Source organism: Solanum pennellii, chromosome 7, assembly GCF_001406875.1.
Source record: "Solanum pennellii chromosome 7, SPENNV200".
NCBI lineage: Eukaryota > Viridiplantae > Streptophyta > Magnoliopsida > Solanales > Solanaceae > Solanum > Solanum pennellii.
In genome coordinates, this window is record NC_028643.1 from 1,616,338 (window position 1) to 1,677,509 (window position 61,172).

At 29.8% G+C, this 61,172-nt stretch overlaps 4 protein-coding genes and 1 long non-coding RNA gene across 6 annotated transcripts in view; 3 read left to right on the top strand and 2 right to left on the bottom strand.

The window, feature by feature from the left end:
- Positions 1 to 933, bottom strand: part of LOC107025935 (protein SUPPRESSOR OF MAX2 1) — a 4,245-nt gene extending 3,312 nt beyond the window's left edge. The window contains exon 1 of the mRNA XM_015226734.2: positions 1 to 933. This exon is cut by the window's left edge and continues 538 nt beyond it. Within this exon, the coding sequence (XP_015082220.1) occupies positions 1 to 724 (724 nt within the window). The 5' untranslated portion in view covers positions 725 to 933.
- Positions 934 to 20,552: 19,619 nt separating this feature from the next.
- Positions 20,553 to 24,207, top strand: LOC114078088. The gene is made up of 2 exons (XR_003579633.1): positions 20,553 to 21,429; positions 23,871 to 24,207. It is a non-coding gene; the product is annotated as an uncharacterized LOC114078088 (long non-coding RNA).
- Positions 22,641 to 25,075, bottom strand: LOC107024272 (ribonuclease MC-like). Its single transcript, XM_015225219.2, has 3 exons — positions 24,785 to 25,075; positions 23,890 to 24,342; positions 22,641 to 22,853 (listed from the first exon to the last, which is right to left on the bottom strand). The coding sequence occupies exons 1-3, from the start codon at positions 25,037 to 25,039 to the stop codon at positions 22,788 to 22,790; spliced, it is 774 nt and encodes a 257-aa protein (XP_015080705.1). The 5' UTR covers positions 25,040 to 25,075; the 3' UTR covers positions 22,641 to 22,787.
- Positions 25,076 to 32,204: 7,129 nt separating this feature from the next.
- On the top strand, positions 32,205 to 33,690 carry LOC107024401 (ribonuclease 3-like). Of its 2 annotated transcripts, none has more exons than XM_027918203.1 (3): positions 32,205 to 32,530; positions 32,757 to 33,020; positions 33,470 to 33,690. In XM_027918203.1, the coding sequence occupies exons 1-3, from the start codon at positions 32,264 to 32,266 to the stop codon at positions 33,539 to 33,541; spliced, it is 603 nt and encodes a 200-aa protein (XP_027774004.1). In that variant the 5' UTR covers positions 32,205 to 32,263; the 3' UTR covers positions 33,542 to 33,690. The 2 variants fall into 2 exon arrangements, with proteins under 2 accessions (XP_027774004.1, XP_015080868.1); XM_015225382.2 differs by having other exon boundaries at positions 32,757 to 33,217; positions 33,470 to 33,679.
- A 6,746-nt stretch (positions 33,691 to 40,436) lies between these two features.
- On the top strand, positions 40,437 to 60,690 carry LOC107026376 (diacylglycerol kinase 4-like). Its single transcript, XM_015227325.2, has 12 exons — positions 40,437 to 40,844; positions 44,087 to 44,209; positions 44,318 to 44,455; positions 44,557 to 44,642; positions 49,202 to 49,289; positions 52,812 to 52,887; positions 54,029 to 54,111; positions 54,468 to 54,538; positions 56,781 to 56,858; positions 57,110 to 57,197; positions 58,009 to 58,125; positions 60,253 to 60,690. The coding sequence occupies exons 1-12, from the start codon at positions 40,494 to 40,496 to the stop codon at positions 60,409 to 60,411; spliced, it is 1,458 nt and encodes a 485-aa protein (XP_015082811.1). The 5' UTR covers positions 40,437 to 40,493; the 3' UTR covers positions 60,412 to 60,690.
- The last annotated feature ends 482 nt before the right edge of the window (positions 60,691 to 61,172 follow it).

Consider the following 61,172-nt stretch of genomic DNA (forward strand, 5'->3'; position numbering starts at 1 on the left):
CCTTTTTCACTTCTTCACCTCTTTGTAGACTACCCAATTGTCCTCCTACCCCCACCCCACCCCCACCTCCACAACCCTGCAATTTTGGATTCAAATACATATTTCGAGTTACCTGTACTGGTGTCACCGGATTTGTACCGATAATCCTAGACCCACCACCCATAGCGGTGAAAGGTGATAAATTGATATTTGTTTGATGATGTTGTGAAGACGAAGAGGTTTGTGTTAACGATTGTTCAATCGTGTTCTTCACAGCTGGGCTAGAAAAACTAGCTTCCCTCATCACCCTGCTCACACTTGGGTCATCGAGAATCGAAATTATCAACTGTTCTAATTCAACTTTCACAGCTAAAAGCGGTTGTTGTTGTTGTTCCGGACACCCTCTTCGTTGATGAGCTTGTGCCCTTTTCAAAGCAGCCATTAACGCATTTGAAATTGGGGGTTCTGTACCTTGAAGCATATTTTGAGCAGTGGGTAATCTTTCTAAAGCAACGCTAAAACACAGCTCAAGTGCACGACACTGAAGTGGGTGTGATGAATTCGGGTGTGAACGGATACAAGCTTGCCGGAGATACCCTGACGGCGACGACAATAAAGTCGCCGCCACATGTAACGGCGTCGTTTGTCCATGATTCCGGCGACTTGCTTCAGCTATTGAATGGTTTAATACTGTTGCTGCTTCTGGGGTTAACGTTTGTTGGATTGTACTCAATCCTGCCCTCATAATTGGAATTTTTTCTTCAAGAATTCGAAATCAACAGAGCAATTGTTGATTTTTCTTCACAAAATTTATGAAATTTTTTCTGTGATTTTCTCTCTCTACAGCTAAGTCTTCTTCTTATTTCTCTCTCTAAAAGATGATGATGATGAAGATGATAAAAGCAATGAACACATGCACACCGTCTTCTTCTAAACTTTCTTTTTTTTTCTTCTTTCATACTACTATTAAATACCCAACTCCTTTTCTTCTCTCCTCTAAGAAAAAGAAAAAACAAAAGTATCCGTCGAGGCCGAGTCAAAATTTGAAATTTATAAGTTAACGATGAAATTAGGATTTCGATATTCATGCCGAGTCAGAATTTGAATTTTATGAGTGAATGATGAAATCAAGATTTCGATTTTATGTATTTAGAATGTGTTCGATAAGAAGGAAAATGTTTTCTTTTTATGTATTTAAGGTGATTCAGAATTTGAATTTTATATATACAGGATACAAAGGGAAAATGTATTATTAATTGTTTATGTTTGAGAATTTGAATTTTGTGTTTAAGGAGATTTAAAATTTAAATTTTATGTGTTTAGAGTTTGTTTGATACGAAGGATAATGTTCCTTTTTTATTTTTTTATGTTTCAGAATTTGGATTTTCTGTGTTTAGAATGTGTTTGAAACAAAAAGAAATATTTTTTAAAAAAAACCGTGTTGGATTGATTAAATATTTTTTAAAAAAATAAATTTTCTCTAAAATAATAAGTATATTAAAAATAATTTTTTCTCCATCATCCAACATTTCTACCTCTTTAGGTTAATGATTTTACTTATCTATTGAACATACGAAAATACATGTAAAAACACACACACTTATTTTCTACAAAAATGTTTTAGAATTTTCAAAATTATACATACTTCTAGTGTGTTATTTTTTATGGTAGGTTAATAATTATATTTATCGGACTATTTATAATAATTATTAAAAAGTTACTTGTAATTACCTTTTGAGTAACTTGATGCATAGAAATTAATATTTTTTCCCAAAAAATTTATATCATCACATGTTTCATCTTAAATCCTTAATGACACTTTCTCTTTTGGTTGTTTCAAACAATGACATGTTTTTACATTTTAGATTTTAGTTTATATTTTAAAATTTTTAGTTTAATGACATATTTTTTGTAATGATAATTGACAAGAATATCAAAATTTATTTAAAATTAAAATTTAAAAACTATGTTACTAAATTTAAGAGTCTTTTTTCTCTCTTAAATTTTGTATTAGATTTTAAACAAAAAACTATTGTAATATTTAACTATTAATGTAAAACAAATTATTTATTATAAACTTTATAATATTAAATTTTTGTATGTGACAAATAATTGTTGATTGCAAGAAAACACAAGAAAACAAAGAAGGCAAATTCTTGATTAATGAGGCAAAGAAAATAAAGGTATGGCATTGTTTGTTTTTATTGTAATGTTCCTTTCTTGAGTTAGGGTAGGGGGTTTTAAGGGGTAGGTAGATTAAAGGTTTGGATCGCGATGGCGAAGTTAAAATTTTTACTAAATATACTTAAAAGAGTTAATATAAATTACAGTTCAGTAGTGTAGTTGTTTAATTCTTAATCAGAAGTTTCGAGTTCAATCTTCATAATATAAAGAAAATCTTGATGACAGTGTCACTTTAAAATAAGCTCTACAATGCGCGATTCAAATTTAGTCAAAGCTTTAATATAAACATCACTCACGAAATAAAAAATTATATCGTTCGATTAAAACCTCTAACCCCAAACCCCTAATTGTTTGAGGGGGGGGGGGGGTTTGAAGGGAATTTATGGAAGAAAGGGAGATAAGTGAAAGTACTTTCAGTTGCAAAGATTTCTGGAAAATGCTCTATGGACAGAGGAAAAAACCAAAATTACTCTACTTTTTGTGTCATCTTTTTCTTTATTAGTATTAGTACAAAGTATATATATATATTTACCAAATTCTTTAATTAAATTAAAATAATAAAAATGGTTTCACCTTTTCATTGTATTGTTTATTCTTTTCTTCACTAATAAACAAAACAATATTATGTCATTGTTATATTATTTTCAAAAGATAATAGGAAAGAGTGAGAGAGAGAAGCAAGAAATAAAAATAATACTAACTAAAAGTTGAACCTTTTTGAAGAGTAGGTTGAAAAAAGTGACATTTAGGTTTAAATTTCAGCGGAGACAAAAATATTAATTTAGCTATCTTACATTCTATATTTTTTTATTTTTCAAAAATTTAAATTAGGTAAATTTTAATTTGGTATTTTTGAAATATAACTTGTATTGTTATAATTTCTCGTACAAATTCTAAATTTAGATAAGAAATATTTAAAAAATTATGTAAAAGTAAAAAAATGTTAATATGCAATATATATACATAAATTAATATTTTTAACCAAAAGTTTTTTTAATGTTTAAATATTTAATGTAAATAATTTTTTTTTTTATTAATAATTAAATGTTTATACGAAATAATCGAGTTACACGTAAGTTGATCAGGAGGAGAGTGAAGCAAGGAATAAATTAACAAAAAAACTTAAAAAGTTGAACCTTTTTAAAGAGTGAGATGAGGAGATTCATGAGTAGCTAAGATTACTTTATTTTATATTTTTTTATTGTTATCTCTAAAAGGTTTTTTTTTTCTCTTTTTAATTCACTATGACTTATAGATTGACTGCCTTTTTAGTTCCTTCATTTGTTTTGCTATTAGTTGTTTCTCTACTTTTTATTTATTGATATAAAAAAACTTCCCCAAATTACTTTTCTAGCGCGTGTATTGTACTTTAAAAGTAAGATATTTTCTCAGTTTTAATTTATTTGATTTATTTTAATTTAATAAAAATTAAAAAGTATGTAAAAAATTTAAATTTATATTTTTAAATTAAAAATATGTTAAGTATATTAATTAAATAGTTGCTAAAAAGGTGAGACTCACTATTTTGCAATCGATAAAAAAAAAATAAGTCAAACAAATCGAACTAGAAGATTTCTATATCATATTCTGATCAGCTATTATCTCCGTGTACATGATATTTTTTATGTTATCAATAAAAAATTATCTCTTTATTTATAAAAGTTTAAATATAAGATCTGTGTATATTAACTTTATTTAGCACGGTATCAACGTTGTGGTAATGATAATAAGTACAACAATTAATTCAACTTTAAACTTATCATTTTATCTTACTGAAATAATATGTAACCACATAAATATCAAGAAATTATTTTGGATCACACAAATAGTGTTCAAGATAGCAGTTCACGTAACATACGCTTGAACTGATTTATGTATATCGCATAAAATATATATATATATATATATATATATATATATTCTTAGTATTAAACTTTGTGCAAATTCAGTTATCTATAATATATACTTCGTCTGTCCCTATTTACTTGTTCATATTTCCTTTTATATTTGTCACTATTTACTTGTCCATTCTAACAAAATAAGAAAGAACGATAATTTTTTTCCTAATATGCTCTTATTTAATTCTAGAAAATTTTTAGTACTACTAAGTTGTAATACATGTTTTTTGGAACCAGAAAGTATATTTATTATACTTAGAGAGTTGCATAATCTTTCAAGTTAAGGATAAAATTGTAACTAACCTATGATAATCATTGGTGTTTTAATATGTGTATTACTTTTAAAGTGAATAACTAAATAGGAGCAGAGGAAATATATACTTAAAAGTTATATTTATATATTACGTCTTTTATATTAGAATAACTCGCTAAATACCTCCGATCAAACGATATAGTCAAAAAAAGACAATATTTAGAGAGTGAATGAGACGATTTGTTATAGAAGCGTGAAGTTAAGTGTAAGCCGTGTTTGCCTTTAAACCAATTTTCTGCTTTTCACACGCNCCCACCCCGTGGGGTCCACCTATCTTTTTCTGAAAAAAGAATCAATAAACACCTTTATGGTAAAAGTTAAAAAAATATTTAAATTTGTTTTGTTATTATTTAAAACTGAACAATTTTATCGTTCGTTAAACTTTTGATCTAATATTAAACGTGTTATTGACATTAACGGAGAGTGAGTATATCGAAAAAAGGGTTCATTTTGCATCGTCTTGTTTTTGTGTTTATTGTCGAGTAAATTTTTAATCAGTATTAAAAGTATTGTAAAGAATTAGGAGTTAATTCAAAATTTTCTTCGTTGGAAAGATGTTTTTATGTATATATAATAAATATTGAGTTGTCTTGATAATAGTGAGTTTATCTTTTTATATTTTAAATTTTCTTGATAAAAATCTTTGGATTCATAAATGTTTAATTTATAATCTTATATGAAAATATTGTCGATTCACATGAAATTTGATGTATCTCATGTTATTCGAGTCAATATTTAAGTAGGTGAAATTGGACTTTTGTTATTTCGTATGCACCATTGATAGATAAAAGATTTATTTATTATATGTTCAAATCATTATTTAGAGGGTTGCATTTAAGGTTACTTACAAAAAAATTTTTTTGAATATATAGAATATTCTTACTTTATGTTGGAATTCTGCTAATATCGAATAAAACACAAAGATGATTCGATAATAATATAGTTATTTTCATTTTTCTCTTTTCTTACTATTTTTGTGAATGATCACTCAAAAATACTTAACCTTACAAAATGGTCCTTGTTGATTAACGCAATTATTCACATGTTTACGCTACTCAGCTTAAATTATTTACATCGTATGGCATTTTTAACCTATTGAATTACTTGACAGAAGACTTAAATTATAGACTTAAATAGATGATTTGTGCAAATATCATAAATAAAATGATCTCTATTAGAATTTAATTTTTTTTTAATTTTCATAATTGACACGAGACTTCTCATTAAGAATCGAAAAATTATAACTATTTCAACCTAATACATAAATGGTCCCCTGAGTTATTCTTTTCCCATTCAGGTTCTTCCTGAACTTAAAAGATTTTATTGACATTAAAACAGTAAAGTGCCTTGTCCCCCCTATAATAGTAAGTCAAAAAAAAAATAGAAAAAAATAAATAATAAAAAGAGAAAGAAAATTGATATAGTACAATAAATTCCAATTCATGTTATAATATATATGGCAAATAATTATTGTGCCAAGTTCTCTAATGTCACAACTTGTAAGTAGTTAAAAATAATTTCAACAGGTAAAATAAATATACTAATATAAGAGTTCCAATCATTTTAATAACAATATATATCACATGTAATTTTATAAGTGAGATTTAAAGATAATGAAATGTACGTATTTTTATTTTGTGAAGATAGATAAATTGTTTTTGATTGACCATCGACTCAAATAAAATATTTAAGAGCAAATTCAAAAAGAAAATATGGTAATGCAGAAATAAATGTTATAAGAATGTTTGAGCTTCATATCCTCGTAATTAAGATCATGACCTCAATCAGTAAGCTTCGACTGTATCACGTCATGTTTAGTATAATCATTTCTTATCATTGTTATTTTTAATCTATTCTAGTTCTACTTAAATCTACTATGATCAATCTCTCGTACCTTCTTATTCAGATTTATATATCATTTTTTTAGGCATAACCTTGACCTCAAACTTTCATAGTGCACAAATAGGCATTTTAACTATCCCATCTTTCAATAAATAAACACGCGACTCCTACCTGGCAAAATGCGTGAAATGCACGCATTATGCGCGAGTGAGGGGTAATTTTCGAGGCCGACAAAGGTAAAAAAAATGCTGAAATGACAATTCTATCCTTAATGAATCTCTTTTATATTAATTAAAATTAATTTTAATTTTTTTTAGTTTTAAAAAAAAACATGTAAAATGTTAGTTAGTTGGCAGCCACTGATTGACTCACTAATACACGTGGGAGCGTTTGTATTTCACGCACTTTGGCTTCAAAAATCGCATGTTTATTTATTGAAAGATAGGATAGTTAAATTGGCTATTTATGCACTATGAAAGTTTGAGATAAAAATTAAAATTTGAAGCCAAGTTTAGAGTCTAATATATGTATTATGCCATTTTTTTATCTGTCCGAATTATAGTGAAAAAAAAAAGTTGATTGAAAATGACGAGCGTTAGGCAATTAATAAATACCTAACCATATTTTCTCATCTACCATAGACTACCATTTTTGGTAAACAAAATTAATTAAATACCTAATAAGCTCGTTAAGCTTGCCTAATTTATTTTATCTTTTTTGGCATTATGGGCAATATTTTTTAATTATTATTTTTTGTAAAGAGCTTTCAATTACCTTTAATGTTCCTAACTAACATTCGTTTATTTAAATTTTAAAAATAAAGTTCGTGATTATCACTAATAACATTTGACTTTTTAGTACTCTTTAACTTTAAAGTAGGTATTTGAACTAATCTCATACTAGGAAAAATAACATTTTAATCCCTCAATTATTAACAAAATATAATTTTAGTCCTTAAAAATATCATAATCATATTTAATTTTTAATTAATTGAGACATGTGTTTTAGTCTTTAAACAGTAAATATGATATATTTGAATAACTTTTAAAATAACATTATTACCACAAGCTTAACATAAGAATTATTTGGAGATTAACACAAAACAAAAATTATTTAATTAATCAAGTTTATTAGAATAGACCAAACTAAAATAATGATTTTATTTTTTAAATAAGCTACACCCTACATCTACTTTTTATTTATTTCTATATCCTAACATTACTTATATTATTTTATATTTATTATTATTATTATTACTCCCATAGAAACAAAGAGGAATTTTATTGAAATTTGAGAATGAATTAATTAATGAGATAAAATCAAAAGAGGATCATGCATAATCCAATATCATTGGGAAAAGTTGTAAACTTAAGCATGAGAACAAAGGAATTTTTATTAAAAGTTGAAACCATATGGTTGATTCTCATGTACCCTTTTAATAAAACTTTTTTTAAACTTTTTACTTTTTTTTTCTACCTTTTTTCAGATAACTTTTTCTTTGTGTAAATTAAAAGCATCAATTTAAAAATTAGTAACTATCAAGGGACGTGACCAGATAAGATGAATAAGATTTTTTCGTTTTTAATCAGAAATTTTTATTTTTAAAATAATTTATTTTATTTTTTTACGATTCAAAAATAGTTATCATCACGAAGTTTTAATTTTTATAGGTGAAATTCAAGTTTGAAATTAAAATTTCATAAAAATGACTTTCTTTTAAAAAAAAAAAAAATAGGCCTGAAATGATAATATTATTATAGAGTTTCACTTGTGAAATTTCATTTCACTTTAAAAAAAGTTAAAATTTAAATAATTCATGTTATCCTTTTACACTTCAAAAATAATTATTATCATGAAGTTTTAATTTTTATAGGTGAAATTCAAGTTTGAAATTAAAATTTCATAAAAATGACTTTTTTTAAAAAAGTAAAAAACTACAGCTTAAAATGACAATATTATTATAGAGTTTCACTTGTGAAATTTGAAATTTCACGACAATTACCTAAAAAGTAATAAATTAGGTGTTAGTATTTCTTAAAAATTCTTGGTAAAAAATATCTCCGCTTTTACTCACGTCCAAAGTAAAAATAATATTATTATGATATATTACATGTAAAATTTGAAACTATATAATAATGATTACTTTTCAAAAGACAACACAAAAAATGATCAATTTTGGTGTTATTTTTTAGAAATTTTTGATAGATAGTACTTTCTCTTTAGTAAATCCTATAAAAAATAAAATGATTTCATTATAGAGCTTCTCAAACAAAATTTAAATTAAAACATTATAATACAGATTATATTCCAAGAACATAGCTAAAAATATCAACTAATGCTAGTTCTTTGGAAGTTCTTGATAGTAAATAATTTCAACTCTAATAAGATATATATCGAGTTAATTTGAATTAGTCGAATTTGTATTAAAAAAAAAAAATATCTCAAAAGGAAGGCTATAGAAACAAAATATATCTAATGTGGACCATATGCTAAAGTTCTAGTAGTAAAATATTGTACTCTTAAATGATACAAATTGTAAGCTTTTTTTGGATTCTTAACTTTCTAGACAAACTTTTTTTGTAAAAGAAAAATAATTATATTTTTTAATTTATATATATATATATATATATATATATATTATTAATTAATTTAGAAGATTACTACTTTTTGTGGAAGAAGTCTTCACGAACAAAAAATCATCATCATATTCCCTTTTTATAACGCACGCTTTCACTTGCCTTTTACGCGTTTTTCGAAACTTCACATTACTTTTTTTTTATAACTTTTTAAAAAACTTTTCTACCGTCCCAAAAAAATAAAAAATAAAAAACTTTACTTTTTCTTGATGTTGATAATAATTTGTGTTCACTTTATTATCCATGCAATTCAAGTTTTAGATATTGTTATTAAAGTCGTAAGAATAAGTCTAGGTTTAAAACAGATAATACGACTATTAATTGGATTATTATATGTCATATTATTTATTAAGTATTTTTTTATAAGTATTATACTATTTTTTGTTTTTCTTATATTAAGTCTCGTATCACTTTCTTTATTAATTATTATGTTTATTATTTTCTTTGTTTTTTATTTGAATTGAGTATTTTTCGAAAGCAGCTCTCTAGCTTTAGGAGGTAGTAATAAGGGTGAACACTTTATCGTTCCTAGATTATTATTTTTTGTGAAATTTCAGTGAATATGTTATTACTAATTGTTTGTTTTGAATTACATATTCACTTCATGTGCGATTACATATAATATAGAAACAAGTCTTAATGGTTCAACTAGGTGATAGCTAGACGAATTCCACATCTACGGACTTCAATAAGCATGTTGAGAAACAAGTCTTACTGGTTCAACTAAGTGATAGCTAGACGAATTCCACATCTACGGACTTCAATAAGCATGTTGAGAAACAAGTCTTAATGGTTCAACTAAGTGATAGCTAGACGAATTCCACATTTACGGACTTCAATAAGCATATTGAGTCCCTTGAATATAAACACGATATTTTTAGATAAATCAATAAAAATGCAAGAGAAATAATGAGTATACGACAAAACAAGTCTTAAATTCTATTGACGTGTTACAAGGTAATATGGAACGTAAGTCTAAACCAAAACGAAGAATATTACTAACGAGTTACGTAGATTTTGTTATTAAATAAAATAATAATTTTGAGGGTGATAATAAGCTGCCCAAAGTCATCTATCCTTTCAATATTAGTCCCATAGTATCATCAAAAGTTTTACTTTTGGTCCACTTTAAAAGTATATTAATTTATCTTTAAACATAAGAAATTATAAACTTAGAAAAAGCATAAATATAATTATTGAGTTGTTAATAATTGTCTATCTTAGATTTGTTCATGTTAATCAAACCCTAAACTATAATGTGTAATTTATTTCATCTTTATACATTTTGAATTTTATATTCTTTAATGAGCATCTTTTCATTTTAGATACTTAAAAGAAAAAGATAAAAAAGAATATGCTTAGTTTAAGAGATGGAATCAACATATTAATTATTATTATTTTCCAATATTTATACATATTTTAGTGAGTTGGTCAATGTTGACCTTGTAAAGATCAAAATCAACTTTTATTTTTTTAGAATGAAGGAGAAAATATTAAATTAGTTTGGTAATTTATTATTATAATAAATGAAATAGAGAGTGTGATTCTTGTTAATGGTCCAAATTAGTCCAATTGGGGCAATTAGTATTAAGTATTAACAATAATTTATTTTCTAGTTGAAACGTAGTTTTCAATTCAATGTGACAGTAGTTCAAGATTTTTATTTATGTGTTCTTTACATAATATTATATTACAATATTTTCAAGCAAAAGTTTGTAATATATATTACAGAATTTAAGGATTAATTTAATTTTGTATATTTATTAATTCTAAGTGTAAAATTGGATTATCTTACGTATATAGTAATGATAAAACTCCAGTTTATTAACAGAAGCAAATTTAAACTATTTCATAAATTTCAAAACGCTAATTTTCTATTTTTTTACATAGTAAAAAATGTTACAGGTGTTGAAAGCTTATGTTATTACGAAATAATAGCATAGAAATTCAAATCGATCGTCTCATGACAAGAATATATTATATTTAATTATTAACAGGGGCAAATTTAAACTAATTGACAAAATTCAAGGATAAATTTAAATCTTTTACAAAAAAAATCAAGTCGATAATGTTTTATTTGTGACACGTGTCAAATATATATATATAGGACACATGTACTCTCAACAAATTTTAAAGTGACCATATACATTCTAATGATATAATAGTCTTAATTTTCGTATGATGGAGTGTGAAATTGCTCATCATGAAAATGGAAAATCAGAATTTTTAAATCATACACATTTTAATGACATATTAGTCTTAGTTTTAGCATGATGAGATATGAAATTGTTCATCCTAAAAAAGAAAAAGTAGAATTTTTGACGTAGATCAATCAATTCTATTCTATTAATTTTAAATGTTTAAAAGAAAAAGTACATACGTTAAAAAAGAGTAAAAGTATATATTAAGCTTTTAAAATATTTTTTCAAAGAATATGATGATATTTATATGCCTTCAAAGCTGAGTTGGCATTTGAAAATTAAAAAAATGTTGCTTTCAAAGAATTCTAAATAATTGTCCAAACACAATAAGCAAAATTGGCTATATTTCATTTACCATTTTCATTTGGATTTGAAATAGTCAAAAAGTTCACTATTATCTTTTCTAGCTGTATTTGGAAATTTGGCATCTTTCTTTTAAAAAATTGACTTTATATAAAATTAGATGAATGAAAATTGAAATGATCCACAAAATCTTACTTTTTCAACTAAATAATTGCAATTTATTTAAAATAAATCTTAAAATTAGTTTTAGTTTTATTATTGATATTTGGAATTGAAAAATTGATATTTTAATTGTCCATTTCTAAAAAAAAATTACTATATTTGGCAAAATATTTCAACTTTCCACCCTTTGGGTACTAATTTTATTGAAAATTTAATTAATTTTCTTTTATATATTCACACCTAAATCATGATACCATAATATTTCTTTTACACATCAAACCCTAACTTAAAGACTTTTTAAACCATCTATTAGTTCTTTTTCTAATCATTCATGGTCCAAAGAAAAGGAAAAAAAATAATAAATTAATCAAATTACACCATACTAATATAATAAATAATTTTAATTCCATTGTTAGGCCCTATCATCAATAATGGAAGGTACATGATTGTCAAAAAGTCCCTTTTTTCTTCCTCATAAAAAGTTTTTCTTTATATAAATTATATATATATAACCAAATTGGACCCCATTTTGCAAAAAAAAGATTTTGATTTCTTTCTAGTCATTTGCTAAGGTGTCATTGGTTTTGTCCTATAAAAAAATAACAAAAACATGAGGTCCCTTTTTCTTCCTTCAAGTTCAAAATTGCCATTGATAGGATTATGATCAAGAAGAAAAGCTATTCTCAAAGGCTAATTGATGGAGTATTATGAGACAATAGGGCCCATAATTCAATGTTATATTATTTTTTTTTTCACTAGTGAAAGTTAAGCCCCACTTTTTTCAAACTTTATGCACAATATTGAAGAAGAATAACATATGGTAATCATGTCATCAAAGGTCAAACTTTAAGCAAACATATAACAACTAACTTACTCACTCACACCTTGGAGGTAATTGATACCTCTAACCCCACCCCTAACCCCCTTACCCCCCACCCCACCCCAAAAAAGTTCTTGGTAGCTTCTTGTGTTCAAAGCAAGAAGACTTTGAAGCTTCCACTCCCTCCTTTTTACCCTTTTACTTAAAAGGATTAAGTTTCTGTTTGGATTGATTTATTTTTAGATATTTTCTTATTATTAAGTTCTCATTCTATCCTTAATTATTTGTCCTTTGTTGAATCGACATATGTACTAAGAAAATAATTAATGATGTAATGAGTTTATCATTTTACTTCAATAAATTATGAAGTGGATGAAAATTTTTTCAAAGTAATTAGTCATTTAATTGAGAGTATAATAGGTAAAAAAAAATTATCCTTTCTTGATTTGTCAAAATGAACAAGTAATTAGGGATACTATAAAAGAAAAAACGAATAAATAATTAGAGATGGACGGAGTAGTTTTTTAACTATGGAGTTGTTTGAAAAGGTTATAAAATGCTTTAAAGCATTTGTTTTTGCGCCAATCTTTTTAAAAAAAAATAAGTCAAGAGTAGGATGTCATCTACTTGTGGTTTTTTAACTTTTGTTTATAAGTTAATTTTTATAAGCTCATTTAATTATGAATTTTATATTATCAGTATAATTTATCGACTTATCATCCTTTTCAGATAACTAATCTTATTAATTATGTATAATTTATTTGTAGTTATTTTTTAGGTGGCATAATAGTGTTAAACTTGGCTGATTTATGCAAATGTTCCTTTTAAGGCCATTATTTAAATTTTATCCCTATTTCTAAATTATTTAAATTTTATCCCTATTTCTAAAAGTTGCGCAAATTTGTTCTTTCAAAAATTAAAAATTATCCTTATGGATAATGTCAAAGTCGGTTTAATGTTATAATATAAAACTATCAAATTGTGGTCTAAATTTGCAAAACTTACAAAAGTTTAGATTGAGACCTAAAGTTCTTTTCATAAGATTTTTAGTTTGAGTTCATAAATTATAAGAGAAATAACAGAAATATTTTAATAAATAATTATCTCAAAAAAGAATAACCCCCCAAAATTCCATGTTAAACTATTTTATTAATTTGAAAAAAAAAAAGAAAGAGGTAAGTGGACTTACTTTTTTTATGAGAGAAATAAGGAAAAAGATGCACCAATCAAGCTAAGACTATTGCTTTTCACAACTAGAAGAATTGTGTCATCATTGTTGAAAAGAAAGAATCTAATAGGGAAAAAAGTTGGATTTTTGTGATGTGAGTTTTGAAATGAAATGTTTTTTTTAATCTTATGAATAATTATAGGCAAGAAAGTTATTGATTATCCTTTTCCTTAATGTTTCTCTTGAGGCATTAAGTGTTCTCAATTTTCATTTTACCCCTCATATTTTCTTTCTTTTTGTTACTTTCATCTTATAAATTATTTATAATTTACTTTCATTTTTTTTCTTATATCTGTCGCTTGAGTTGAAGATTCATCGGAAACAATCTTTTTATCTTTAGAAGGTAGGAGAGAGACTGTATACATCATCAACTTTGTCGGATTATACTAGATATGTTTGTTGTTGTTGTACACTTGTACTTTTACTTTTTGTTAATGTTAATATTAATGTTAATATTTTATATACTTTGATGCTTGAGTTCTACATCCATCGGGAACAGTCTATCTATCTTTGCAAAGTAGGAGTAAGATTATGTATATACCACCTTATTCAGATTTTATTTATCGAATTACACAAAATATGTTTGTTGTTGTACTTTCACTTTTGTTAATGTTAATATCTTTTGTACTTTGATGCTTGAATTTAGGATCCATCAGAGATAATCTCTCTATCTTCTACAAAGTAGGAATAAGATTATGTATACACCACTCTGTTCCGATTTCATTTGTAGAATTATACTAGATGTGTTTGTTGTTGTTGTACTTCCACTGTTTGTTCATGTTAATATTTTTTGTAGTTTGATGCTTGCGTTGAGGATCCATCAATAATAATTTCTCTATCTTTACAAAGTAAAAGTTTAGATTATGTATACACCACGCATCCTCCTCATATTTTATTTATCGAATTATACTAGGTATGTTATTGTACTTTCGCTTTTTCTTTGTTAATGTTCCAAAAAATAATAATTGACCAACTTTGTTAATTTGCATTCTTTAAGTAGTTTATTTTGATTTTATTATGATTATGATCCTTCCAAAAAGTAGCTTATTTAGTCCTTCTAGCAATTATGCCGTTTCTTGAATGATGGAATTTTACAACATTAATCATTTTCTTCAACATTTTATAATTTACACTATAAATTATAATTATGAAGAATCATCAATTGAGATAAGAGAAGCATATAAAATTAAATGTGTAGAATATTACAAGATTTTTTTTCTCTAGTTTTTCATCTAATTTTTCGATATTGGACGTCGACTAATCAAGATGCGCGTCACATAAAACTTATAATAGAGTGGAATTTTTCATATTCAGATTTTTATTTTCAAGTTCAAATTCAAGACTACTAAATCCGCTTGTTTTCGTCAAAAGTAAAGATTATATTGTCTAAACTATGATAATACAAGGACCAAAATAGACATTAGCCTAATTTCAAGGACCAATAGAATGCAAATATAAAATAGTAATATAGTTTTAATATAAAATACTTGGATTTAATAAAACTAAAACTAAAACTAGAAAGAAAAAAAAAAACTTTACTTTCGAAAGTGGAAAAGCAAAATACATGTTAGTTTGGTAATTTTTCACCAAACTTCATCATGCATATTCCTTCACCAAAAGAAACATTAAAAAAACGTCAAAAACAATTTTCTTTCCTTTCGAGGATTAAAAGCTTCTAATTACGGTGTGGTGTCATGAATGAGATAGTTCATTTATTAATTAGAGGTTTAAATTCGAGATCTCGGTATAAAATGATTTTTGGTAGGAGTACTCCCCCATCGCCTCCCCCCTCACAAATGTGATTCTACGTGACGTAAATCTAAAATAATCAGGCTCTAATGCAGATATTGAGTATCAAATGGAAAACAAAAAACAAGAAAAAAGATTTCTTATTAGTTCTATTATGAAAGGTTACTACTAAAGTACTAATTATTATCGATAGATGTGGTGCAATAGATGAGGCAACTCCTCTATTAATCAGATATTTGAGTTTGAGACTTCGTTATAAAAAGATTCTTGGTTGGAGTACTCCTCCCCCCTCCCCCCCGGCCCCAAATGTGACGCGCAAATCTAAAATAATCAGACTCTAATGCAGATACTGAACGTAAAATGCAACACAAAAAACAAAGAAATTTTTTTTATTAGTTTTACTATGAAAGTTAGTACTAAAGTAATAAGTAAATTTTTATTCTTAATTAAAGATTTGAGTTAGAATATATTTTTGATTAAAAAATATTTTACTCCTAATATATATTTTCTGATAAAAGTTTAAATTAATCAAATTTTAAAATATCCATCGATCACGAAAAGGGGGAAGCAAAAAAAGGACTTGAGGATTCAACACAACCCTATAAAATAAAGTTTATTTTGACTCATCTAATTATTTAATATATCTTTCCTTTCATCTATTTGTTAGGAAGATCGTTAAACTTTAGATATAAATAATTATTTTTTGAAATTCAACTAAGTGACTTAATATGATTGGAATACGTAACTTTTATAAATGAAAAAAATATGTTTTTTTTCTTAATGGTTGAGCACTTTTAAGCAATATTTAACTTCACACGATTTATTTTCCAATTCTAATATTTATAGTCAAAGGTCAAATTAGAAACACCTTTCTAATATTTGCGTAGAACAAATTCTACATTATTTTTTTTTATAATATTGTACTTAAGTTTGGAGAATGAAATTGTTATTAATAAAAAGAGTTTTAGCTTCCAAAGTCGAGATTTTGAAAAAAATTAATCTCAAACATCAAATCAGTAATAGCCCAAGCGAATATTAAATATCAAATGAGAAAGAAAAAAAAATTAAGAAATTTGAGAATCAAGATAAGGGTTGGCAATGTCATTTCATTTATATAATGTATATTAATATAGAGCTTCAGATATTTTATTTCGATTCAAAAAAGATATTGAATATTAAATAAAAACAACAAAAATAAAACTAATTCAAATGAGCATTAAGATATCATTGCTGTCATGATTTTATGTATCTTAATATGAGGTTAGAAAAATTTGTCTTGAATTTTTTTTTATGTGGATTATAAAATTAATTTGTTAACCTTGCTTACATCATCATTATTCTCAAATTTAAATAAATTAAATAAGAGGGTAATAGTAAGCCAACACCCTATGCATAAAATTAAACTATTTGATATTTAAGGTGGCATAGTTGTTGTTATTTGGTGTTGATTCTTGAAGTATCAAATCATCCTAAAGAAAGGAAAAAAAAAGATTTATTGAGTTGAAATATATAATCATAGGCATAGTTGGAGTACATTATATTGATTCATACAAAATATGAATCCTCTTTATCTAATTAATACTAATAATTGTTTTCATATTAATTTAAAATTAAAGTAAAAATTCATAAACTTTATATTCTGAATCTATATGATGTTGCTAGTTTCATCTGCTAGTAAGAGAAGTCGTGGTAAATGAATTCTTCTTATTTTTAGTAAAAAGAGTCTGATATACCCCTAAATTTTGTCATTTAGAGCTGATATACCCCTTGTTATGAAAGTGACTCATATATACCCCTACTTGTAAACAAATGGCTCACATATACCATTTTCTTTAACGGAAATGAAAAAAATAATAATTTAAATCTAAATTTTAATTATTTTTTTCTAAAATATATAATCCCATATGAGTAAATTTAATCATCGTCAAACATATTTTTTTTGACTTTTTTTTGTCTCAATGACTAATTTATAATTATTATTTTGATAATCAAATTTATTTATGTTTCACTAATATTCTTGTAAAACTTATTATAGATGACCAAATTTTTTCTTCGATACGAAATTAAATTACAATACACACAAAAAAAATAGTTTATTTTTTTTCTCTTTAAACTAAGGAATGAAAGAAAAAAACAAAATAAGAATAAGAATCTCAAATAATTATAATAAAAGAAGTCAAAAAATAATTTATGTATGAAAAAAATTAAAATATACCTTGAACTTTGATAGAAGAATCATATATACCCCTAAATAATTTTTTTTTAAAAAATTAAAAGCAAATAAATATAAATTTAAAAACTAATTTTTTAACGTCCATTAAATAAAGGATATATGTGAGCCATTTTTTTACGGCAGGGTATATGTGAGCCGTTTGTATAACGGTAAGGGCATATATGAGCCACTTTTATAACGAGGGTATATCAGCTTCAAATGACAAAGTTGAGGGGTATATCAAACCCTTTTCCCTAATAACTTCTATATTTCCGCCATAAATTTTTCAAATTTTTTTGTGATGTTTATATCATGTCAACATCTCATACTACTCATTTAATGGCCATACAATCCCATGAAATATGGGTTCTTTCTTTAGCTTGACAATTTAAATTATTCACCAATTGGAAAAACCATAGTGAAGCTTTTCTTGATGATGATTAAGCCACCACCCCATCATATCTATATGTATATATAGCCTATAAATATATTATATTTGTCCCCATTACTTTTCATCCTCTTAACAACCCCCCACCCCCACCCCCCCAAAAAAAAAGTTAATTCATGTACTAAGTGACAATGAAGAGATGCCAAAACCCCTTTTGTTTGAAACAACATGGGCATCTTTTTTTTTTCAACCTTTTCCAACTTTTGAAGTTCAACAAGGAATCCTCATATAAGAATTATACTAACAATAGAAAATCTCACATGAAATAGGCAAAGGAAAAAAAAGCTACTTTAATTTTTCTCCACTAATGTTGTGGAAATAATTATGGATTTGTTTAAGGATTAATCAACTAAACTTTACACACAAGCATGCAATTCAACTTTATACATATATATATAAGAAAAAAAATTATTTAAGAAAAAGTAAAGTTTATTCCAAGAATCACACTTATCCTTTTGGATAGATATGTAAAAGATGTAAGACACTTAGAACTTACATTAGTGAATAATAATATAAGTGATTATTGATGTTCAATATAATTAAACCATAAAGTCATTCTATAAAATGTGCTTTTTAAAAGGTTACATGTATGGTGACACAAAGGTTATTAGGTACTAGGATATGACTAGATTAATGTTCTATTCAATTGTCTCAATTTATTTTACGTTATTGTGTTTAACTGAACATAAAGCGTAATTTTTTTCTTACCACTAGTTACTTTAAACACTCCATCAATTTTTTTTGGGTCATAAAAGCCTACCAATTGAAGTAATATGAGTAGTTTTAAATGTAATTATCTCTAAATATAAAATTTTCTAAGATATGACTAGATCAATATAACATTTATAATTTATGTGATGATGTTCAATTAAGCATTGCATTTTTTTTAAAAAAATGACTTTTCGATTGTAGTGTTAAACGTGCAATGAGATTTATATGATTATAAAACGTGCAAAAAAGATGAATAGAGAAATTTATATTAAATTATTTTTAGATGTAAAAACTATTCTTTTAAAAATAGATCAATAAATAAAAATGTCACATAAATAAAATCGAGAGAGCACTAACTATTGCTTCTTCTCATAATTGTTTTATTAATGTACAAATTAGATGACTATTTAAATGGTGACAAAATTTCTTAAAAGGCCATATAGTGCAAACAGTTGGACAATTTGTGGTTAAAATGTTAAGTCCCCAAATTTTATTGTAAAAAAGAACTTCTAGACATGGGCCAAATTGGGCTAATATATTGGGCTTCTTACAATGGGCTTGAATAATAAGGAGTTTTTATATAAATAACCGATCGAGTTTATTGTTTTATTTTTCTAATCGGCATATATAAATTATATATTGATTTAAATAATTATACACATATTGGCTTCTATCTAGGTTAATACTTTGAAAAAATGATTTGTGTTGATGTAATTACGTTATTGATACTTACTGGGTCATTTGCACTTTTAGCCCTATTTAGTGCCCGTCTTTAATTTTTGCCCCTCGGGAAAAATAACTTTTTCGATGGACATAAATTTATATTCTCACAAGTTATATCATGCGTCGATAAAGAATACATATCTCGATAGGTATATATTTAATTTCTTAAGGCGAAAATTAAAGACCGGTTCAAAGGCCCAAGCTCCTTTGGGCCATAAAATACAATTCCCTAAAGTGAAACTCAAATTTTTATCTTTAAAATAAGATGAATGGCCCAATGGGCCTAAGATGGAATTTCATGAAGGGAATTCCAAAATTAGTAATTACTGAAATCTAAATGTTTATGTTGTTATATAAAAAAAAAACCTCCTTCTAATTTAAATTATTTATCGTGATTTTTAAATATAGTTGTTTCGATTTATTTATTAGTTTAGAAGTTCAAGTTATTTTTCTCCATTTTTGCCCTTAGAAGTAATTATTCTTGAATACTATAAATATCTGATCGATTAGAATAAATATTAAATAAAGAGAGATTATATTTTAAGATATAAATCAAAAATAAAATTTGTTTCGCCGTTGTTGATATCAACTTCTTAATTAACTAAAAATGTAAACTATTTGTCTAATGATATCTAGCTATGTCTATCCATGCTAGCTTCATATTTAATCGTCTATAACTTGTTAAAAGTATATATTTTTTCTCTTAATTTACGTGACACGTCTCGTTTTTTATAATTTAAACTATGTAAATTTTAACTAACAATATTTAAAAAATAATTTCTATTTTAATGATATTAGCAATAGATGAGTATTTTTTATATAGCTTTTTTTTTATTAAAAAAAATCTAAATTTTAATTTTAACGTGGTGCCAAATCCAGTGAATTTAGTTTCAAAGATTAGTCAAATCAACTCTCAGAAAATAAAAAGTATCACATAAATTCAGACTGAAGAGCAATGCTGATAACCTAAAAACTAAATCCTGAACTTGAACCCGAACCATGAATCCTAAATCATAAACCCTAAATTAACATGAAGAAACTTCATCGAAAATTAGTCAAATCGACTATAGAAAAATTGAAAAATATCACATAAGTTAAAAGACAAGAGAGAGAGAGAGTGTGTTGATGATAACCTAACAAATATTCACATCACTTTCTATATATTATTATCTATCTCCCACTCCATTTTCTTCAAATAACAACCACACAACATGAAGATACTTCCCTTTTTTCTTCTTGTCATTTTTCTACTTGAAATAACAATTTCTGTTGAGTCCCAAACTCCAGCACTCTTAAAATATGTACTTCAATGGCCACCTACTTTTTGTTTTCAACTTAATTCCAAAGAAGCAAAATTTTGCAAAGAACCAATTCCTCAAAATAAATTCACACTCCATGGTGTTATGCAAGCAAATGAAGATGGATTTAACATAAAATGTGACTATAACAAAAAGATCCAAATGATTTGGATAATGTGGCATGTATACATACATATTCAGAGTTTAAGTTTTATGCACTGACAATACGTGTTACATTTTTATGGCATTGTTTGTAGTTGGAAGAAGTGGAAAGTGATCTAGTAAAGTTCTGGCCCTCGCTTAGAGAAGAGTTATGGAAGCATGAGTGGCGCGTCGATGGATCATGTGGAGGAACAACACCTCAAGAGTACTTCTACAAAGCAATAATGATGAATCACATACCTGAAAAAGGAAACTTGTATAATTACTTGGAATCAAGTGAGATTATTGCAAGTGATGACTTGGCTTATACAAAACAACATATTGTTGAGGCTATACAAAAGTTGGTTTTATGAAGTTCCTTTTGTAGATCATAAACCACATTATAATGTTTACCTCTCTTGTGTTCCAATTGATTCATATAACAATACTCATGTTTACTTGAGTGAGGTTGCTTGGTGCACTGAACTTGAAGGTGTTCAATACATTTCATGTCCATCAAAAGCTAATCCAACAAGTTGCCCTAAAGAAGCCCTAATTATGCTCCCTCTTGATTATATTGAGTAAGTTATTTGTACTCGATCTTTAATTATATTTTAATTGCCTATCAGGAGTTTGAGGTTCTAAATTTTAGGACAGCATGTTGATAGTGGGGTTCGAATTCACAACACTAGTATAAAAGTATTTTTTTTTTGGTTTCCCACCCGGTGTCCGGAGCCCATATTGGAGCTCCAACTAAATCTGGATCGCGCACTGTAGGGCCCATTTGGGGGTGGCGCTCCCAACAGGATAGTATAAAAGTATTTTTCACTACAAGAAAAGTGTGAATTACAGGGTAATCCCTGCAAATTTTCATACTAATCCCCATGTAATTTACCCTTTTCTTGTAGTGTTTCATCACTCATCGTTACTACTTTTGTCAATGAATTTTGTTAGCGGTTCACAAATTAATATAAATATATATAGTTATTTTATTTTCTAATACAAATACAAAGTCTACGAAAAAACTAGTTTATTGATATGAACCCACGAACCCCTACCTAGCTCTGCATATAAGTTCAAGAAAAGAAAACTTTTGAAAAATTCTGATTTGTAAGCTAGCTAGGTATAGATAATTCTTATTAAGGAAATTATATTTGAATTTTTTGTTTTTGTTTTTAATGGATTAATAATTGAAAAAGATATATAGTGTTAAATAAAATGAAATGAAAGGGAATATATCTAATCAATGAATGCAAGAGGTAATTCGTTTATCCTAATTTATGATGTGATATTATAAGAGTTTGTATGACTAATAATTTAAAGTTAAACTTGGTATGTTTGTTTTTTGAAATTAAATTGAAATATTAAATTGATTCAGTATTTCAAAATTTAAATTTAGATTTTAAAAAATAATACGTAAAGTATTACTATAAATTGCAATTTTCTGATGTTAATATGTTGATCAGAATATAATAACCATTGAGTTCTAATAAATATTTACTGATTTAAATTTTAATATTAATGTTATTTTTATATTTCTTTGTAGGTTGGATCCTCTTTTGCTATCATGTTTTTTAGTTTTTATCGACATTAGTTAGTCATTAGATTCAATAATACTATAGGCTAAAAACGAAATTTGAAAAAAGTGTTAAAATATAATTATTACTAGTAATTGAATTTAAATAAAATTATTTAGCAATAACAATAAAATCATTACTATAAAAGCTTATTTTTGGCATAATTTATATAGTGAAAAAGAGAAAGAGAGAGAAATTTTGAGTCACAATAAATATAAATAAAATAGAAAGATGATCATTTTATTTGCTTCATTATTCAGTACATATCACAGTCACAATTAAAAACATTATTCATCTTTCTATTATTAATAATAATAATTAATATTATTATTAGTCACTAAACTTTCTAATATAATAAAGCTTCACATAATTGACCAAGAATCTCCATAAGCTATTGGGTCCAAGCTTTTCTCCTGTTGTTTGATAGGCTGCAGAAAAAAATAAATAAATCACCATATTAGTTTAATATGGAATTGTTTAAAATCCAGAATAAATAATTTCAAATTAATTTTCAAATATAATAATTTTATTTTTAAAAAAGCTTGAAAATTTGTCATAATTTATACTCTTTTAAGTTATGTACTAGTAAATGTCATAGCAAATTATTTATGATCTTAATTAATAGACTATTACTCCATCTAATGAGTTAAATTTAAATTAAAGTAAAAATATATATTTCTTTTGTAAGTGTTCACTTAGGAATAGAAAGTAGAACTAGCGGTGACAGATCTATCAGTAAACATAAATTGCTATCGCTCACCTGATTGGATGTCTATTTGATAGAGTTCGGAGCCTAAAGGATATAAAATATTAATAAAATTTTAAAACGGTATATAAAATTTTATATTAACCAAAACGGCAAAATCTCTGGAATAACAGCGATTTCATCCGCCGGAAAAGGCAGCAATTTTGTAAAATGTGATTTTTTTCAAAAAAAAAAAAGATTCAAACTATATCTAGGCAGCGATTTTCAATTTTTTTAAAAAATAATTTTTTTTAGAAAATCGATGCCATTTTTTTAAAAAAAAAAACATTTAGGCAGCGATTTCAAATTATTTTTTTTAGAAATCGCTGCCTAGGCAGCGATTTCCATTTTTTTTAAGAAAATCGCTGCCTAGGCAGCGATTTGAATTTTTTTTAAAAAAAATCACATTTTGCAAAATCGCTGCAGTACCAGCGATTGCTTTTCCTGGTGGAGGAAATCGCTGTTGTTCCAGCAATTTTGCCGTTTTGGTTAATATAAAATTTTGTGTACCATTTTGGAATTTTTGTTAATATTTTATACCCTTTAGCCTCCGGACTCCTATTTGACAGATATATAAGCATAGTAGAAATTGTCAAAAAAACTTTAACGACTCTGAATATAACGACACAACTCAATATAATTATCATTAAATACTTTTGCGAAGAAATATTATTATCACAAAATATCTCTTTTGTTACAGTGTCGAAGAAAGAACGTACCTTTGGAGGCGAAGGACGAGGAACAATAATATTTTGAACACGACAACGTTTGTTAATGAGAGAAGTTGGACAATCCACAAAATCCTTTGCTTCATCTGTGTAGCAAAATGTAACTTGATTCAAATAAGCATGAGTTGTGTTAATGTCTTTGCAAGTGAAATACACATCTGTATTCTTTGCAACTTTTTTGAATGAGTTCAAGATTTCAACATTGTTGTATGTAGCAGAGTCACAAGGGACTATTCCATTTGAGTTTATTAAATGACTTTGTAACAAATCTCCAATTTCACTATCCAATCTTGAAGCCCTATTGAAATATTGTATTGGAGTTTTGAACCTTTTCATTGTACATGTTCCATATGTATTCCAAGCTTCCTTCCACATGTCTTTGGGATCTTGTTTAGTAAGAGAGGGCCAAAATACGTTGAGTTTATTTACCATCGCGGTATCAAACTGTGACCAAAAAAAAAAAAGAATTATCTTGTTAGCAGTGACGGAGGCAGGAATAATTTTCTGGCTAAGGAGGTTAGGTGACCCCTTAAATAAACATAAACGCTTGTTAGTATTGTTTGAAGATATAGTTAAATAAAACGATGATCTTTTTAATCTTTTAGAGGAAATAAGATGATTGTGCGATTCAACATGGTATGTTAGGGATCGAGGATCTGAATCTCATAACCTCCACCTATTAGATGGAAAAAAAAGGTTTTTTTTTATGTGTTTGAGTTAAAGAAAATAATCAGACTCATATGTGAAGGGAATTGTATTGAAATTGTAATAATATAAATAAGAAAACGTAATTTACCTAACAATTTGATCTTTTAGACGAAATATTCACAAATTATATATTTTACTTTCCAAAATTATACACTAAGTTTTAAAAAAAAAATCATACCACTTTGTTCCAATCACGTACTACTGGATCTTTACAACCTTGTTGAATATTTCCATTGGAATCTGTGCCCCAAAAACCTTTTAGAGTGAATTTGAGAGGAGGAATTTGTTTACACCCCACTGGGGTATCCTTATTACAATAAGTTTCTGACCATTTATAAACAAATTGTGTTTGTGCTATATTTTGTGAACAAACACAAATGAAAAATAGTGTGAGATGAGTGAGAAATAAGAGTGAAAGATTATTCATTTTCATTATTTTTTAAGATATAGTCTATGAGGAAAAAACTTGCTATGAACTACATGAGAATATATAGATGTCTTGTAAGGTCCTTTGTCTATTTTAAATAACCCACCCACCCCACCCCACCCACTAGGGTCTTTTCGATTGAAAAAACCAATAGGACGCGATCTATTTTACACTATTATTGAGTATAAATCGTCTGATTTTGGTGGATCGAAAAAAAGTTGATCGGTATAAGAAACAACTGATTCGGTAGGTAAAATTTAAACTGGGTGACTTGGAAAGAAACTGGCCCTTTGATATTGTAAGGTAAGAGTTGACTGTAGGCGATGACTTAGTGAAGGAAATCTATGAGAAAAGGGTTTTGATAAATTTCATTTTTGATAAATTTAGTGGATTTATATTTTAGTTTGAATAGTAATATTTTGGTCGAGAATGGTGATAAATGAATATATATTGGCTAACTATTTTATATGTAAAATCATTTATCTTCGTTCTTCTTTTCATATTTGTTTCATTATTTTTATGGGATTTGAAATAAATCATAAAAAAGAATTCTTTCTTTTAAATCTGAATCGTATGATTTCTTCATAATTGATTTTCATTTATCCTCATATTTGTAAGAGATAGTATTTATTTATTTTTTTAAAAAAATAATATTGAAGCTAAAATAAAAAAAAATTACAAAATAAATTACGAAGAAGACGATGAGTGGGATGGGGGGTAGGGGTACTTTTCTTTTTTTGAAAAAAAGTGTCAATTAAAGAAGAAGAAAATTCTTTTAAGTTAATTATAGAGTCAAGTATCAATAAAAGAAGAATGTGTATATATATTTTACTCTCTAAGGAAGTGCAAAATATAATTTTTGTCAGATCAACATTTTGTGTTTAATAAGTATATAGTTTGAACAATTTAGATATTCAATAGATTACAAGTCTAAATAAAAATTTCTGAGTTATATGAGCAATTTTAAGAGATTGGCGATGACTTGAGCCATGTTATATATTATTTTATAAAAGATTCTTTTAAGACTAAACAATATTACATGTCTTGATTCAAATTTATTATTGAAAATTGTGATACAATAATATTATATTTTCATCACATATTGATGCATGTGAAGATCAACTTTCATCATGAATTGGATAAGACGAAGACTTAATTACTCCACCTTGTTATATATTGTTTTATAAAAGATTCTTTTAATACTAAACAATATTGTATATCTTATTAGTTTAGATTTATTATTGAAATTGTGACATATTCTTATATTTTCATGCATGTGAAGAAATTTCATCATAGATTATATAAGATGGAGTGCTAACAATTACTCCACCTTGTTATATATTATTTTATAAAAAGATTCCTAAGACTAAACAATAATATATGTTTTAGTTTAGATTTGTTAATGATAATGTAACATAAAATTATATTAGTTCACATTATCTGCATGTGAAATATTAATATTAAATAAGATGAAGGGATAATTATTGGTCCACCTAAATATTAAATATTCAATTTATTAAAAAAATAATAAGATGGATCAAATGTATCAATTAAAGACACCATTTATGACAAGAGGGTGGGCGTATATATCCCATATTGTAAACATGGTTTTAGAAAAGGTACAAATTTCAATAATTGGTTCTTTGTTTTATTGGAGTAAAAGTTTGTTTCGTACCGGAGAAAATTTGAATTTGAGAATTTTTAATTTAAGATAAAAAAATATTTATCGCTTTATCATAATTTTTATTGGTAATTATTATTTTGAGATCAGCTAGCTCTATCGATTATTGTAGATTATCGTGATTGTCGTTCATATTTGACATTATTTAGCTTATTTTGATTCAACTTATTTCAGCTGAATAAATATTTAAGCAGATAGATGGCCCATACATTTAATTTAATAAGTCAACTTATTTTAATCCGTCCAATTCAGCTCACCCACCTATTATTGACACTTTTAAAACAAACCTATCTTAATAATTGGTATCATGTATAACTTAAATTCTTACTTTAAACGAGAATTTAATACTTGATTATTTCTAAAAAAGATCAAATCTTCACCCAAGGATATGTTAAATACATAGTTAAATTTATAAACATGCTCTAAATTTGAAGCAACTAAAATCATGTCCAGGATATCTTATCAATAAGCAACTGAAATTACATTTACGAGTATTGAAAATAAAAAAAATCTTGGAAGGTTGCACTATCTAGCTCTTCCCCTCTTATATTGAGTCCTGTGTTATAGTGAATTCAAACTAATTGAGCTAGTAAATTTTGAATATTTAATGGTTATGTACGTTATAATTTAACCTCAAACAAGTTAAATCAATTGTAGATTATCGACTTTTTAATGTACTAATATACTAATCAACTGATAAGATATGTAATTCTGTTCTTTCGACATGTTCCAATACTTAGCTTCCTTCTTTATTAACACTTGCTGCAGATACGTCAGTCAGCTGGGTTGAATCTGTTCTTTTGACATGTTCTAATCGTCAGTTTCTTTCTTCTTTAACAAGATTATCTGCTTGTGAAATATTAAAATTAAATAAGATAAAGAGTTAATTATTGGTCCACCTAAATATTAACTATTCAATTTTTTTTTTTTTTTAAAAAGATGGATTAGATGTATCAATTAAAGACACCATTTAAGATAAGAAGGTGGTCGTCTATATCCCATATTGTAAGCGTCATTGTAAAGAGGTACAAATTTCAATAATTGGTTTTTTATTTTATTAGAGTAAAATATTTTTTAATAAAGGGGATTTTGTATTTAAAAAAATTTAAGTTCGAGATTTCATGTTTAAGAATGAAAAAGTATTTATTGCTCCATGTACAATCTTTATTGATAATTATTATTTTGAGATCAACTGCTGTATTGATTATTGTAGATTATATTATGATTATCGTTCATACTTGACATTATTTAGCTCATTTTAATCCAAACTCATTTAAATAAGTCAACTCATTTCAATCCGACAAATTCACCTCAATCCACCTATTTAACACTTTTAAAAAAACAAACCTATCTTAATAATTGATATCATGTATAACTTAAATTCTTACTTCAAACGATAATTTAATACTTGATTTTAAAAAAAAGATTCAAATCTTCACCTGATGATGTGTTAAATACATAGTTAGATTTATAAATATACTCTAAATTTCAAGCAACCAAAACCATGTCCATAATATCTTATTAATAAGCATATGAAATTACGTTCACTGTCTTGAAAATGAAAAAAATCTTGAAAGAGTGCGTAAGCTCTTCCCCTGCTGTCGTGAATCCAAACTAATTGAACTAGTGAATTTTAAGTATTGAATAATTACGAAAATAATAATAATAAAATGTACGTTATTTTACCTCAAACACATTAAATCGATTGTAGGAATCATCACTTTTTCATTTTAATCATAACTTGTATCATCATTATATATAAACAATTGAGTCTGTCATTATTATCATGAAAAAAAATGAGCTTGAAGAACAACGATTAAAAAAAAAAAAGAAGATAATCTTAGACCAACCAGCATTAATGATTTAGTATTGATTATCGACTTTTTAATGTATTAATATAATACTATTTAACTGATAAGATATTGTGATTGGTTGGTATCAAATTAGAAATTATCGAATAATTATCATCTTAATTATATTTTCGTAGAGATTGATGCGTGTGAAGAAATTGCATCATATATTAGATAAGATGGAGTGCTAACAATTACTCCACGTTTTGTAAACGTGGTTTTAGAAGAGGTACAAATTTCAATAATTGGTTATTTGTTTTATTGGGGGTAAAAATGTTCCCTGACAAAGGGGGTTTCGTAGAGTACGAAGTCTAATGGGTATAAAATATTAACAAAAAATTTAAAATGGTATATATAAAATTTTATATTAACCAAAACGACAAAATCGCTGCATCAACAGCGATTTACTCTACAGGAAAAAGCAAAATCGCTGCCTCTGCAGCGATTTTACAAAATGTGATTTTTTTAAAAAAAATGAAATCGCTGCCTAGGCAGTGATTTTCTTTTAAAAAATAAATTTTTATAAAAAATTTAAATCGCTGCCTATGCAGCGATTTTATTAAAAAATTATTTTTTAGATATGTAAATCGCTCAACGATTTTATAATTTTTTTTTAAAAAAATATGGAAATCGCTGCCTAAGCAGCAATTTTCAAAAAAAAAAATTAAAGCAGCGATTTTATATATATAAAAAAATTTATAATTTTTTTTTATAAAAGCGCTGCTTTAAATTTTTTTTTAATTTTTTTTTATAAAATCGCTGAGCGATTTACATATTTTTTTAAAAAAATTATAAAATCGCTGCGTAGGCAGCGATTTAAAAATTTTATAATTTTTTTTTTAAAAAAAAATCGCTGCCTAGGCAGCTATTTTAATTTTTTTTTTTTGGAAAGCAGCGACTTCCACATTTTCAAAAAAAAAAAATCGCTGCCTAGGCAGCGATTTTCCTTATTTAAAAAATAAATAAATTATAAATCGCTGCCTAGGCAGCAATTTTTTTAATTCTTTTTTTAAAAATCGCAGCCTAGGTAGTGATTTTATTTTTTTTAAAAAAAATTCACATTTTGCAAAATCGCTGCCTCTGCAGGGATTTTGCTTTTTCCGGTGGAGTAAATCGCTGTTGATGCAGCGATTTTGCCGTTTTGGTTAATATAAAATTTTATATACCGTTTTGAAATTTTTGTTAATATTTTGTACCCTTTAGGCTCCGGACCCGGGTTTCGTATCCAAGAGAATTCGAATTTGAGATTTTTTGGTTAAGAATGAAGGAGTATTTATTGTTTTCTTACAATCTTTATTGGTAATTATTATTTTGAGATCAACAAGCTCTAGCAATTGTTGTAGATTATATCATGATTGAGTCCAAATTTGACATTTTTTAGCTCATTATGATCCAACCTATAATTTCAGCCAAACAATATTTAAGCGGATAAATGTCATGATTTAATTCAACGGGCCGTGCCGGCATCTACTCTAACACTAAGTAGGAGAACCATCGATTTTCAACGATTTAAAACATGCGGAAGATTGAGATGAGATAAATGAAATTACAAGATTTTATAAGTGAGGAGTTCTAATACATTTCTTAGTTAAGAATTGTAAAGTAATTAACACCCTAGGGATCTAATCTAAACATGCACACAAGAGCTTCTAAGATTAAAAGATATGAACAAAATAGCAAAGACACAACTCCCACCATTGCGGAAGGAAAAATAAAAGTTGTTGGAGATTTTCTTCATCTTCACCTAATGAAACATCATCAACCCTGCATCCATACTATGTCAAAAAGGCATAGTAGTATCAATACAGTCACACGTACTGGTAGGCATCATCGGTCAACCCGACGTCCACCGCATAATATAAGAAATCAACTAGAAAGAACATGTAATAGAACCGTGTGCTCCTCCACCTTTACCATTTTCGGACACCTGAAATCACACTAGTACCCTTAAATCTGACCCCCGTCTCCATCAACCTACTTACTAGGTTCTTAATCATAGCTTAATCATTATACTCATGAACGAGTCCACAAATACCACCACAAGCACTCCGACTAACCACTCACAACATACCCTTACTTCTTTCACATTACCACTCAACCCTAAGCCCATAGTACATTATATCAAGGCCTACTAACAGTCAAACACGAATCCCTTTCCCAAGGTAGAATCTATCTGTTTACATAACGAACACTACCCCCACTTTTCAACCCTTAGGAACACGATTAACCCTCTACCTAACCAATAGTAACTCTTGGAACCTTGGTCCTCATTCACCGTATCACATTTTGATTTGGACTTGACCCTCTCCGGTTAATTTAACCTCGAGATACATAACCAGTTTACTCAACATAGTAGAACAATCATCGAAAGGTTACCATAATCATTTATCAATCCACATATTCTCAATAGTACATATATATATCACAAGTCAATGGTCCTCTCCTGGAACCCATACCCAAAATTGTTAGTGTGTCGGATCGTGACACCCCATTCAAATGTATGCATATTAGAGTGTCGGTACGTGACATCCGATTCGACATATGTATGTATGTCGGTACGTGACACCTGATCCAATGTATATATATGTGTGTCGGTACGTAACATCCGATCTAATATATCTATGTGTGTCGGTATGTGACACCCGATCCAATGCATGTTAGTATGCTGATACGTGACACCTGATCCAATGCATGCTAGTGTGTCGATACGTGACACCCGATTCAATGCATGTTGGTATATCGGTACGTGACACCCAATCCCATCAGTACAATCACATACACAACGAACATACTTATATTCACCCAATCAATCAAGTATTAGGTTGATGACATGTAATTGAACATCATTAGTCTTTTCCTTAGATTTGATTCATATGCATCAATTCTATACATGTATACATATAACGAAGCCAATAACAGATGTATATCACACAAACATGAATCACAACCATCACCTAATCCTAATTCACGAGATAGGTTTTTTTTCCTCATGGTACACGTCCTACGCAACAGCTAGGATCACAGTATAATCATTCATTATTTGGTGCACGAAAGCCTACGCATGAATTATACCACCAATTAACAATATACTACGCAACGAGCACATATTTATAATTACTCAATTAATAAAACCTAGCCTACATGGGCTGCAAGCAGTTGTAGATAAATTATTGTTCCAATCCGGACTTTGGACGACGAGGCTGTAATCGGGATCCGCAAACTATCGACATCCTTAAGCTAGAAATCTCTTTCTCCTTCCTTCCCAAGCTTAGAGCAGCCTTTAGAGGGTTTCTAGGGTAACCTTCGCCTCTTTTTGATGTTTTTGGAAGAAGGAGAAAATAAGATTTTGCGTTATTTACATTTTGTCACATCTATCCCGTTGGGCGGCTACTTATCCCGCTGTGGTGTTGCCGCCCTAGCAGCATCTTGCCCGCTCTGACTGGACAACTCAACATTTTCCAATGTTTTATTTTTCCTAAATAACGATGGTTCAGTTTGCTAAAATAAATAACCCATAAATTTAATTTAATAAGTCAACTCATTAATCGGTAATCGGTACCCGCTTTAGAGCTTGACAATAATAATATTAAATACTATTAAAGTGAAAGAAAAAGAAGAGAAAACCCCTATAAATGTTCTTATAAAGCCCCCACTCAATTGCTCAACTTATTAATCAATCTCCCCCCCCACACACACAACATGAAGAAACTTGTGAACTTCTTTCTTCTTGTCATTTTGCTACTTGAAATAACAATTTCTGTTGACTCTCAAAATCCATCACTCTTGAAATTTGTGCTTCAATGGCCACCAACTTTTTGTATAGGACTAAATTCAGCAGCACCACGAGGCAGATGCAAAGAACCAATTCTTCAGCATAATTTAACACTCCATGGAGTTTGGCCAGCAGATCAAAGAGGATATAGTATTACATGCCCTGTACCACAAGATCCAAATTGGAATAAACTAGTACGTATCGACTTTTCAGTCATAAGAGTTTATGTTTTATACACTAACGATATTAAATTTTACTTTTTTCTTATATGTATAAACCGGCCATATACATGTAAGTTTATATATTAATATTTGTAAACACCTATTTCTTTTTATTTAACATGAGTTCTTTTACACAATTTTTTGTGTTTCAATGTTTCTTTAGGTCAAATAATATGATCTCGTAAATATTTTTTGACAGTTTACAAGGACGTTAGAGAATCAGCTCATGGCATTCTGGCCACCACTTAGAGACAACGCCCACAAATGGGATCTATGGAAGCACGAGTGGCGCGCGCATGGAGCGTGTGGACGAACCACACCAGAAGTATACTTCAACACAGCAGTAAAGATCAACAACATGCTTCAAAAGGGCAACTTGTTCAATTACTTGAAAACAAGTGGGATTATTGCTTGTGATAGCTTGTCTTTTGCTAGAAAAGATATTGTTGATGCTATACAAAAGGTGTTTGTTTCAACTCCCCTTACTGTTTACCTAACATGTATTCCAATTGATGCAACAAATAAAACTCATATTTACTTGAGTGAAGTTACATTGTGCACTAATTTGGGTGGCACTAGTTTCATTTCATGCCCTTTACCAGCTAATCCAACAAGTTGTTCTAGTGGAGCTAGGATTATGCTACCTCATCCAAAACCTCAGTAAGAATCTAACTCTCTAAAAACTTACTCGCGTTCGATATTTTTTATCAGCCAATTTTTCACTACTAAAACAATATTATGTGATAAGGTTTGAAAGTTCCTGATCTTAAACATGTTAGAAGATTTTATTAAGTGTTTTAATTAATTTGAACTTATACAAAGTGTAAGAAAAGTAAGGTAACTTTTAAAACTAAAACTATATTTATTATTTTTTTACGTTATAATAATTATATCTTTATTTATTTTATGCAGGTAACTATCGCCGCCATCGCCACCACCACCAAGATTACAAGAAGAAATAGATCTAGATGGGATATATCCTAAGTTTGAACAATCATGGGCTATATATGTATTCAACGGCTAAGATTTATGTTTGGCTTAGAATAATTAATATAAATAAATAATGCACTCTCAGAGAGTGAAAATAACTTGATATATCTTGAATAAAAGTTTTATTTTATTCTCTCTCTTAATTAATATTAGTTTTCAAGGTACTCAAAGTCTCAAACAAAAATTTAGAACAATATTCATGTTTATTAATTTTTGGGAAAAAGGGTCTGATATACCCCTCAATTTTGTCATTTGGAGCTGATATACCCCTCGTTATAAAAGTGACTCATATATGCCCTTACCGTTATACAAACGGCTTACATATACCCTGCCGTTACAAAATGGCTCACATATACCCTTCTTTTGACGGAAGTTAAAAAATTAGTTTTAAATTTATATTTATTACTTCTAATTTTAAAAAAAATATTTAGGAATATATATGATTATTCTATCAAAGTTCAAGGTATATTTTAATTTTTTTTCATACATAAATTATTTTTTGACTTCTTTTATTATAATTATTTGAGTATCTTATTCTTATTTTGTTTTTTTCTTACATTCCTTAGTTTAAAGAAAAAATAATGAAACTATTTTTTTGTGTGTATTGTAATTTAATTTGTATTCGAAGAAAAAATTTGGTCATCTACAATAAGTTTTACAAGAATATTAGTGAAACATAAATAAATTTGATTCAAAATAATAATTATAAATTAGTCATTGAAAAAAAAAAGTCAAAAAAGATATATTTGACGAGGATTAAATTTACTTATATAGGATTATATTTTTTTTAGAAAAAAATAATAAAAATTTAGATTAATTTTTTTTCATTTCCGTTAGAGAAAAAGGGTATATGTGAGCCATTTATTTACAAGTAAGGGTATATATGAGTCACTTTCATAACAAGAGGTATATCAGCTCTAAATGACAAAGTTGAGGGGTATATCAGACCTTTTTCCCTTAATTTTTTCATCATAAAAATTGTAATTTAATTTATAATATTTTTTATATAGTTTTTTAATATTAAAAATTTTCATTTAACATATCAAATTAATATAATCTGATCACTTTAAAAAATTAATCAAAATTAACTTTCGAAAAATGTAATATAAAAATTAAAATGGACATAAAATAGAAAGATGATCACTTTATTTGCTTCATTATTTAGTACATATCACAATCACAATTGAAACATTATCCATCATTCGAGGAGCCTACACAAAAAAAATAAAAATCAACATATCTTAGTGTAGTATGGAAATGTTTAAAACCAATGGATGATTTTAAATTAATTTTCAAATACAAATATTTTATATGTTGAAAATATTTCTCATTGGATTTGTCATCTTTTAGACAGTATTATACAAATTATTAATTGCTTGCTTCAATTCCCCACATATGTCTAATTTTTTATGTAAGAAAATACAATTTCAATTGGTCTACTAGGACGATATTGACGTATGCAAAGATAAGAGTTGTCATTGGTTTAATATATTAGAAGAATAAATGTTTGATTAGTTGTAAAATAAATTTATTGAAAAACTATTTATGTGTAATAAATAAATATAACATGATTTGATTTTTTTTGAGTCACGCTCGTATAAAGAGTGATGTGATGGCACAAGCATATATATATGAAGTTTCATTCTCATTTAAAAAATTTACTAGCATCAAACGCAATGATCTTATGTTTTCAGTTGCAAAATGAATTTATTGCAAAATCGCAATATAAAGTTATATATGTGTGATATATAGATATAATGTGGTTCGATTCTTCTTTGAACCACACTCATAAAAAGAGTGATGTAAAGTAATTTTATTCTTATTTGAAAAATTTACTCACACCATTAGATACATATATTTAAATATAAATAATTGTCAATTGCTTTGCTTCATTTTCATACATAAAATAACGTGTCTTATTTTTGGAAAATTACAATTTCAATGATCATTACAAAATTATGAAATTCTTTTCAAGAAAGGATTTAAACAATTATTTTATAATATATAATCTCAAACAATATGAGGGAGATTATTTTTTTCAATTTTTAAATTTATATCACTATATTTTATATCATTGATTTTCATGCCCCTTTTTAGTACATAAATTCGCCATTGATCACGGTTAGATCAATCCGAAGTCATTATTGTCAAACTCCAAACAAGTTTCATTGAGACTTGATCAATAGTTTCAACCAAACTATAGCGGTTAAGGTCGCTGGTGATATTGTCCACTTTGAACCTAGGTCCGCACAGATTTCAAACGTGTCATTAGGGCGTAAGACTTGTTTACTTATATGTGCTAAATATCTCCTGTATTTTGCCAATGTGAAGCTTTTTATCCAAAGTTTGACTATCGCACAAACTTTCTGACGTTAGGTCACACACTCCCCGGCAAGAGGAAATCCAAACATCAATTTTTTTTAGTATATATATTATATGTTAAATCTCCTCGACTCTTTCATGTGTTTACTTTTATATAATTATATATGTTTATCATGAGATGAAGCTCGAGATCTTTTCTTTTTCTATTATATATATATACATATATATATATATACATATACATATATATATATATACATATACATATNTATATATATATATATATGAGATGATGAATGTTAGATGAAAATCACTCATCCACACTAACATAGGTAGATGTGATTATTTAAGTAAAATTAAAAAGAATGAATAAAGATGTATCAAATATATATGACACTATTTAGGACAAGAGGATGGTCTTATATTATCCCATATTGTAAACGAGATTATACAAGAGGTATAAAATTCAATAATTCTCATACTAAGGGTGTTTGGTACGAAGGAAAATGTTTGTTATGGAAAATGACTTTTTAGAAAACAAATGAGTTTTTACTTATTTTCTCAGGATTGGATGGTAAGTAGAAAATATTTTTCAGAATTTTTTTGGTGTTTGATTGGTGAACGGACACATTTTCAAAAAAAATAACTTTTATTTTTTTGCTTAAGAGTAGAAAATACTCTCTGACCCAAAAAACAACCCCAATAATCGATCTAGGACACGACCCAACACAAAGACTAGGACACAACCCCGACGACCCATTCGAAATTCGATACTTATAAGATATGACCCAAGACCTGACCCGACTTAAAGACATGAAACTTAACATTTAAAATTGGGACCGAATATTCAATCCAAGACCTAATCCTAACACATGAACTTGGACACGATCGAACAATTTGGGATTCGACCCAACGCATGAATCGAGACCCAACCTCCAAATTAAACTAGGAACTGACCTTGACAACCAACAATAGATGCAAGATCCAACATCAGACTTTCAAATTTAGATTTAATTTCGACCCCAACTTTCGAACCAGGACCCAATCATATCCGAATTGCAACCTAACTTTCAAACTGGAATTTATTTTTAAAAATGAATTTTAAAAAATCATTTTTTTTGTGTGTGGGGGAATTGGGGTAGCTATATGTAAAAAAATTAATTTTCTTAAAATTTGAAAATATTTTTCAAAAGAAGAGGAAACCCTATAAATGTTCTTGTAATTAATCAATCTCTTGTTACCTTATTTCTTCTTTTCATTTTGCTACTTGAGTGAGGTTACATTGTGCATTGATTTGGGTGGCACTAATTTCATTTCATGCCCTTTAAAAGCTACTCCAACAAGTTGTTCTAGTGGACCTAGGGTTATGCTACCTCATCCAAAACCTCAACCACAAGAATCCGTAACTTTACTCACACTCGATATTTATTTAATATTTGACCTTGTATATAAACACTATATACAAATAAATATTTTCTATTTTAACTTCATAAAAGGGTTTAATTTAATTATATACATTGACTATATAATTTTTTTTTTTAGTGTTACATTAATTTTACCTTATTCATTTCTTTGTAGGCGTGCTTTATGGAGTTTTCATGAAGAATTAGATGGGACATATGACATATCCTAAGTTTGAATTTTTCTTTTTGGTCCTAAGTTTGAATTTGAATTAACATGGGCCAAATATTAATGTTTGGCTTTGAATAAAAAATAAATAAATGGAATATGATGTAGCTAATGATGTGTAAGCATAATCTTGAACAAAGTTTATTCTATTCTCTCTTTTAAAAAATTATTGGTTTCTAAGGTACTCAAAGTCTCAAACAAAAATTTAGCACAATATTTATGATTGTGGATTTTTTTAAAGTATTGGATCAATTATGTTTAATAGTAGAATTTGATTATAAAGTAATTTTATTGGAGAAACAAGTATATGTTTTGTTGTAAATGTTTGTTATAACTTATAAGCTATATTTTAGTTGCGTAATTGTCTTTCTTAAAAATAAGGTAACGTTATAGCAAAATAACAATTGTTTAGAAAATTGATCTATATATTATGTATTGGATATTACATAAATTAGTATAATAATGAGTTGGATCGAAGTCCTATTTTGATATGTAAAAAGAATGGGAAAAGGGTCTGATATACCCCTCAACTTTGTCATTTAGAGCTGATATACCCTTTGTTATGAAAGTGACTCATATATAGCCCTACTTGTAAACAAATGGCTCACATATACCCTTTTCCTCTAACGGAAATGAAAAAAATATAATTTTAATCTAAATTTTTATTATTTTTTTCTAAAAAATATAATTTCATATGAGTAAATTTAATTCTCGTTAGACATATTTTTTTAGACTTTTTTTTGTTTCAATGACTAAATTATAATTATTATTTTGATAATAAAATTTATTTATGTTTCACTAATATTCTTGTAAAACTTATTGTAGATGATCAAATTTTTTCTTCGAATACGAAATTAAATTACAATACACACAAAAAAAATAGTTTAATTTTTTTTCTTTAAACTAAGGAATGAAAGAAAAAACAAAATAAGAATAAGAAACTCAAATGATTATAATAAAAGAAGCGAAAAAATAATTTATGTATGAAAAAAATTAAAATATACATTAAACTTTGATTGAAGAATCATATATACCCCTAAATAATTTTTTTTAAAAAAATTAGAAGTAATAAATATAAATTTAAAACTAATTTTTTAACTTCCGTCAAATGAAGGGTATATGCGAGCCATTTTGTAACGGCAGGGGTATATGTGAGCCGTTTGTATAACGGTAAGGGCATATATGTGCCATTTTTATAACGAGGGGTATATCAGCTCCAAATGACAAAGTTGAGGGGTATATCAGACCCTTTTCCCTAAAAGAATATTATCATACCATGGCCAAGTATATATTCTTCCTTTGCCCAAAAAATTGAAATTTTCAAGTTCATTTATTTTTTCAATTACAAATAATAATTATTCAAAGATTATATTACAAGCCGTTTAAATAAGTTTGGGCGCCTAAAGTCAATTTTTTTTTAGAGATTTTTGTGTAATTGACATATATAAATTGAATAACTAAAAATATTCAATGTAATCCTATAAATAAAGTTCGTAGAGAATACGATATACATTACCTTATGAAGTAAGGATGTACACTATGTAAATTTTCAATGGAAAAATGTAATGATATCGAAATAGTATTGTGTTGAATTTGATAAGTTAATATAGTGATATCAAATGATTTTTTTCCAATATTTGAAATTTGAAGAAGATACCAAAAATAAATTTGATCTTTTTGTAAACACACAACAAAAAGTTATAAATTCTGCATAATATAAACGTTAAGAGACTTTAAAATATTCAATAAAATGAGAGAATAAAATAATGAAAAACGAATAAAAATAAAAGTATAAAAATAATAGAAGTGTAAGCAAAATAACATTTCTTTAGAAAATTGAATGATTCTTCTGAACTATATATCATGCTCTGAATATTACATAAATTAGTATAATAATGAGTTGGATCAAAGTCCTATTTTGATTTTAAAGGAATATTAACATAGCATGGCCAAGTATATATTCTTCCTTTGCCCAATAAGTTGAAGTTTTCAAGTTCATTTCTTTTTTCCAGTTACAAATAATAATTATTCTAAGACTATTTTTATGAGCCGTTTTAATAATTTTGGGGCCTAATTAAAATCAAATTATAAAGAATTTTTTTTAAAATTGACATATATAAATTGAATAACTAAAGCATACTCAATGTAGTCCTACAAATAAGGTTCTCTCAATCTGACTTGATTTTTTTTTTAATGATATGAAAATAGTATTTAGTTGAATATGACAAGTTAATATAGTGATGTCGAATAATATTAATTTTTTTTCAATGTTTGAAATTTGAAGAAGATATCAATAAATAAATACGATCTTTCTAGATTCTGCATAATGTAGAAGTTTGACTGTTTGAGAGACTTTAAAATGTTCAATAACGAGAAAATAAAATAGTGAAAGACTAATAAAAGAATATAAATATAAGAATATTAATGTAGGTTCATGACAATTGTCACGATATAAATGAGACAACAAATTAAATAACCACATACAAAAAATGCTACAATTAACTCAACACTATTTATTTCTCAATTATTACAGCGATTCATCCATTAACTAAGGTAAATAATTAATATTTTCTACCCAATTTCCCCCCTCAAATTTATCATACATGAATTTTTGTAAAACAATATACAATATATCTTAAGAAAAAAATAAGAACCATAAATGATTGCTTTAATGATCTTATGATCGAAATAATCGTGCTAAACTAAATTACTATTTCGTAAATACTTTTTAAGTCGTCGAAACTCTTAACGGATTAATTAAAATAAAAATATAAATTTTAATTGTGTATTATATATTTATCCTAAAATTTTTAACTTTAAATATTCTTTTCTTAAAACCAAATTTAAATTCCATTTTAATGCTTTTCTTCATTTTCACTTTCCCCCTACCCCACCACCCTTTTGCTCCTATACATATTTGACACATCTTTTAGCTTTTAATCAATTATTGATAATATAATTTAATTTGGAAAAAAGGGTAATTTAGTCAGTTCACATGGGTTCGCCGGAGTTAACGACGACGGATTTATCAACGAGTCGGAACACGGCGTCAGGGAGATCATCGGTGATAGATTCAATATGGGGATGTACGGGTTCGACGATACAGAAGGATGATTTGAGGAAGAGGATTACGATACCGGAGTATTTAAGGGTAGCGATGAGAGAAGCAATTCAGAACAAGGATGTTGATTCTGTGATGCGGCATTATGATATGGCTAATGCTGCCGTAGCTGAACCTCCTCAGCCGTCGGAATCGCCGATCGTCGTTTTTATTAATGCGAAAAGTGGTGGTAGACATGGACCTGAACTTAAAGCTAGGTTGCAGGATCTTATGGGTGAAGAACAGGTAACATTTTGCTATATGAATTATGTGTTTGTAATTTTTTTTGTATATCTTATTTTTTGGTATCAATTTTATGAATAGTAAAGTTCAGTCTTCTGTTTGGTTTTCTTTTTGTTATTATGGAATTTTTTGTTTGCTGAGTTGTCTATGGAAACAACTCTATGAAGCATGAGCCCGGATTTTCATTGAAGGAGTTCAAAATACGAAGAAGTTAACACATTAAAAGTTGGATATATGTAAAAAAAACAATTTTAACCACGTATGAAGTATAAACAGTGTAAGTTTCTGCCGAAGGGAGTTCAGATGAAGTCCTCCCTTGACCTCACTCGTGGAATTACACTTGGTATGTTGTTTCGTTTGTTTGTTTGTTTGTTGAGTTGGAGTTTTGTTCATTGGACTTAGTTCCTTTTTCAATTCATTTTTCTGGGTATTTATTGCGCAGCTATTTTGGTTGGAGTTATGATCTAGGCATGTACTACCTGAGGAAATGATGCAATTTTACTTTTTTTTTCTGTGGCTTTCCTTTATCTACATGAGGAATATATTTATAGTGGTTACTTCGCGTTACTACACACACTTTAATTCAAGAGTACTTTTTCAAAATTAATGGAAGTGAAAGGTAGTTGAAATGGTGGGACATTGTAATTCAAGACTCAGATTCCAGCAGATGATAAAATAAAGTTTTTTCTTTTGATTAGTTAAAAGAAGTAATTCCTTATAGAAAAGATGATAGAAGAAGTGAACTTTTCTAGTTCAATTTTGGGTTTCTTCTTAAAACTGCAGCTACTAAATACTAATGTATGTAACCAAAGTCAACAAGAAATATGGAGGTGTCATAATTAACTTTCGGCTTCAGGCTATTTTTGAGTTGCTTATGGAAACTTCTGGAATAAAATTGGTTGTAATCCATGTTATAATGTTGCTTTTGACAACATACATTTGAATTCCTGTTCTCCTCTTGACACTGTGGTCAATTTTCATATAAAATGTGTATATTACTTAATGGGAGAAACTGGACAGGGTTCATATGAGTTGTTTCTTGTTGAACGCACTCAAGAGTATTGAGGGTGCACTGTCCTCTAGTTTTTTTTTGGTTTGTTCAAGCTCAGTTTAGCTGTTAAAACCACGACAAGAGAAAAATAAAAATAAAAACATTCCAGGTAGTGAAGAGAGACACATACATGAGTAGATGGTAAACCTATTCAACAGAGCTGTGTAAAGTTAGAAGATTTAACTTTTGTTATCTCTTTCATGAAGTTTCTTTTACTAAGTAGCTCAAGTGCTCAACTTGCTTTGCAAATGTGATGCCTAAAGCATTTATCTGTTAGCAAAAGTTGTTCAAAACAAATTTCCATGGACGGAAAAGTTGTGTTAATAGAAAATACTTGTTCTGTTGGCTGAAACGAGTAACAGATGTAGCGCATGAGTCTGACTTGGTAATTTGCAACGTTTAGAAGGTTTTTAATAGATTCGAGGGATACTTCAAGCACAGCCCCTACGGCTTAGTGGTTGATAGAGCATCTGTCTTGTAAACTGAAGGTCTGTACTGTTTGATCTTGTATGGGTGCGAGCATTTATTTTGGTTATAGAAAGAGGGGATACTCCAAGATCAGTTTCGGCATGTACCGAACCACCTTAGGTTTTAATTAAATAATATATGTTCTTCTTCCCAACCCAAGAAAATTAAGAACCAATTTTTAAAGTATCTACACCCAGGTCATACCCTGTGAGATGTTGATGCAACACAGCAACTACACGTCATACTTAAAGAAGTTGAGGTATGCTATTTGAATCCTCACTAACCATGTTTACCCGTTTAAATTCATTTGTTGCCAACATTATACAAAATAAAAGTACATATAAAAGTACTAGAAGTTCTCCATATTTTATACTGACATAAAAACATCTAGTAGGACTAAAAGACTTTAGAAGGCATAGAACCTAAACAAATGTACATTATAACTCCAAAGGTTTAGTTCAACTGGCAAAGGTTTAGGGACTTGTGACTCAAGTCACAGGTTTGAGCCCTACGCCATGCGAACTAAACCCGATATTTAAGTGAAGAAGGACACCAGAACTATTACCTTTGAGTTCAAGCCTGCGATTGATCCTATTGGTTGGCCCCAGCTGGAATTTTCTGGTCGTAAGAAAAAAGCATGACTAGAGCATATTCAGAACTATCTTTCTCTCTTCGGTTGTGCCATATCTTTCGCTAAGATTGCATAGCTTCCAAGGAATCTTACGTCTTTTGAGACAACTTCCTTCGTTGATTTTTGTCTATAATCCGCTTTTTACACCTCCACTCATCATTGTTTCACATATACTGACCGGTGCATCTGGATGTCATGCAGGACATGACTGAAACCATCTCAACCGATATTCTCTGATTTTATTCTCAATGTCTGCTACTTGTACCTTTTGGTGAATATGGTCAACGTTGATCTTATCTAGTCTTGTATGGTTATATATCCACATTTCTATGAAACTCATCCTGGGGATGTTTAAGACTTTAACGACTCAATCTTCACTCCCATGTGGTATTTCTGGTCTCATAACTGTTCTATATAACTTACCGATCATTTGGGTAGGCGTACTTCTATCACGTAACACCTCAATAGCACTTCTCCATTTCAATCATCTGATTATGATTTGATGTGTAACATCTTCATCTGTCACTCTATTCTCCTGGAACGACCAAGATATCTCCATGTAATTCATCTATCATTCCAGTCTCCTGGTATGAGCCTTGAAATCTCCATTTGAATGATGCACCTGGGAAAAATAAAAATCTATTTAATACTGTGGAAAGGATTAAAATGATACCAAAAAGAGAATTAGGAAGGATAGTTTTCTCTATCTATCTGTTTTCTACTTACTGAATACATAATAAGTGATTGAATTATGTGCTGCCTGAAGTGAGAGAAACTGCTCATATTTGCGATAGCAGAAATAATTCATTTCTTTTTCCTGAAAATTGTTCATTTACTCTTTGGTTTCTTATTGTCTAAACTTTGAGCTTTGTGGGTTTCTCTGATGCAGCAATTATATTCCTTGGGAGGGGGGAAGTTGCTGGTTGTGTTGTTAATAGGTTCTTTATATGAAAAAATCTATTTAAATTATTACACAGTGTAATATCTATGTTAAATACTTGTCAAAAGACAAAATCTCTATTATATAGTCATATCTTTTAGAAATCACATTGATTTTCTTTTGATCTTATTTGTGTCTGCGTTAAACTGTGCCAGGTTTTTGACCTTTCAACTGTGAAGCCTGATGAGTTCGTTCAATATGGACTGAGTTGCCTGGAGAAGTTTGTTGCTCTTGGTGACACCTGTGCGAAAGAGACTCGTGAAAAGATAAGGATCGTGGTATGCATACGATGCAACATAATTGCCCCTTTTTTCTTCTTAAACAGAACATATTCTCCCAGTGCATTCTTATCAAGGAGTTACATGTTCAATTTTCTGGTTTTGCAGGCAGCAGGAGGTGATGGTACTGTTGGCTGGGTTCTTGGCTGCCTTGGTGAGCTTAAGAGACAGGATCGGGATCCAGTTCCACCGACTGGCATAATTCCACTTGGTACAGGAAATGACTTGTCCAGGAGTTTTGGTTGGGTAAGTTCATATTGGTATATTTTTCAAGACTTGCTTAATCATCAGTACTTACTGTCTTCTTGTGACTAGTTTTTATAAATTTTTGGAGCTTCACTTTTCAGGGTGGTTCATTTCCTTTTAACTGGAAGACAGCCACAAAAAGAATTCTTGACAGGGTTGCCAATGGTCCTATCTGCCATCTAGATAGGTGAATATTTTATTTTATAGGTAGTTCTTGATAAAACATTTTTTATTTCCATGGTGTCAATCTCCTAAAACCATAAACACAATGTGCTATTTGCTTTTTGAAGTTTATATAACAACTATGCCTCGATCCTGTTCAACTATATCAATCTTCACTGACCAATAGTGACCATTACTCCATTTAAACTCATCTTAAATCAATATTATATAAATAAAAATAAACATGAAAAGTACTAGAAGTTCTTAATATTTTCTAGAGACATAAAAATGTCTGAAGGGAACAACTCCTAGAAAAGCATAGAGCATAAAGTAAAAATGCTAGCATGACAAAAAACGTGATCCCAACTATTAGGTATTTGCTATATAGATCTATCTTTCACTGTGTCCTGTATTTTGCTACACTTGCATGAATCCTTAGAAATTACAGATCCCTCAAGACATCTTTTTTTCGAGTGATTTTAGATCTACCTAGTCTTTTTCACCTTTACTCATAATGGTTTCATATCTACGGAGGGTTTATATGGTGGTCGATGCAGGACATGACCATACCACCTCAAGCGGTATTTTCTCATTTTATCCTCTGTGTGCTACTTGAAGCTCTCAAAAATATGGCCATTTATAATCTTTTCTAGTATTTTATGCACATGTATCTTAGTATTCGCATCTCTCGCATCTCTTCACATCTTGTATATGTGTTGGATTTTAGTGACCTAATTTTTACTCTCATGTAACATTGCTGATTTTATAACTTCCACTTGAACTTACCTATCTATTTGGTAGGCGTTCTTCTGTACATAACATCCAGTAGCACTTCTCCATTTCACCATCTGATTTTGATTCTATATGTAGCATCTTCATTATTTCATTCTCTTGGAACAATGTTCCTAGATATTTAATTGTTTACATTTAGGAACCGCAATCCCGTCTAGTCTCACCTCAATTTCACTTCTCTTATGTTGACTAAACTTGCGGTGCATTTTTTCGATCTTTTTTCTACTTGCCTAAAACATTACTCTCTAGAAGGCTCAACTGGCAGTGCATATATTCAATTTTGTTTCTACTTATCCTAAACACTTATGGATCGTTTGGTAGAGTATATTAACAAAAATAATGCTTGCATTAGTTGTGTATTAGTAATACCGTGTTTGGTTCAATTTTTTATGCCATGTATACATTAGTTATACAAGACTCAATTACCCCTTAAAAGTACTTTTACATTTTCCCAACCATAGTTGTGGAGGATGCTTTTGTAAATAAATATTTTATACAATACGTACTCTTTTTGATGCATCAACCAAACAATGCATAAAAAATATCTATGTATAACTAATGCAAGCATAACTAATACAAATATTACTGTATTACTAATGCAAGTATTACAAATACACTCTATTGTGCATTATTTTTATACACTCTATCAAACGACCCCTTAATTTTGTAGAAGGCTTCTCCATAATTCAAGCTTTAGGTTGACACCTTCGCTAGTTTTGTCAATTAGCATAATGTTGTCAACAAATGGCATACACCATGAAACCTCATCATGTATTTTGTTAATTAACTTTTCCATCACAAGGAGGCAAACAAGTAGCTCAATGTCGATCCCTGGTGTAAACCCATGGTTATAAATATACCCTTTGTATCTTTTACTATTTCCCGCACGTTATTGATGCCTTCACACACCCTATATATTTCACTATATGTGAAATACAAATTCCTTTTTTCTCAATAACTCACCAAAGGACCTTTCTTGTTGTTCTTACCATATGTTTTTTCTAGGTCAATGAACATCTGGAATCAGTAGCAGAGTTTGCTTTCAGAAGTTCATTTTCGTTTTTTTGATAAAGGTAAATTGTATTATCAACAGAGGGATACTCCAGGAGTAGTCCAGTAATACTTGCAAAACAAAGATCACAGAAGTGTAAAAACTAGCCTTCTATAATTATTTTCAAAAAAAAAACTAACCTTCTATAATCTTATAATTTATAAGTTATCTAAAATGCTAGGAACATCTTCTTCTTGTTGAGGATATTCATGTTTACACCAGAAATGGAAAAGAACCAAGCAATTCATCTTCATTTTCTCAAAAGAGCAGTTCTTGTTTCTAAAACTCCTTTATATTTTTTAAATTTCAACTTCTATGCAAAAACATATCCAGTGCAATCCCACATGTGGGTATTGCAGTGTTGTGGACGGCGAGAAGCGACAAAAGGCGACAAGGGCCTGCCTCGCCATGCGGCGAGGCGAGCGGCGAGGCGCTTGCCTTTTTGAATAAAGGCGCCAATTAATACCAAAAATTAAAAATATTTAATTGCATATTTTATCCAAAGTCTTAATAGCAATAACACATATTAGCAAATATTCAATTCAAAAACCAATAGTAGATACTAAAATGTCTAAAACTTTAAAGACCAAACAATTCAATTAATTCGCTGTTTAGAAATATTGGAATAAATAATTAGGAAAAGAATTTTTAAAAAAAAATTAACACTTGTTACACTTACACAAAGCAGTAAGCACTGCCTGACTGCTGCTTACCAAAATTAAAAAAAAAAAATGAAGAAGAAGAACAGAAAAAATAAGAACAGAAGAAGAAGAAGAACAGAAAAAATAAGAACAGAAGAAGAAGAGAGAAATCAGAAATGAGAAAACATTACCTGAAAACCTGAAAACAGAGAGTGAGAGTCGCGAGGGTCGTCGGCGAGGGAGAAGAGACGCCACAGCGAGGGAGAGCGAGGGAGCAGAGACGCGACAGCGAGGGAGCAGAGACGCGACAGCGAGGGACAGCGAGGGAGCAGCGACGCGATGGAGGAGAAGAGAAGAGTGAATCGAGAGAGAGAGAGAGAGAGAGAGAGTCGCGATGTGGAGGATTTCAGAAATTTTCAAAAGTAAAAAAAAAAACCCTAATTTTGACTAATTTTATTAAGTCAAAAATTTTTAATCAAAAAGGCGGCGCCTTTCGCTCGCCATTTCAGCGCCATCGATCGCCAGGGGCTCGCCTTTTTCTCCTCGCCTCGCCTCGCCAGAGAATGGCGAGCCACCCTCGCCTCGCCTCGCCTCTCGCCTTTGGCGACGAGGCGAGCGCCTTTTCATAACACTGGGGTATTGGTAGGGTATAATGTACAAAGACCTTACTTCTACCTTGTGGAGGTAGAGTTTGTTTCCGAAAGACCCTCGGCTCAAGTAACACTTACCAAAACAGTTTGGAACGTAAAATACAAAAGTACAAAAGACACAACAAATAATAGGGACAACATGACATAACATTCAAAAAAAGAATAGTAACAACAAAAATAATGTGATAGCCGAAGCATAAGAAACAACATGTAGTAACAGAAATCAAAGGACAAGAAATTATTAGAATTGTGTTAATACCGAAGCATAAGAAATAACATGTAGTAACAGAAAAAGCTACTAGAATAGTGTTAATACTAACTGTATGAAAAGAGAAAAAACTGGTGCAATGCACCAAACTACCACCAAGCCTATCCAGCAGGAAAGCGAGACGATGCTCAATTACCTAATAGCCTTCTACCTAATACGCAACTTCCATATCCTTTTCTTTAAGGTCATGACCTCGGTAGGCTGAAGATTCACCATGTCCATTCTAATGACCTCGGTAGGCTGAAGACTTCTCTTCGCCTGTTTGAACTATCTTAAGCCTTGCTTTCCTTATCTTGTCCACAACAGAGGCCACCCCCACCTTGCTCTGAATATCTTCATTTCTAATTTATCTTTCCTAGTGTGTCCACACATCCACCTCAACATCCCCATTTCACAACTTTCTTCTTCTGAATATGAGAGTTCGTAATTGTCTAACACTTTGCCCTATACAAATTAATCGGCCTAACCACCACTTTGTAGTAAGATTTGGTGGTACATTTTTATCACACAAGACTCCGGAGGCGAGCCTCCATTTCGTCCACTCGGGTATGATGTGTGCTGTCATCGTTGATCTTCCCATTTCCTTGAGTTAAATACCCAAGATACTTGAAACTTCGTCTCTTGGGGATGATTTTGTATCTTGCCTCGTGTTAATGCAAACCTCACGAGTTACATCACTGGACTTGCACTACAAGTATTCAGTTTGGTCCTGCTCAACCTTTAGACTCCAGGTCTGTCTCCAAACTTCCAGCCTAGCGTTAATTTTAATGGTGAGTCTTGTCAATCAGTATTATTTTCATCTACAAATAACATACACCATGACACCTCATTTTAGATATGATGCATCACTAAGGCAAATAGAAACAGACTAAAAGTTGTTCCCGTTGCAATATTTCAAACCTAGTTTCTTAGCTGGAAACATAAGTAAGGCTCGTATTTCTTTGTAATAATGTTGCAAAGTGTTTATTTATTGTTTTTGTCTATCAATTGTAAAATCAATGTGTCATTTGATAAATTGGTAAAACAGACATGATTTAGCAATGATTTTATGCGGTTACAGAAGTGTTTACTTTAGAATGAAAATGAGACTTAGTTGTCATTTTTTCCTTGTCTTTTCCCTGAATTATTTGAGCCTCCATCATGCTCTTAGCAACTTTTTCAATTAGCAGCTTTTCTTTGCAGTTGGAATCTTGTAATATCAATGCCAGCTGGGGAAGCTCTGGAGACGCCTTATTCTCTAAAAACTTCAGACTCTGCATCTCTTGATCAGGTAATTGATATACCTATTGTGTTGAAACTCATACTGGTATCGCGAATGGACATGTATTGGTCCTAATCTGTCATTATCGCCCTTAATATAGTAATCTGAAATCAAACTTTTCCATTAGTCTCTGGTCATTTCTCCACTTCTTGTTTTCTTCATAAAGGTTATCACGTTCAGTCAGAAGTATATTTGAACTTGTCTTTTTGATTATTTTATTATACTTGGATGGATAACTTATTTGGATTTGTAACTTTTTTTTTTAGAAAAACAAAATCTCCTTCTGTCCACGTGTAAACTAGTACATCCAGTTAGTGATTACTTAATCGCAGTGCTTCCACCAACTACATGGTGTCCAAAAGCCTCCACCCAGACTTTCCTGGCTCCTAGAAGTACTTGTAGCTCGTTACCCTTTGTTGTTGATCTCTAGTTTGAGCAGCACATTTGTTTTAGTACTTTGCTTAAGTTTTAGTCCATTCAACTAATCTCAACTTATAATCGGCCAACTAGCATGCAGCTGCTGCCTATTAAATCCAATGACCTTCTCACCAGCTAGAAAGGTGATACTGAAAGACCTACAATCTGAAGCATGTGTTTATTGAGCCATAGAGATCACTCACTCTGCTATTTTCCAGTATGCTAGATCACTTTCTAGAAGCTAGGTGTTTTCATGGTCCGGTATTAAAAATATCGGTTCGGTTACTTTGGTTTTTCAAAATACTACTACCATTACCATAACAAATTAATTCAGTTGGTTCGGTATTTTTCAGTTCGATTTTGGTTAAGTGTGGTACGGTATGGTAAGTCGCTAATCATAGTTTGTTCAACTTCAACTTACGTATAATGAGAATTATGACTTCGATTTTTCATGAAATATCTCAATTATATCATGTTAGTACCTTACACATATAGAAATATTCAAGGAAAGCTAAAGCAATTCCCTTTATTAATTAATTATCACAAACAAGACATTTCAATCAATACAAACAATTGTCTTAAAATTTACATAATGTAATAAGAATAAAATGCATACAACTCTTACAAAAAAAGAAATGAGAAATACAAAGATAGTAAATGCAGCCAAGGGTGTGGCATAGTGGTCAATGAAGTGGTTGAGAATCATGAGGTCTCAGGTTCAAAACTCAATGGAGACAAAAAAACACTAGGTGATTCTTCCCATTTGTCTTAGCCTTGGTGGATAGAGTTACCTGGTACCTGGTGTTGGTAGGAGGTGATAGGTATCCCATGGAATTAGTCGAGGTGTGCGAAAGCTGGCACGAACATCATGGTCATAAAAAAAAAGGATAAAAAATAGAAAAACCATTATTAAGTTGGATGTCTGTAACAAATACTGCGACAATATCAAGATGAAATAAAATGAGATTCGATTTGCACTTGTACTATTTTATGATTTTTTTTAATCAAGTATTTGTTCTTTCTAATCAAATAATAATTATATTATAAGTCTGTATTATTCTCTAATCAATTAAATTTTAGTTTATATGAGATTTTGAAAGGTGGGATGTTTTACTTAGTACGGGGGATGTAAGTATTGAGACATGTCCCATGGATCTTTGATCTTTTAATTTACACATCTACAAAATAGCATATTAACAAAAAAATTTACAACTTCCTTAAAAGTTAAAGAAAATTAAACAATTCATTCAAAACAAAATATCTAGGATATTTTACAAGTATAACAACACAATAATGTAAAGTTATCAATAGATACAAATTAATATACTTCTTAACTTATAAACATTGAAATATCATAATTTCTTAACAAGAAGAACATACCCAGTGAAATCTGGTACTCTTTCATGAATAAATACAAAATTGCTTTCAAATAGCAAAAAAATAGAAATATGATAATTTTGAGACATAGAAATTAGATATGAGAATCAATAAAAATGAGGGATATGAAATTTAAGTTATCTAGCTATTTTCGAAAGGATGTTCAAATGATATTCATCCTCAACATGTTCTCAATTAGTAAATATGCAATACTATGACTCATTATTTGAGTTATTCTGAATCTTCATAATTCTATAAATGAATTGAACATTATTATTCATTTGTTAAAGAATTTGAGGGTTAACAATGTTAATTAGGGAATTGGACACATGATTTTGGTATGAACTTTTGAGCAAGCACCGAGTGATGAGTGTTAGATGTGTTTAGTGCGCACGGTCAGGTTTGGGGCATAAGTTACAAAATTAAGCCTCGCAAATGAGTTTCCCAGGGTTCTACAAGTCCCAAAAAACCTTTTAAAACAAAAGCTTATATTTAGATTAATTTTTTTTTTCTATATCAATATATTATATATTAATTGTATAACAACATATATAGTGTACCTCAACAAGTGGGGTCTAGGGAGGGTGTTGTGTACTAACCTTATCCCTTACTTTGTGAAGATAGAAAGTTTGTTTTTGATAGACATCAGAAAAAGTATCAAAAAACATGTAAACAAGTACAAAATCGAAGAAACCGTGCTGAAAACAATTAAGAAGAGAACAAGTGCCAGCAACAAATAATATGATAATCGAAGCAAATAAGACATGGAATACTAGATAAAAAAAGTAAGATAGTAGCAAAGTATAAAAATATTGATAAGGGAACTAGACAATGCTCAACCACCTACTAACCCTCTACCCTAATCCTTGAACTCCATGTCTTCTTTATATAGGGTCATGTCCATGGTGACCTGCTCAAGAGCCAGTCTTGTCTAATAACCCCCCCCCCCTCTTTCAACCTACATCTACCTCTTTTATACCCACTAAAACCAACCTCTCACTAGGACATCAATGCATATTCTCTTTACATGCTCGAACCATCTCAACCTTTCTTATCTTGTCCACCACATGGGCCGCTCACACCTTGTCCCTAGTAACTTCGTTCTGGATCTTATATATCTTAGTATGCCACACATTCATCTGCAATTTGTCCTAGGCAATTTGGAGTTCAAGGAAATCTCACTGTTATAAATTTGTTAATATATAGTAATGATTCTCCATGTAGAAGTCATTTATTGATACTTTATAGGGTCCAAGGAAATCAATATGCTGTAGATGTGTTAATAGATACTTATGTTCTCTTGATGAAAATCATTCATCGTTCATTCAGTGGTACTTTGTAGGTCCTAGTAAATTAGCTAAGCTTCGAAAGGTGCTTTACTACAGATACTTATTGTGGGAATTTAGCGTCTAGTATCACTTGCAAGGTGTTCATTCCAAATGTAATATTACAGCAATTCCTATGTGTCTTGCTTATGTGAGTATTATTTTGCTTATGTGAGTATTGTCTTGTCAGCTTATATAGGGAGTGTTTGCAAGTTGCAAGCTATGGTATGTCTGTTGATTTCATTCCTTGTTTAATTGAATGGATATGCCAAAAGTTCATTTTGTCCATCAACTGTCTTTAAGGATAAACTTCTTCTTCCTTTTCAATTATTAATTACAAATTGAGTCATAATGAACACTTAAAATTTTTCTAGCAATGTTTATTGATTCATCCATGACATTTGTTGTGCAGGAACTGGAAATTGATGGGGAATTACCAGAGAAGTCGTCCTATTATCAAGGAGTATTTTACAATTACTTTAGCATAGGTGTGCAACAGTAACTTGGCCTAACTAAAGCATCAATACTTTCCATGTCATGATTTATTAGTTTATATATGTTTATTGTTGCTATCTTGGCAAAGCATATGACTGGTCTATATCAAATCTTAATGCTTAATCTGATACTACTATTCTTAGTTGATAGTGCTTCTACTAATGCATATATTCCCACTACCAACACTTGTACTTCAGTGTCAATATTTTGGAGTTACTACTAACAGAAAATTAGTTTCTTTCACCACCATTCTACCACCACTTTTGATAATTATGAGAGCTGTAGTTGTTTTTGGAGTTATAAAACTATAATTACTGCTATTACTGAATTGATAGGGAGAGATGCTATTTTGGTATCTAAGAAGTATTTTCCTCTTCGTGAAATCTTGCACAATTTAACATAAACAGAAAACCGTTTTTTGCAAAATCTGCCATCCTGAGCTCCTAGAGTCTTTTTATGGAAGTAAATCATTACACCCTCTGTCCTTTAGTTCTTTTAGTTATTTTTTTTGTTGTTGATCCAACTAAAACTATTACCATCCACCAGGACAGAGTTATCTTTTGCCACTCTTTAATTTTAAGAATATCTGGTAGTGTTGTCACATTTCAAAAAATGGCTTACCATTTTTGTTTCCATTTCTGAAATCTTCTACTCCCTTTGTCCAATTTAATGGCACAATTTCCATTTTATCCATTCGAAATTGACCGTCACCTTTCTATATTTAAATTTTGCTAATATTTATATTCACCTTATTGAGATGCTCTGCCAAGAGTTGGCATGAATTGTTTTGGACCCAATTAGAAGGTTGCTTTTGGTATTTTATGCATACTTAGCTTCTGTGACAAAATTTCTCATTTCTTTCTTGAACTCCTTATCTAGTGAAATTATGCCAAATAAACTGGGAGGGGGAGGATAATATTTTAACCACTAAAGAAAGAAACAACTTTGGTGTCTAACACCAACTTACCCTGACTCAAGAAGAAAAGGCATTCTTTAGACAAGTAAACAAAATCATAAGTAGCAACAAAGAAAATTGCCTATTTGTTCACTTGTCAACATTTACTTCTATTTATGGTCAACAATGCATGATGAACAAGCAGCTGTGACAGTCTGTCTATACCATAACTATTGCAGGGATGGATGCGCAAGTTGCCTATGGTTTTCACCATCTACGGAATGAAAAGCCATACCTTGCTCAAGGTCCTCTATCAAATAAGGTTGATGCTCTTGCTCTTGATCATAAACTTGTTTGCATAATTTAGTTTTAATTTTTTGAAGTTGCTTGATCATTGATTTTCCTAAATCAACTTGATAAAAGCATATACTTGTCAAAATGAAAAAAAAGGCTGTACCAGCAACACCTCCAGAAAGGAAAGGGATATTGAAAATTTGATAAAAACTTGTCTGAAGTGTAGACAACTTTGAACTGTATACTTGTCTTTTAGAGTTCTGTTACAAAGGCATAGACAACTTTGAAGTGTATAGTAATTGGTGTTTTTACTTCTCTCCAGTACATTATATTTGATTTCATGAAGTACAATGTTCTAGATTCTGACAAGAATGTTTTCTGCAGTTGATTTACTCAGGATATAGTTGCAAGCAAGGCTGGTTCTTTGCACCTTGTAGCAGTGATCCTGGTTTAAGGTTCGAACTTCCTCACTCAGTTATCCTCTCAAATTCCGCATGCAACAGCTGTTTGTTTTTATTTGTTTTTTTCCTACATGCATAATCATACAATATGCTTACCTCACTTGTCTGGTTCATCATAGATTGGGGTCAGAGTAAGATAGAGATATAATTAGTATAGCTTCATCCTTCAGAAAGGCCCTGCTTTGTCATTTTTCTAGCTGGGATTGACTAATCCTTATCTTAGAATGACATATTTTTCTTTGTACCTTGTTTAGCTGGCCTATCATAGCTTACATCTAACAACAAATGCAGAACACTGATATTGTTAGGCATGAAAGAAAGCAAATGTTGACAGGTTCAAGATCATTTTGTATTAGAGATCAATTATCACGGACCACAAATGTCGTTGTAGATTGTTTTAACATGTGTTTTTAAAATCTTTTCTTGAAGTACTACTTAAAACTAATGATTTTTTGGTCAAAATCACGCACAAGAAACCACTCCATTTACTTTCTAACTACTCAATAACATGTAGCTTGTCTTGAAGATTTCCGTGTCTCAAATAAAATATATAGATACTGATTTTGAAATTTAATTTTCAACATCATCTGTTTGTTGTGGCATGACAATTATACTTTTGGAAAATCATATGTATCAGTTTTTTGTCCAAAAAGATGTACTTATTCGTAATGCAGTTTAAGTTTCCTGTGCTTTTCTCCCTCCTTTTTTTCGGAGTATATGCTTTTGCACCAGTCAATTTATTGAGTGCATGAATAAGTATGCGTTTTAGAAAATATCTAGTGCAATAGAACCTCTTATTTGCTTTCAATAAATTATTGAGTATAAGGATGGGGTGAGCCCTAATAGATGGAATGGTTATATAGGATCCATAGAGCCGATTCTAACTAGTTGAGATTGGGGCATATTATTACTAGTAGTGTCGTTTATGCATTTTTACTTCTTTTCTATGTTCTATATTTGGACATTCTACATCATTTTTAAGGTGTTAGTAGTTCACATTTGTTGTGTTGCAAATTTGAAATTTCTTCATAAAAAATAGTTACAAATTTGAGAAGGTTTGGACAAATGAATGCACAAGTAATGATTTGGGCATATTGAGTTCAACATTAATAGTATATCCTTCAAACCAGTAGTAGATAATGCTTTAAAATGTATTTGGTATGTCAGTAAATCATGATGCAAACTCATTGTATTCGAAATGAGAGAAGCACAATCGCAAATCTGTGAGTATTTAGACTTATTACCTGTAGGCACGATTCATGAGTGCACAAGCAGTCCTGGAGTCCTCCTAGTCTTTATAGACTAGTTATATTTATTGATTAAAAAGAAAAGTAAGTTCCAAAAGTCTGGCATGCCTGTCAAACTTGCCGAAATATAAGGGAGTGGGAGTTGCTCTCATCCTGTAATACAAGTGGAAAAGAACTTGACATAGTGATACAATTTACCTTATTCCCAGATTGGAACAACGTTGGTACATCAGGTGGCTTGAGAAATTTTGCTTAACATACCGAGATTTACACTAACCTTAGCGTCTCGTCTAGATTCTTGGATCTAATGCACAGGAGAGCTTCAAAGCATTTATTAATTGTATCGTCTGCTTATCCTTGCTGAAGCCTTGCAACCCAGTTTGAAGCCTCTAGAGAAGTGTTTCCCTTAGGATTCCAAATAGCAGGGAAGAAAGCTCCCTGGCTATAGACAGCTCATATTTCTCCATCTATCAGTCTCAGGGGTGCGAGTTTGCTTCTTGCACTTATTGAGTTGCATTTGCTGATGCAGATTGCTATTTTTTTTAATTGCAGTTATTACTTGCTGAATGTGAATACTACTATAGCTATATCATTAGGTATGACTTTGGAAATTTTTTATCATCATGAATGGTCATATGTGATGGATGCCCTCTTCCTCTTCTTCCGATATATCATGGCTTTTGATATGGTGTGTTTGACCTTCCAAACTTGTATTGGAAACAATTATACTTGCTTTTGGTGTCATGTAATTACTTCATTTAGAAAATATCTTTTTTTTTTCTAATTACCGAGAAATTTGCCTGTGACTCGCCCTTTGGACCAATCACAGCCTTCTAAACTCGGTGGATAATGGGCCACCATTTAGAAAATATCTTGTGAAAGATTTTTTGCCATTTTTTTAAATTATTATCTTTTAGAGGATCTAATGGTTACTGAATCTAGTATACTGAAGCATATCTCTGATTCCAAAATGAATTTTTTTGATGCAGGGGATTAAATAACATTCTGCGCTTATATGTCAAGAAGGTCAATAGCTCAAAGTGGGAGCAAGTCCCTATACCTTCAAGGTTGATATTTGTCCTTTGGCGTCTATTAATCGGCGCAATTATTTTAAATAGTTCATAGCAAAATGCAGAATCGCTTGGATAACCTCAATATAATAGTTGTTCTCTTTTTCTGATTTGGGGAAAATATAGTCAATCATACTGAAAAATAATGCTAGTTATAGTGCTCCTAATGAGTTGTAACATGTTTTGAAGTTTTATAGTTGTACCCTCCTTATGTTTGACCTCACATTCGTAATCCTTTCACATTGCAGTGTTCGGTCTATAGTGACTTTGAATCTTCCTAGTTATGGCAGTGGGAGGAATCCATGGGGGAATTTGAAGCCAGAGTACTTGGAGAAGGTAATTTTTTTTTGGTACGAGGCACATAGGATGGTAAATTTGATCCCAGTGATGCACTTCCATTTTGCATTTGTCCGTTTACTCCTAGTATTATGTCTGTAGAGGGCTGTAAGCACCTTAATGGACTTGAATGATGCCCCTGGTAGACAAATAGACTTGTTGGGCAGTTGAGATCATGATTAAGCAGAACACTTAGAAGATCTTAATATTGGAATGTGAACTTGATGATTACTTTCTTCTTTAAGAATTTTTTTAAGTTAGTCATCACTTTACCAATGTCAATCTGGATGTTTGTTGAAATCTTTTGGAAATTTCAGTAGAACAAGTTGATTGTTCCTTTCATTTTATCAAGCGCTTTATTTTGAGTCCAGCTTCTGCTTCAAGTACTGAATATGGTATAATTTCATGTTTATTAAAAAAAAAGAGTGAATCAATTTAGCAACTGTAAGATGAATTTGGCATTATTTCTGTGCTATTAAAAAATTCTTTAGAGCACAGTTAGAGACAAACCCCAAGTGCCAAATTGTTCAATGTTTTGTTGTTTCTGATCTTCTATTACACTAAACAAACTGCATATCAGTGGCCTGGGCACTGCAGACTCTCTATCATAAACTTCAGGAAAAAAAATCAGAAAGCTGTATTTTGGGGTGATGAAAGGGTTGGTTTCCCATAATATTGTGATCCTACTGAATATTCGGATTGATCAGTTGCCAATTTTTCACAAATGATGATGGAAGCCAGTGTATTATCTGCTGTAATATCCTGTTAAACAATAATATTGATTTCTTTTCTCTTGCTTTTGAAATTTCAGAAAGGTTTTGTTGAAGCCCAAGCAGATGATGGATATGTTGAAATATTTGGCCTGAAACATGGATGGCATGCTTCTATGGTTATGGTTGAACTCATCTCTGCCAAACATATTGCCCAGGTATTTTACTCACTTACTCACTAGAACCTGTTCTCTATATCATATGGATTCATCACATGCATTACTTCACAGTTTCCTGTAGATTGCTGAATGAAATCTGGAGAGTGCTATAATTTTTCATCTCTTCTTGGTTACTTTTCCTCTTTTTAGAAAAAATAATAATTCAAGAACCTCCATTGATTATTGATGTGCAAAAAGTTACAAATGAGTTTGGCATCCCTAACTTTTATACACGATCAGTGAGATGAGACTAATATATTTGCACGAATCCATCCAAACCAAAAGAGGCTTTGGCTCATTTGTTCAGGGGGATAGTAGATGATGTTGCTAGGCATATTCTGTTAGTTTCTGAATGATGGAAAGTTTCATCTGTTCATGGTAACCAACTGTTTGATCTGCACAGGTAATTCAGAAAAGGAATCTAACACTTGCATCGACACTACTCTGCATTGGTAATAGAAGCTAAATTGTCAGCAGGTTTCTTTGTTTCTATGAAGCAGTGGCTTATAGGAGGGAATCCATGATCTTCCATCCTTTTTGGCACATTTAGCAATTAGTATGGAGTCTGTTTCTCCACAAACATGGTTGGTGCCCCATTGTTGACACACCATTTGATGCCTAAGAGTAATTAAACAGCTTTAGCCATGTTGTTGGTGCCTTGTCCCAGGGCAATAGAGTATGCAAAAATGGTGCTGCCAAGATTATCTCTTATAATCCGTCCTCATGCAACCCCCATCAGTAGTTAGCTTGATTCCAGTCTCCCTAGATCTGATCCATTTGACTTCTGTGATTGTTCTTTGGTGTATGTCTGCATCACATGGTTGACATATGGACTCCCAAGTGTCTCCAACTCTGGCTCATACAAACTGAGTATCGAGTACCTGCATATGTTAGAAAATGTTAGTAGCTGATCTTATACAAAGAAGGTTTTTCATCATCAAATTTGCTATTAAACCTAGACCTCCAGGCTGCCCAGCAAATGAAAATGGGATGTATCCTAGCAATGCATGCCAGTTAAGGAGGGCCACTTTAAGACTTGAATTGCTCAAGTTAATGCCTAGAGGACCACCAAAATAAATTCACAGCTTTTTATGGTCACCCTGGCATTACATGTGGTCTGCAATCCCAAGTTCCTCCCAAATGTTGTTGACACTGCAGCAGTTGCATTTGGGGATCATAATGATACCAAATCTAGCTCCTCTTTGGTCAGTAACTAGTCTATTATGAAGGGCCCTCAAGTGATAAAATATATCTTAGGAAGTATGCTTTTGTACCAGAACTTGTTATCAACATGATTAGGAGCTCACTTCTGTCTCAGAGTTCAGATAATATCAAGCTGAACCAATAGAAAACTGCCTGTGGAGGTTGGCATCCATATGGCCCTGTCATCCTTTGAAATATTCAGGGAGATTTGAAGCTCCCTGATCTTGTTTGTTGTGTCAATAGGGAGTTGAGTGAGAAGAACCCTCCTGTTGCACCATTCTTCTGGACCTCTTTCATCCTAGAGTTCCCTAGGTTAAGGCCAAGGGGAACCGTCTGGTGAAGAGGTCCAATGCTAGACCATATATCATACCAAAAGGATGTTGGCGTCAGTAGTCTTTTATATGACTTTTTTTTTTATAAACAATTAGAAATTAATATCACTCAAATTTCCAGCTATGAGAATGAATAATCTGCTTTTACATCAAGATAGGATGGATATTAGTGAGGTATTTGGCTTTCATGAACTCACTCCAAAGTGAGTTGGTAGTTCACAAAATACACCATCGCTTAGTGTTGAAGGCTTGGCATGTATCAAACGATCTCCTGAAACTGATGTCCCCTTCTTTGTAGGGTTTAACAAAGTGTTTGCCAAGCCACAAAATGGTTACTTATTCCCATCTAGACCTAACCAAAAAACCTTGCAATATAGGTTTCAATTAAGTCTATGGTTCTTGAGGGTGTCACAACAGAGAACGTGATTAACACCCCACCCATTCCCCACCTCCCCGCTTTCCCACACACACATTTGCTAAGAGAACGCCATGGCGCTCATATTCATGTTTCCATTAGTTCATTTGTTTGACATTGTCACTGAAAGCTGGTCCAAGTTGTTTGAATTACAAAAAATTCTGTTCTATTTTATAGGCTTCAGCAATGAGGTTTGAATTACGAGGCGGCGAATGGAAAGAAGCCTATATGCAGGTGGATGGTGAACCATGGAAGCAACCTATGAACAAGGAATTTTCAACCTTTGTGGAAATCAAGAAAGTACCCTTTCAGTCTACTATGGTCCATGGAGAGTAAATATATCTATGCAAATTGTATTTTACATTTTCTTTTCTTTTCTTTTTCTGTTCTAGATAGTTTCTTTTTCCTCTCCGTAAATTTGTGTAAAGTAATTCTTTCTAGCTCCCAAGATCAGGAAACTGAATCAATTCTGGGCTATGTAATTTAAGATATAATTTGCCAAACATGTTAACATTGTAAATTTATTCATGATTTGGTTATGTAAAGAGATTAGTCAAGAATTGGCACAGCTCTATAGGTAAAATGTATGATTTATTTGAGTGTCGAGTTGTTCCCCAAATTTGTATGAGACTGAAGCTTTTTATTGTAGTGTTGGGTTGGCATTGTTTGTCTTCTCAGTAGATTTGTATGTCATAAAACTGAAATAAAATTTGAAAAAACTTTATGAGAATTTCGTAATGAGTTGGGGAGCAATACGTATGTTCCGTTCATTTTTAAGACATTTTCACATTTATGAGGTAATTTTAATTAATTATGCGACTTTCTTGATTTTTTTGAAAGTATTAGCCTGTGGATTTTGTGTCTTGGGCATTCGAAAAATGGAATAAAAAAAACTTTATGGGCCTATGTAATGAGTTGAGGAGCATTGTGTATAGTCCTGCCATTTTAAGGCATATTTTTGTATTTATAAGCAGACTTTAATAAATTATGTGACTTTTGAACTTTTTCGTGTGTATTAGCCCATGAATTTGATGCCTTTGTCACTCGGAAATGAAATCCAAAAAAACTTTCGTGGACTTTTATGATAAGCTGGGGGG

Coding starts and splice junctions, on each gene's coding strand:
- LOC107024272 (XM_015225219.2), bottom strand. CDS start 25,039: ATGAAAATGAATAATCTTTCACTCTTATTTCTCACTCATCTCACACTA. Junction 24,343..24,784: donor TACGTGATTGGAACAAAGTG/GTATGATTTTTT, acceptor TTTTGGTCACAG/TTTGATACCGCGATGGTAAA. Junction 22,854..23,889: donor CTCGTCCTTCGCCTCCAAAG/GTACGTTCTTTC, acceptor TTTTTTCTGCAG/CCTATCAAACAACAGGAGAA.
- LOC107026376 (XM_015227325.2), top strand. CDS start 40,494: ATGGGTTCGCCGGAGTTAACGACGACGGATTTATCAACGAGTCGGAAC. Junction 44,643..49,201: donor CCTATCTGCCATCTAGATAG/GTGAATATTTTA, acceptor TTTTCTTTGCAG/TTGGAATCTTGTAATATCAA. Junction 56,859..57,109: donor CAAGTCCCTATACCTTCAAG/GTTGATATTTGT, acceptor TTCACATTGCAG/TGTTCGGTCTATAGTGACTT.
- LOC107024401 (XM_015225382.2), top strand. CDS start 32,264: ATGAAGAAACTTGTGAACTTCTTTCTTCTTGTCATTTTGCTACTTGAA. Junction 32,531..32,756: donor ATCCAAATTGGAATAAACTA/GTACGTATCGAC, acceptor ATTTTTTGACAG/TTTACAAGGACGTTAGAGAA.